The sequence below is a fragment of the Rattus norvegicus genome, chromosome 17, assembly GCF_036323735.1.
Source record: "Rattus norvegicus strain BN/NHsdMcwi chromosome 17, GRCr8, whole genome shotgun sequence".
Classification (NCBI taxonomy): domain Eukaryota; kingdom Metazoa; phylum Chordata; class Mammalia; order Rodentia; family Muridae; genus Rattus; species Rattus norvegicus.
Genome location: NC_086035.1, coordinates 3,527,099 through 3,599,187, shown reverse-complemented (window position 1 = coordinate 3,599,187; position 72,089 = coordinate 3,527,099). Strand labels below are relative to the sequence as shown.

The 72,089-nt window shown below is 38.4% G+C and overlaps 2 protein-coding genes across 2 annotated transcripts; both read right to left on the bottom strand.

The window, feature by feature from the left end:
* Positions 1-26,913: 26,913 nt before the first annotated feature.
* Positions 26,914-32,419, bottom strand: Ctsrl1 (cathepsin R like 1). The gene is made up of 8 exons (NM_001017509.1): positions 32,343-32,419; positions 30,720-30,856; positions 30,314-30,436; positions 30,062-30,211; positions 29,392-29,616; positions 28,775-28,937; positions 28,049-28,166; positions 26,914-27,263 (listed from the first exon to the last, which is right to left on the bottom strand). Exons 2-8 carry the CDS (start codon positions 30,843-30,845, stop codon positions 27,164-27,166), a joined length of 1,005 nt encoding a protein of 334 aa, NP_001017509.1. The 5' UTR covers positions 30,846-30,856; positions 32,343-32,419; the 3' UTR covers positions 26,914-27,163.
* A 30,015-nt stretch (positions 32,420-62,434) lies between these two features.
* On the bottom strand, positions 62,435-71,198 carry Ctsr (cathepsin R). Its single transcript, NM_175581.3, has 8 exons — positions 71,133-71,198; positions 69,907-70,042; positions 69,515-69,637; positions 69,271-69,420; positions 66,118-66,342; positions 64,759-64,921; positions 63,455-63,572; positions 62,435-62,649 (listed from the first exon to the last, which is right to left on the bottom strand). Exons 2-8 carry the CDS (start codon positions 70,030-70,032, stop codon positions 62,550-62,552), a joined length of 1,005 nt encoding a protein of 334 aa, NP_783171.2. The 5' UTR covers positions 70,033-70,042; positions 71,133-71,198; the 3' UTR covers positions 62,435-62,549.
* Positions 71,199-72,089: the final 891 nt, after the last annotated feature.

The following is a 72,089-nucleotide window of genomic DNA, read 5'->3' as shown; positions in this document are numbered from 1 at the left end:
GGTAAAGATCTTTTCCCAATCTGTTGGTTGCCGTTTTGTCCTAACCACAGTGTCCTTTGCCTTACAGAAGCTTTGCAGTTTTATGAGATCCCATTTGTTGATTCTTGATCTTAGAGCATAAGCCATTGGTGTTTTGTTCAGGGAATTTTTTCCAGTGCCCATGTGTTCCAGATGCTTCCCTAGTTTTTCTTCTATAATTTTGAGTGTGTCTGGTTTGATGTGGAGGTCCTTGATCCACTTGGACTTAAGCTTTGTACAGGGTGATAAGCATGGATCGATCTGCATTTTTCTACAATTGACCTCCAGTTGAACCAGCACCATTTGCTGAAAATGCTATCTCTTTTCCATTGGATGGTTTTGGCTCCTTTGTCAAAAATCAAGTGACCATAGGTGTGTGGGTTCATTTCTGGGTCTTCAATTCTGTTCCATTGGTCTATCTGTCTGTCTCTGTACCAATACCATGCAGTTTTTATCACTATTGCTGTGTAATACTGCTTGAGTTCAGGGATAGTGATTCCCCCTGAAGTCCTTTTATTGTTGAGGATACTTTTAGCTATCCTGGGTTTTTTGTTATTCCAGATGAATTTGGAAATTGTTCTGTCTAACTCTTTGAAGAATTGGATTGGTATTTTGATGGGGATTGCATTGAATCTGTAGATCAGTTTTGGTAAAATGGCCATTTTTACTATATTAATCCTGCCAATCCATGAGCATGGGAGATCTTTCCATCTTCTGAGGTCTTCTTCAATTTCTTTCTTCAGTGTCTTGAAGTTCTTATTTTACAGATCTTTTACTTGCTTGGTTAAAGTCACACCGAGGTACTTTATATTATTTGGGTCTATTATGAAGGGTGTCGTTTCCCTAATTTCTTTCTCGGCTTGTTTCTCTTTTGTGTAGAGGAAGGCTACAGATTTATTTGATTTAATTTTATACCCAGCCACTTTGCTGAAGTTGTTTATCAGCTTTAGTAGTTCTCTGGTGGAACTTTTGGGATCACTTAAATAAACTATCATATCATCTGCAAATAGTGAAATTTTGACTTCTTCTTTTCCGATCTGTATCCCCTTGACCTCCTTTTGTAGTCTGATTGCTCTGGCTAGAACTTCAAGAACTATATTGAATAAGTAGGGAGAGAGTGGGCAGCCTTGTCTAGTCCCTGATTTTAGTGGGATTGCTTCAAGTTTCTCTCCATTTAGTTTAATATTAGCAACTGGTTTGCTGTATATGGCTTTTACTATGTTTAGGTATGGGCCTTGAATTCCTATTCTTTCCAGGACTTTTATCATGAAGGGGTGTTGAATTTTGTCAAATGCTTTCTCAGCATCTAATGAAATGGTCATGTGGTTTTGTTCTTTCAGTTTGTTTATAAAATGGATCCCGTTGATGGTTTTCCGTATATTAAACCATCCCTGCATGCCTGGGATGAAGCCTACTTGATCATGGTGGATGATTGTTTTGATGTGCTCTTGGATTCGGTTTGCCAGAATTTTATTGAGTATTTTTGCGTCGATATTCATAAGGGAAATTGGTCTGAAGTTCTCTTTCTTTGTTGGGTCTTTGTGTGTTTTAGGTATAAGAGTAATTGTGGCTTCATAGAAGGAATTCAGGATTGATCCATCTGTTTCAATTTTGTGGAATAGTTTGGATAATATTGGTATGAGGTCTTCTATGAAGATTTGATAGAATTCTGCACGAAACCCGTCTGGTCCTGGGCTCTTTTTGGTTGGGAGACCTTTAATGACTGCTTCTATTTCCTTAGGAGTTATGGGGTTGTTTAACTGGTTTATCTGTTCCTGATTTAACTTCGATACCTGGTATCTGTCTAGGAAATTGTCCATTTCCTGAAGATTTTCAAGTTTTGTTGAATATAGTAAGATCTGATGATTTTTTGAATTTCCTCTGAATCTGTAGTTATGTCTCCCTTTTCATTTCTGATTTTGTTAATTTGGACGCACTCTCTGGGTCCTCTCGTTAGTCTGGCTAAGGGTTTATCCATATTGTTGATTTTCTCAAAGAACCAACTTTTCATTCTGTTGATTTTTTTCTATGGACCTTTTTGTTTCTCCTTGGTTGATTTCAGCTCTGAGTTTGATTATTTTCTGCCTTCTACTCCTCCTGGGTGTATTTGCTTCTTTTTGCTCTAGAGCTTTTAGGTGTGCTGTCAAGCTGCTGACATATGCTCTTTCCTGTTTCTTTCTGCAGGCACTCAGCGCTATGAGTTTTCCTCTTAGCACAGCTTTCATTGTGTCCCGTAAGTTTGGGTATGTTGTACCTTCATTTTCATTAAATTCTAAAAAGTTTTTAATTTCTTTCTTTATTTCTTCCTTGACTAGGTTATCATTGAGTAGAGCATTGTTCAATTTCCACGTATATGTGGGCATTCTTCCCTTATTGTTATTGAAGACCAGTTTTAGGCCGTGGTGGTCTGATATCATGCATGGGATTATTTCTATCTTTCTGTACCTGTTGAGGCCCGTTTTTTGACCAATTATATGGTTAATTTTGGAGAAAGTACCATGAGGAGCTGAGAAGAAGGTATATCCTTTTGCTTTAGGATAGAATGTTCTATAAATATCGGTTAAGTCCATTTGGCTCATGACTTCTCTTAGTCTGTCTACGTCTCTGTTTAATTTCTGTTTCCATGATCTGTCCATTGATGAGAGTGGGGTGTTGAAATCTTCCACTATTATCGTGTGAGGTCCAATGTGTGTTTTGAGCTTTAGTAAGGTCTCTTTTACGTATGTAGGTGCCCTTGTATTTGGGGCATAGATATTTAGGATTGAGAGTTCATCTCGGTGGATTTTTCCTTTGATGAATATGAAGTGTCCTTCCTTATCTTTTTTGATGACTTTTAGTTGAAAATTGATTTTATTTGATATTAGAATGGCTACTCCAGCTTGCTTCTTCTGACCATTTGCTTGGAAAGTTGTTTTCCAGCCTTTCAGTTTGAGGTAGTGTCTGTCTTTGTCTCTGAGGTGTGTTTCCTGTAGGCAGCAGAATGTAGGGTCCTCGTTACGTATCCAGTTTGTTAATCTATGTCTTTTTATTGGGGAGTTGAGGCCATTGATGTTGAGAGATATTAAGGAATAGTGATTATTGCTTCCTGTTATATTCATATTTGGATGTGAGGTTATGTTTGTGTGCTTTTCTTCTCTTTGTTTTGTTGCCAAGACGATTAGTTTCTTGCTTCTTTCTACGGTATAGCTTGCCTCCTTATGTTGGGCTTTACCATTTATTATCCTTTGTAGTGCTGGATTTATAGAAAGATATTGTGTAAATTTGGTTTTGTCATGGAACATCTTGGTTTCTCCATCTATGTTAATTGAGAGTTTTGCAGGATACAGTAACCTGGGCTGGCATTTGTGTTCTCTTAGGGTCTGTATGACATCTGTCCAGGATCTTCTAGCCTTCATAGTTTCTGGCGAAAAGTCTGGTGTGATTCTGATAGGTCTGCCTTTATATGTTACTTGACCTTTTTCCCTTACTGCTTTTAATATTCTTTCTTTATTTTGTGCGTTCGGTGTTTTGACTATTATGTGATGGGAGGTGTTTCTTTTCTGGTCCAATCTATTTGCAGTTCTGTAGGCTTCTTGTATGCCTATGGGTATCTCTTTTTTTAGGTTAGGGAAGTTTTCTTCTATGATTTTGTTGAAGATATTTGCTGGTCCTTTGAGCTGGGAGTCTTCACTCTCTTCTATACCTATTATCCTTAGGTTTGATCTTCTCATTGAGTCCTGGATTTCCTGTATGTTTTGGACCAGTAGCTTTTTCTGCTTTACATTATCTTTGACAGTTGAGTCGATGATTTCTATGGAATCTTCTGCTCCCGAGATTCTCTCTTCCATCTTTGTATTTGGTTGGTGAAGCTTGTATCTACAGCTCCTTGTCTCTTCTTTTGGTTTTCTATATCCAGGGTTGTTTCCATGTGTTCTTTCTTGATTGCTTCTATTTCCATTTTTATTTCCTTCAACTGTTTGATTGTGTTTTCCTGGAATTCTTTCAGGGATTTTTGCGATTCCTCTCTGTAGGCTTCTACTTGTTTATTAATGTTTTCCTGTGTTTCTCTAAGGGAGTTCTTCACGTCTTTCTTGAAGTCCTCCAGCATCATGATCAAATATGATTTTGAAACTAGATCTTGCTTTTCTCGTGTGTTTGGATATTCCATGTTTATTTTGGTGGGAGAATTGGGCTCCGATGATGCCATGTAGTCTTGGTTTCTGTTGCTTGGGTTCCTGCGCTTGCCTCTCGCCATCAGATTATCTCTAGTGTTACTTTGTTCTGCTATTACTGACAGTGGCTAGACTGTCCTTTAAGCCTGTGTGTCAGGAGTGCTGTAGACCTGTTTTCCTGTTTTCTTTCAGCCAGTTATGGGGACAGAGTGTTCTGCTTTCAGGCGTGTAGTTTTTCCTCTCTACAGGTCTTGAGCTGTTCCTGTGGGCCTGTGTCTTGAGTTCACCAGGCAGGTCACCTGCAGCAGAAAAGTTGGTCTTACCTGTGGTCCCGAGGCTCAAGCTTGCTCGCGGGGTGCTGCCCACGAGCTCTCTGTGGCGGCAGCAATCAGGAAGATCTGTGCCGCCCTTTCCGGGAGCTTCCGTGCAACAGGGTTCCAGATGGCATTTGGGGTTTTCCTCTGGCATCTGGATGTGTGGAGAGTGCAGTCTCTTCTGGTTTCCCAGGCGTGTCTGCCTCTCTGAAGGTTTAGCTCTCCCTCCCATGGGATTTGGGTGCAGAGAACTGTTTATCCGGTCTGTTTCCTTCAGGTCACAGCGGTGTCTCAGGTGCAGGGGTCCTGCCGCTCCTGGGCCCTCCCCTACGGGAACCCAGAAGCCTTATACAGTTTCCTCTTGGGCCAGGGATGTGGGTAGGGGTGGGCAGTGTTGGTGGTCTCCTCCTCTCTGCAGCCTCAGGAGTGCCCACCTGACCAGGCGGTGAGGTCTCTCTCCCACGGGGTTTGGGAGCAGAGAGCTGCTGCGGGCCGGGATCCCTATTTGTGAAAATTATATTGCGTATATGTGCATAAAATTCACAAGGGAAATTTGTCTGAAGTTCTCTTTCTTTGTTGGATCTTTGTGTGGTCTACATATAAGAGTAATTGTGGCTTCACAGAAGGAAAATTTGGTAGTGTTCCTTCAGTTTCTATTTTGTGGAATAGTTTGGACAGTATTGGTATTAGGTATTCTATGATGGTCTGCTAGAATTCTCGACTAAACTCATAATGGCCCTGGGCTTTGTTTTTGGTTGGAAGAGTTATAAGAAATGCTTCTATTTCTTTCGGAGTTATGGGACTGTTTAGATGGTTTATCTGATCGTGATTTAACTTTGGTACCTGGTATCTGTCTACAAAATTGTTCATTTCCTCCAGATTTTCCAGTTTCATTGACTACAGACTTTTGTAATACGATCTGATGATATTTTGAATTTGTTCAGATTCTGTTGTTATGTCGCCCATTTCATTTCTGATTTTGTTAATTTGGATACTCTCTCTGTGCCCTCCAGTTAGTCTGGCTAGGGATGTATTTATCATATTGATTTTCCCAACTAACCAACTCCTGGTTTTCTTTATTTTTTTCTTGTTTGTTATTGATATTCTTGTTTGTTTTGAGCCCTGAGTTTAATGCTTTTCTGCCATCTTCTCCTTTTGTGTGTATTTGATTCTTTTTGTTCAAGAGCTTTTAGATATGCTGTCAAGCTACTAGTGTATGCTTTCTCCAGTTTCCTTTTGGAGGAACTCAGAGCTATGAGAGTTCCCCCTTAGCACTGCTTTCATTCTGTCCCAAAAGTTTGGGTATGTTGTACCTTCATTTTCATTAAATTCTAAAAAGTCTTTAATTTATTTCCTTATTTCTCCCTTGACCAAGTTGTCATTGAGTAGAGCATTGGTCAGCTTCCATATGTCTGTGGTGTTTTTGTAGTATTTTTGTTATTGAAGAAGGGGCATTAGTCCGTGGTGATCTGATAAGATGTGTGGGGTTATATCAATCTTCTTGTATCTGTTGATGCCTGGTTTTTACCAGTTACATGGTCGATTTTGGAGAAGCAAACATGAGTTTCTGAGAGGAAGGTATATTCTTTTGTTTCAGGATAAAATGTTCTATAGATATTGGTTAAATCCATTTGGTTCATAACTTCGGTAATATTCTGTGCCTCTGTTTAGTTTCTGTTTCATGATTTGTCCATTGGTGAGAGTGGGGTGTTGAAGTCTCCTATTATTTTTGTATGAGGTGCAATGTGTGCTTTGAGCTTTAATAAGGTTTCTTTTATTAATGTAGGTGCCCTTCCATTTGGAGCATAGATATTCAGGATTAAGAGATCATCTTGATGGATTTTTCCTTTGATAAATATGAAGTGTCCTTTGATAACTTTTAGTTGAAAGTCTATTTTATTGGATATTAGAATGGTTACAGTGGCTTGTTTCTTGGGACGATTTGCTTGGAAATTTGTTTTCCAGCCTTTTACTCTGAGGTGCTGTCAGTATTTGTCACTGAGGTGTGTTTTCTGTATGGTGCAAAATTCTGGGTCCTCCTTACATATCTAGACTGTTAGTTTATGTCTTTTTATTGGGGAATTGAGTCCATTGATTTTAAGAGATATCAAGGGATAGTGATTGTTGTTGCCTGTTATTATCTTCGGAGGTGGAGCTATATTTGCATGGCTTTCTTCTTTTGGGTTTCTTGCAAGAAGATTACATTCTTGCTTTTTCTAGGGTGTAGGTTCCCTCCTTGTATTAAAGTTTTCTATCTATTATCCTTTGTAGTGATGGATTTGTGGAAAGACATTCTGTAAATTTGGTTTTGTCATGAAATATCTTGGTTTTTCCAACTACGTTAATTGAGTTTTGCTGGACATAGCAACCTGGGCTCGTATTTGTGTTCTCTTAGGGTTTGTATTACATCTGCCCATGATATAATGGCTTTCATAGTCTCTGGTGAGAAGTCTGGTGTAATTCTTATAGATCTGCCTTTATATGTTACTTGACCTTTTTCCTGTACTACTTTTAATGTTCTTTCTTTGTTTTGTATATCTGGTGCTTTATCTATTATGTGATGGGAGGAATTTCTTTTCTAGTCCAATCTATTTGGGGTTGTATAGGCTTCTCCTATGTTCGTGGGAATCTCTTTTTTATGTTAGGAAAGTTTTCTTCTATAATTTTGTTCAACATATTTACTGGTTCTTTAGGTTGGGATTCTTCCCTCTCTTCTATACCTATTATCATTAACTTTGATTTTCTTATTGTGTCTTAGATTTCCAGGATGTTTTGAGTTAGGGGCTTTTTGTGTTTTACATTTTCTTTGATGGTTGTGTCAATGTTTTCTATGATATCGTAGCCCTGAGATTCTCTCTTCTATCTCTTGTATTCTGTTGGTGGTGCTTGTGTCTATGACTCCTGATCTTTTTCCTAGGTTTTCTATCTCCAGGGTTGTTTCCCTTTGTGATTTTTTTTATTGTTTCTGTTTCCATTTTTAGAACCTTGATGGTTTTGTTCAATTCCTTCACCTGTTTGGTTGTTCTTTTCTTTAAGTGATTTTTTTGTTTCTTCTTTAAGGGATTCTATTTGTTTAGCTGTGTTGTACTGTATGTCTTTAAGGCAGTTATGCCCTTTTTAATTCATCTCTCATCATCATGAGAAGTGATTTTAAATCTAAATCTTGCTTTTCTGGTGTGTTGGGATATCTAGCATTTGCTTTATTGGGAGAACTGGGCTCTAGTGATGACTATTAGTCTTTGTTTCTGTTGCTGAAGTTCCTGTGCTTGCCTCTTGCCATCTGGGTGTCTCTGGTCTTAACTGGTCTTGCTATCTCTGACAGTGGCTTGACCCTCCTATAAGCTTGTGTGTTAGCACTCTGGAGACCAGCCTTCTTCCAGCGGGATCTGGGTACAGAGAGTGGTGTCATAGAGTCAGTTTGGGGTGTAGGCATAGATGGTAAGGATCCTGTCATTTACTGCTCCTTGGTTCCCATTTCCTGAGGTCTCCTGGCAGGCCCCTTGCAGCAGAAGTGGTGGTTTTACCTCTGCTCTCAGGTGTGTCCGAGCTCAGGACATTTCTTATTTAGTAGTTGATGGGAGTGGATACAGTCCATTGTGAGTGATTCTCTCCTAGAGCCGATGTTCTTGGATTCTATAAGAAAGCAGGCAGAGCAAGCTAAGATGAACTAGTAAGTAACATTCTTCCATTGCATCTGTATCAGCTCCTGCTTTATGGTCCATGATCAGCTTGAGTTCCTATTCTGATATTCTTTAATAATTAACTATGATATGCAAGCAGAAGCTGAATAAGTCCTTTCCTCCTCAAGTTTCCTTGGTCTTGGTCATCACAGCAATAGTATCAGTATCTAATACAGACGAAATATTTAGGAAGTCAGTGGCTGACAAGTAATGACCTAAAATAAAATCTTTCTATATTTCATTTTTATAATTTAAATGTAGTTGGACTCAGCTACACTTGTACTCTCATTCTAGTCTATATCTAGGCCATTATAAAATAGTTGCATCAAGAAAATATGTCGACAGATCTTCCTGGTTGCTGCCGCCGCGGAGAGCTCGTGGGAGCACCCCGCGAGCAAACTTGAGCCTCGGGAGCACATGTAAGACCAACTTTTCTGCTGCAATTGACCTGCCTGGTGATCTCGGGACACACAGAGGCAGAATTCCTCTAGGACCGGGCACCTCCTGTGTTTACCGGGAGTCCTACACCCGCGGATCCCGGCACGCAGCAGCTCTCTGCTCCCAGACACCGTGAGAGAGAGACCCAACCGCCTGGTCAGGTGGGCACTCCTGAGGCTGCAGAGCGGAAGAGACCACCAACAGGTTATATTAAAAGAAAAAGTAAATGAACTTAATTTACGTGAATGCTTCACTCCTTTAAATGAGGAAAAAGAATACCCTTGGCAGGGAAGGGAGAGGCAAAGATTAAAACAGAGACAGAAGGAACACCCATTCAGAGCCTGCCCCACATGTGGCCCATACATATACAGCCACCCAATTAGACAAGATGGATGAAGCAAAGAAGTGCAGACTGACAGGAGCCGGATGTAGATCGCTCCTGAGAGACACAGCCAGAATACAGCAAATACAGAGGCGAATGCCAGCAGCAAACCACTGAACTGAGAATAGGACCCCCGTTGAAGGAATCAGAGAAAGAACTGGAAGAGCTTGAAGGGGCTCGAGACCCCATATGTACAACAATGCCAAGCAACCAGAGCTTCCAGGGACTAAGCCACTACCTAAAGACTATACATGGACTGACCCTGGACTCTGACCTCATAGGTAGCAATGAATATCCTAGTAAGAGCACCAGTGGAAGGGGAAGCCCTGGGTCCTGCTAAGACTGAACCCCCAGTGAACTAGACTGTTGGGGGGAGGGCGGCTATGGGGGGAGGGTTGGGAGGGGAACACCCATAAGGAAGGGGAGGGGGAAGGGGGATGTTTGCCCGAAACCAAAGAATTATTATTAAGTATTAAATAAATTTAAAAAAGAAATAACCAATTTAATAAAGATGGAGAAAAAAGTTTTCACAAATAGAATCCAAGAATCCATCAAAATGATAATCCCTCATGATCAAGTAGGTTTCATCCCAGGGATACAGGGATGGTTCAATGTATGGAAATCCATCAATGTAATCCACTATATAAACAAACTAAAAGAATAAAAAAAATCATGATCATCTCTTTAATGCTAAGAAAGGATTTAATAAATTCAACTCCCCTTCATGTTCAAAATGTTGAAAAAAATCAGAAATTTAAGGACCATACCTAAATATAGCAAAAGCAATATACATCTAACCAGTAGCCAACATGAAAATAAATGGAGAGAAACTTGAAGCAATCCCACTAAAATCAAGGACTAGACAATGCTACCAACTCCCTCACTCTATTTCTTCAATGTAGTATTAGAAACCGTATCTAGAGCAATCAAACAACAAAAGGGGCTCATAGGATTACAAATTGGAAAGGAAGAAGTCATAATATCATTATATCAGATGATATGATAGTATACATACTGACCCCTAATGTACCTCCAGAAAACCACCAAATGTGATAAACAACTTCAGCAAAGTATCTGGATATAAAATTAACTCAAACATGTCAGTAGCCTTCCTCAACTCAGAGGATAAAAAGGCTGAGAAAGAAATTAATGAAATGATATCCATCATAATAGTCACAAATAATATAAAATTTCTTGGTGTGACTCTAACTAAGCAAGTGAAATATCTATATTGTAAGAACTTTCTCGGAAGAAAGAAATTGAAGATTGCAGAAGATGGAAAGACCTCCCACGCTCATGGATTGGCAGGATTAATATAGTAAAAATGACCATTTTTGTCAAAAGCAATCTACAGATTCAATGCAATCCCCATCAAAATTCCATGAGTTGAAATTCTTCATAGAGTTAGAAAGAGCATTTGGAAATTTGTTTAGAATAACAAAAATCCCAGGATAGCAAAAACTATCCTCAACAATAAAAGAACTTCTGGGGATCACCATTCCTGACATCAAGCTATATAGAAATCAATAGTGATAAAAAAATTGTATGGTATTGGTACAGAGACAGGCAGGTAGATCTTTGGAATAGAATTGAAGACCAAGAAATGAACACACCCATGTAGGCTCACTTGATCTTCAACAAAGGAGCTAAAACCTTCCAGCAGAAAAAAAGATAGTACATTCAACAAATGGTTTTGGTTCAACTGGAGTTCAGAATGAGGAAGAATGCAAATTGATCCATATTTATCACCATGTAGAAAGCTGTAGTCCTAGCGAATCAAGAACCACATAAAACCGGGTACATTCAAACTAGTAGAAGAAAAAGTGTGGAAGAGATAAGAACCCATGATCACTGTGGAAATTTTCCTGCCACAGAACACCAATGGCTTATGCTACAAGATCAAGAATTGACAAATGTGATCTCACAAAATTACAACACTTCTGTAATGTAAAGGACGCTGTCATTAGGACAAAGTGGAAACCAACAGATTAGAAAAATATCTACCAATCCCACATCACATAGATAGTTAATATTCAATATATACAAGGATCTCAAGAAGGTAGACTTCAGAGAGTCAAATAACCACATTAAAAATTGAGGTACAGAGCTAAACAAAGAATTCTCTGCTGAGGAATATGGAATGGCTGAGATGTACCTAAAGAAATGTTCAACGTCCTTACTAGGGAAATGCAAATCAAAACAACCCTGAGATTCTACCTCACACCAGTCAGAATGGCTAAGATCAAAAATTCAGGTGACAGCAGATGCTAGTGAGGATATGAAAAAAAGAGGAAACCTCCTCCATTGTTGGTGGGATTGAAAGCTGGTACAACTACTCTGGAAATCAGTCTGGAGTTTCCTTAAAAATTGGACATAGTGCTCTACCTGAGGACCCAGCTATAAACCTCCTGGCATATACCTAAAAATGCTCCAACATATAACATGGACACATGCTCCACTATGTTCATAGCAGCCTTATTTATAATAGCCAGAAGCTGGAAAGAATTCAGATGCCCTTCAACAGAGAAATAGATAAAGAAAATATGGTACATCTACACAATGGAATTCCACTCAGATATTAAAAATAATGACTTCATCAAATTCATAGGTAAATGTTTGGAATTAGAAAATATCGTCCTGAGTGTGGTAATCTAATCACAAACACACACACACACACACACACACACACACACACACACACACACACATGTATGCACTCACTGATAAGTGGATATTAGCCCAAAAGCTTGAATTACCTGACACAACCCACAGACCACATGAAGTTCAAGAAGAAGGACAACGAAAATGTGGATGCTTCAGTCCTTCCTAGAAGGGGGAACAAAAACATTCATGCATGAGATATGGAAACAGAGTTTGGAGCAGAGACTGAAAGAATGGCCTTTCAGAGCCTGCCCCATCTGGGGATCCAGCCCATATACATACAGCCATAAACCAAGACAATATTGCTGATGACAAGATGTGCATGCTGACAGAAGTCTGTTATTATAGCTGTCTCCTAAGAGACTCTGCCAGAGAATGCTAGCAGCAAACCATTGAACTGAGAATGGTGTCCCCATTGGAGACGTTAGAAAAAGAATTGTAGGAGCTGAAGGGGTTTGAAACCCTGTGAGAACAATGCCAACCACCCAGAGCTCCCAGGGACTAAACCATTACTCAAAGACTATACATGGACTGACCCTTTGCTCCAGCTACATATGTAGCAGAGGATGGCCTTATTGGGCACCAAAGGAGGAGAAGCCCTTGGTCCTTCCAAAGTTCAATGCCCCAGTGTAGTGGAATGTTGGGGTGGGGAGGTAGGAAGGGGTGGGTTTTTGGGTTGAGGAACAACCTCATAGAAGAAGGGGGAGGGAGGTTATGGACAGGAAATAAGGAAAGGGGATAACATTTTAAATATAAATTTTAAAAAAACCCAATAAAAAAGAAAGAAACGTCCTACAGCTGGGTCTTTTGGAGGCATTTTCTCAAGTGAGGCCACCTCCTTTCTCATTTTTCCAGGATTTGTCAAATTGACACATAAGTAGCTTTCCGACCCACCCAACCGGCCACTTTCCATCTTGACAAACACATCACTTTTAAACCATATCGTTTTCTTTCTTTTACTTCCCATATCACACATTCATATTGCCATTCTAAAATTAAAATCCCTACATTCTTTTTAAAAATTGAAGTGTTTAAAATCAGCTTCTTAAAAATATTCAAAGTCTCTCAAATATGATCTGCTATAAAAGAAAAAACTAAGTAAATACTTTCTCGTTTTTAGTGGGAAGAACCAGGGTACAGCCAATCTTAAAGGAATTCTAAAATGCTAAATTAAAATTGACGCTACACAATTACCTTCTGGCATCCTCTAAGGGTCTTGGGTGACTTCTCTGACTCTATTCTTTTCAGCACACATAGATTGTCGTCTAGGCCAGAGCCATCCCAATCTTGGTATTGTTCTTGGTTGTCATCTCATAGTACAGGCTTCGGTAAAATTGCTGTGATCCCTTGCTGCAACTGGAATATGCTGTCATCACTAGCTTCTTGTGGGCTCTTTCAAGAACTCCAGCCCTGCTACACAATGCCAGGCCTCAGCTGGTCTCCATGACAGTTTCATGCCTTCAGAAATATTTGCACCTGGGTGATCCTTATGTTAGCAAGTTTAGCTTCCCAAGGAAGTGCAATCTTGGCTACTTATGTAAAATAGCTTCTGTGTGCTGACACAGAAAAACACTTCTCAGAAGACTTCATCTCAATTATCCTGGTGTCTTGTGAATCATGGTGATTCTTTAGCCTCAGCTGATCAGCATCCACTGTTCCAGCTAAGCAAAGGTTTTATTTCAATGGCTTTAGTCTCTTCTTAAACACAGCCTATTCTACAGCTCCAGCTGACCAGATACCACAGAGTCTTCACAAAAAGTGCCAGTAAAGTTTTTGCTTTGCTCTGAATCTTCGGAAGCCATACAAGTATTGTCTGCACCCCTCTCAACATTTTTTTTGATTTTTTTAAATGTACATTTCAAATGTTATTCCTGTTCCCGATTTCACAAACATAAGCCCCCTATCCAATCCCTCTACCTTGTTCCCCTCCCCATCCATCCCCCCTTCCCATCACCCTGACATTCCCCTACACTTGGGGTCCAACCTTGGCAGAACAAAAGGCTTCTCTTTCCATTGGTGCCCAACAAGGCCTTCCTTTCATGCAGTTGCAGTCATGGATCAGTCCATGACTCATGGTTTAGTCCCTAGTAGATCTGGTTGGTTGGCACTGTCGTTCTTATGGGGTTGTAAGACCCTTCATCTCTTTCAGTCCTTTCTCTAATTCCTCCAGCTGGGGTCCCGTTCTCAGTTCAGTGGTTTGCTGCTAGCATTCACCTCTGTATTTGACATGCTCTGGCTATATCTCTCAGGAGACATCTATACTCAGTTCCTATCAGCATGAACTTCTTAATTTCATCTTATCGAGTTCTGGTGACTGTATATACATGGGGCACATGAGGGACAGATTCTGAATGGTCATTCCTTCAGTCGCTGCTCCAAACTCTGCCTCCGTACCCCTCTTATGAATATTTTTGTTCCCCCTTTTAAGAAGAAATGAAATATCCGCACTTTGGTCATCCTTCTTGAGCTTCACGTGGTCTGTGTGTTGTATCTTGATTTGAGATTTTGGGCTAACAATCACTTATCAGTGAGTGCATACCGTGTGTGTTTTTCTGTGATTGTGTTACCTCACTCAGTATAGTTTAATCCATTTGCCTATGAATTTTGAGAAGTCATTATTTTTGATAGTTGAGGAGTACTCCATTGTGTAGATGTACTATATTTCCTGAATTCATTACTCTGTTGAAGAGTATTTGGGTTCTTTCCAGCTTCTGGTTATTATAAATGAGGTTGCTATGGACTTAGTGGAGCACGTGTCTTTGTTGTATGATGGATCATCATTTGGGTATATTCCTAAGAGAGGTATAGCTGGGCCCTCAGGTAGTGGAATGTTCAATTCCTAAGGAACATCAGACTGATTTCCAGAGTGGTCCACCTCCCACCAACAATGGAGGAGTGTTCTTCTTTCTCCACATCCTCTCCAGCATCTGCTGTCATTTGAATTTTTGATCTTAGCCATTCTGACTGGTGTGAGGTGGAATCTCTGGGTTGCTTTGATTTGCATTTCACTGATGACTAAGAATGTTGAACATTTCTCTAGGTACTTCTCAGCCATTTCATATTCCACAGCTGAGAATTCTGTTTAGTCCTAAACCCGAATTTTAGTAGGGTTATTGAGTTCTTTGTATATTTTGGATATTAGCCCTGTATTGGATGTAGGATTGGAAAAGATCTTTTCCCAATCTGTTGGTTGCTGTTTTGCCCTAATGACAGTATCTTTTGCCTTACAGAAGCTTGGCAGTTTTATGAGGTTCCATTTGTCAATTCTTGATCTTAGAGCATAAGCTATTGGTGTTTTGTTCATGAAATTTTCCCCAGTGGCCATGTGATTGTGACTCTTCCCCACTTTTTTTCTATTAGCTTGAGTGTGTCTGGTTTGATGTAGAGATCCTTGATACACTTGGACTTTAGCTTTTTGCAGGATGGTAAAAAATGGATCCATTTGCGTTCTTCTACATGCTGACCTCCAGTTGAACCAGCACCATTTGTTGAAAATGCTTTCTTTTTTTCCATTGGACGGTTTTAGCCCCTTTGTCAAAGATCAAGTGACCATTGTTGTGTGTGTTCTTTTCTAGGTTTTCAATTATATTCCAACGATTTACCTGCCTGTCTCTGTGCTAATACCATACAGTTTTTATCACTATTGTTCTGTAAAACTGTTTGAGGTCAGTGAGGGTGATTCTCCCAGAAGTTCTTTTATTGTTGAATGTAGTTTTTGCTCTCCTGGGTTTTTTGTTATTCCAAATGAATGTGCAAATTTCTCTTTCTAACTCTAAGAAGAATTGAGTTGGAATTTTGATGATGATTGCACTGATTCTGTAGATTGCTTGTGGCAAAATGAAGATTTTTAGTATATTAATTCTGCCAATCCATGAGCATGGGAGGTCTTTCCATCTTCTGAGATCTTCATCAATTTCTTTCTTCAGAGATTTGAAGTTCTTGTCATACAGATCTTTCACTTGCTTGGTTAAAGTCACACCGAGGTATTTTATATTAATTGGGACTATTGTGAAGTGTTTCATTTCCCTAATTTCTTTCTCAATCTGTTTATCCTTTGAGTAGGAAGGCTACTGATTTGTTTGAGCTAATTTTATATCCAGCCACTTTGCTAAAGTTGTGTATCAGGCTTAGTAGTTCTCTGTTGGAACTTTTGGGGACACTTAAGTATATTACAGTATCATTGGTAAATAGTGAAAATTTAACTTCTTCCTTTCCAATTTGTGTCCCTTTGACCTTCTTTTTTTGTCTGATTGCTCTGGCTAGGACTTCGAGTACTATATTAAATAAGTAGGAAGAGAGTGAGCAGCCTTGTCTAGTCACTGATTTTAGTGGGATTACTTCAAGTTTCTCTCCATTTAGTTTAATGTTAGCAACTGGTTTGCTGTATATTGTTTTTACTATATTTAGGTATGGGCCTTAAATTCCAAGACTTTTATTATGAAGGGATGTTGAATTTTGTCAAATGCTTTCTCAGCATCTAATGAAATGATCCTATTGTTTTTATCTTTGAGTTTGTTTATATAGTGTTTATTATGTTGATGGATATCTGTGTATTGAACCATCCCTGCATCCCTGGGTTAAAGCCTACTTGAAAATGGGGGTTGATGCTAAGACTGAACCCCCAGTGAACGTGATTGTTGGGGGGAGGGCGGCAATGGGGGGAGGGTGGGGAGGAGAACACCCATAAAGAAGGGGGAAGTTTGCCCGGAAACCGGGAAAGGGAATAACATTCGAAATGTAAGTAAGAAATACTCAAGTTAATAAAAAAAAAAAAAGAAAAGAAAATGGGGGTTGATCGTTTTGATGTGTTCTTGTATTCGGTTTGTAAGAATTTTATTGAGCAATTTTGCATCGATATTAATAAGGGAACCAAGTCTGAAGTTGTCTTTCTTTGTTGGGTATTTGTGTTGTTTAGGCATAAGAGTAATTGTGGCTTCATAGTCTGTTTCTATTTTGTGGAATCATTTGGAGAGTATTGGTATGACATCTTTGATGAAGTTCTGATAGAATTCTGCACTAAACCCATCTGGTTTTGAACTGTTGGTAGGCAGACTTTTAATAACTGACTCTATTTCTTTAGGAGTTATGGGGTTGTTTAGCTCATGTATCTATTCCTGCTTTAGCTTTGCTACCTGGTATTTGTCTAGAAAATTGTGCATTTCATCCAGATTTTCCAGGTTTTTTTTTTGAACATAGGTTTTTGTATTAGGATCTGATGATTTTTGAATTTTCTCAGATTCGATTGTTATGTCTCCCTTTTCATTTCTGATTTTGTTAATTTGGATACACCCTCTGTGTCTTCTGATTAGTCTTGCTAAGGGCTTATCTATCTTATGATTTTCTCAAAGAACCAGCTCCTGGTTTTGTTGATTCTTTGTATAGTCCTTTTTGTTTCTAATTGTTTGATTTCAGGCTTGAATTTGATTACTTCCTGCCTTCTACTCCTTTTGGGTGTATTTGTTTCTTTTTGTTCCACAGTTTTTAGGTGTGCCGTCAAGCTGCTGGTGTATACTCTCTCCTATTTCTTTTTGCAGGCACTCAGAGCTATGAGTCTTACTCTTAGCACTGCTTTCATTGTGTCCCATAAATTTGGCTATGTTGTGCCTTCGTTTCCATTAAATTCTAAGAAGTCTTTAATTTCTTTCTTTATTTCTTCCTTGACCAAGCTATCATTGAGTGTTGTCAAACTTCCATGTATATATGGGCTTTCTCTAATTTATTTTTGTCTTCTTTTTTTGTTTGTTTGTTTGTTCTTTTTTTATTGAAGACCTGCCTTTGTCTGTGGTGATCTGATAGTATGCATGGGCCTATTTCTATGTCCTTGTTTCTGTTCAGGCCTGTTTTGTGACTGACTATATAGTCAATTTTGGAGAACGTACCATGAGTTGCTGAAAAAAAGGTGTATCCTTTTTTTTTTAGGATGAAATGTCCTATAAATATCTGTTAAGGCCATTTGGTTCATAACTTGTTAGTTTATCCATGTCTCTATTTAATTTCTGTTTCCATGATCTGTCCATTAACGAGAGTGTGGTGTTGATATTTCTCCTATTATTTTCTGAGGTGCAATGTGTGATTTGAGCTTTAGTAAGGTTTCTTTTATGAATGGAGATGCCCTTGCATTTGGAGGATATATATTTAGGATTGAGATTTCATTTAGGTACATTTTTTCCTTTGATGACTCTGAAGTGTCCTTCCTTATCTGTTTTGATGACTTTTGGTTGAAAGTCGATTTTATTTGATATTAGAATGGCTACTCCAGCTCGTTTCTTCGGACCATTGCTTGAAAAGTTGTTTTCCAGATTTTTACTCTGTCTTTTTACAGTGTCTGTCTTTGTCCTGTATGCAGCAAAATGTTGGGTCCTCTTTACATATCCAGTCTCATAGTGTATGTCTTTTTATTGTGGAATTGAGTCTATTGATGTTGAGAGATATTAAGGAATAGTGACTGTTGCTTCCTGTTATTTTCATTGTTAGAGGTGGAACTATGTTTATTGTCTGGTTTCTTTTGGTTTCTTTCTTTTTGTAGGGTGTAGTTTCCCTTCCTGTGTTTGAGTTTTCCATCTTTTATCCTTTGTAGGACTAGATTTGTAGAAACACATTGTGTAAATTTGGTTTTGTCATGAAATATCCAGGTTTCTACATCTATGTTAATTGAGAGTTTTGCTTGATATAGTAGCCCGGACTGACATTTGTGTTCTGTTATGGTCTATATGACATCTTCCCAGGGTCTTCTGGCTTTCATAGTCCCTGGTGAGAATTCTTGTGTACTTCTTGTAGGTCTGCCTTTATATGTTACTTGACATTTTTCCCTTACTGCTTTTAATATTTTTCTTTGCTTTGTGTACTTGGTGTTTTGACTATTATGTGACAGGAGGAATTTCTCTTCTGGTCCAACCTATTTGGAGTTCTGTATGCGTCTTGTATTTTTATGAGCATCTCTTTCTTTAGGTTAGGGAAGTTTTCTTCTATAATTTTGTTGAAGATATTTCCTGGCCCTTTAAGTTGGGAGTCTTCACTCTCTTCTATACCTATTATCATTATGTTTGATCTTCTCATCATGTCCTGGATTTCTTGGATGTTTTGGGCTGGGAGATTTTTGTGTTTTATATTATCTTTAATGGTTGTGTCAATGCTTTCTACATTATTATCTGCCCCTGAGACTCGTTGTTCTATCTCTTGCATTCTGATTGTGATGCTTGCATCTATGACTCCTGATCTCTTCCCTGTTTTCTATCTCCAGAGTTTTCTCACTCTGTGCTTTCTTTATTCTTTCTATTTCCATTTTTAAATCCTTCACCTGTTTAGTTGTGTTTTCCTGTAATTCTTTAAGGGATTTTTGTGTTTCCTCTTTAAGGGCTTCTATTTGCTTACTTGTGTTTTCCTGTATTTCTTTATATCCTTCTTAAAGTCCTCCATCAACATCATAAAATGTGATTTTGTATCTAAATCTTGCTTTTCTGGTGTGTTTGGATATCCAGTATTTGCTTTTGTGGGAGAACTGGGCTCTGATGATGCCAAGTATTCTTGGTTTCTATTGCTTAGCCTACTGAGCTTGCCTCTTGCCATCAGGTTGTCTCTCATGTTAGCTTGTCTTGCTGTCTCTGACAGTGGCTTGCCCCTCCTGTAGGCCTGTGTGTCAACATTCCTGTAGACCTGTTTTCTTTCAGCCAGATATGGGGTCAGAGAGCTCTGCTTTCATGTGTGTAAGCTCTCCTGGCGACTGGCTTTCAGCTCTTGGTGTAGGCAGTAACCCGAACGGTCCTGCCTTGACTGTACCGAGGGGGCGCAGATGTCACTAGGCAATTTCCTCTTGGGTTGGGGATGTTGCAGAAAGATAGTCCCCTCTGAGTTTTCAGGAGTGTCCGCACTTCTGAGGGTCCAGCTCTCTCCCCGACAGGATTTGGTTATAGAGAGCTTTGTGACCTGTTCTGTTCAATTCAGGGTACAGACTAGACCCAGGAGGTTCCTGCCTCTGTCTGCTTCTATATTCCTGTATCCAGAAGCACTATGCAGTTTCCTCTTGTGCCAGAGATATGGAGGGGGTGGGCAGAAGTGATGGTCTGTCCTACAGTCTCAGGATTGTCTGAACTTCTGGGTGTTCATCTCTCAACTCCCACAGTATTTGGGTGCAGGGAGCTGTTGGATCAGTTCAGATCAGTTCCAGTTACAGCTAGAAACCTGAAGTCCCCTGTCTCAGAGGACTTCTTCCTTTATGTATCCTGAGTCCACTAAGCAGGTCACTTGGAGCAGAAAAGTTGGTCTTATCTCTGCTCTGAGGTGTGTAGGCACTCCTGGTGACACTCAGTAATATCTTGATTTCTTCCATTACAATTTGTATCCTTTTGATCTGTTTTTGTTGCCTAATTGAACTAGCTAGAATTTCAAGTACTATAGCAAGCCTTGTCTTTTCCTCAATTTTAGTGGGATCACTTCAAGGTTCTCTCTATTTAATTTTATGTTGGCTATTTGTTTGCTGCATATTGCTTTTATTATGTTTAGTTATGGACCTTAAACTCCTGATCTTTTGAAGACTTTTAACATGAAAGGGCACTGTATTTTGTCGAAGATATTTTCAGCATCTTATGAGATGATAATGTGATTTATTTCATTCAGTTTGTTTATACAGTGGAGTATGTTGAAAGATTCCCTATATCGAACCATTCCTGCATCCACTGGAAAAGGCCAACATGTTCAAGTCGAATGATTGTTTTGATGTGTTTTTGGATTTGGTTGGTGAGAATCTTTTTTTTTTATGTTTTTTTTATTAACTTGAGTATTTCTTATATACATTTCAAGTGTTATTCCCTTTCCCAGTTTCCGGGCAAACATCCCCCTCCCCCCTCCCCTTCCTTATGGGTGTTCCCCTCCCAACCCTCCCCCCATTGCCGCCCTCCCCCCATAGTCTAGCTCACTGGGGGTTCAGTCTTAGCAGGACCCAGGGCTTCCCCTTCCACTGGTGCTCTTACTAGGATATTTATTGCTACCTATGGGGTCAGAGTCCAGGGTCAGTCCATGTATAGTCTTTAGGTAGTGGCTTAGTGGTTGGTGAGAATCTTATTGAGCATTTTTGGACTGATGTTCATAAGGAAAATAGGACTTAAGTTCCACTACACTTTGCATTGAGCTTTGTCAGGACCAAGGGCCTCTCCTCTCATTGATGCCTGGCAAGGTCATCCTCTGCTACATATGCTGCTGGAGCCATAGGTTGCTCCGTGTGTACTGTTTGGTTGGTGGTTTAGACCCTGGAATCCCTGGAGTGTGTGGTTGGTTGATATTGTTTTTCTTCCTAGATCTATTCTTCAAAGTCTAATATATATCACTAAGACCCTCCTCTGGCAGAACATGTGAATTTGAGGGGAAAATATTTGAAATACATGCAGATACTTGAGTATTTTTGCATTAAATATTTATTTTTATTGGATATTTTATTTATTTACATTACAAATGTTACTCCCTTTCCCAGTTTCCCCTCCACAAACCTTCTATCACATCCCCTTGCTTATGAGAGTGCTCCCCCACCCACCCACCCACCCATTCCCACCCTCAACACCCTGGCATTTCCCTACACTGGGGCATCAAGCCTTCACAGGACCAAGGGCCACTCCTCACATTGATGACAGCTAAGGCCTGTCTCTGTTTGCAACCTCAAAGGAAGAACAACAGTATCAACGAACTAGATCCCCCAGAGCTCCCAGGGACTATACCACCAACCAAAGAGTAGACATGGAGGAACCCATGGCTCCAGTGGCACATGTAGTGACAGGCATTTATAATGAACTTTAGCTTGGAAAGATTTGCAGATGAACTTCCACCATTCTGTGTCCCAGTGCCAGATGGTTCTGGAACTTGGGTCAGGCAATCTTTGAGCACTAAGAAACATATACAATCAGCAGGAAAGCACTTGTCAATGGGAATAGAAGCCTTGGGCAAAAACAGTCCACCTTTTCTGTGTCACATCTATCTACCTGCATTGTGAAAGACATGAAGACTATATCCTGTTTTTCCAACATGTCTCTAACTTCATTAGACTGTTATTTCTATATCTTCCTTCTTGAAATGGTGTTTGTTTAAAAATTCAAAGAGAAAAAACTACAAAACCAAAATACACCCTCGATATGGTATTTGTCATGAATAAGATACCATAAATCTCTCCCATATTCTAAAATCATAACCTGGCTTCATAGCCACCTGACAGCCTTGAATGCATCACTGCTACTTTGAATCCCTGGCCATACATACATAGACATTTTTGTATTGAGGGCAAAGAGACTGTACTTTGGCACCAAGGCTTAGGAACTAAACTGACCCCACCCTTATTTTGGAGTGCACAGTGTTAAGCTGTAGTGAGCTAGGCAGTTTGGATATCCACACAGATTTGTCTTTCAAATGCAATCGATTCACTTACATGGACATTCCTTATGGTACCTGGCTAATATAAAGGTCAAACAGACATCTCATCTATTGCCAAAGATCTGTCAAATGTTGAAGGGTTGCACAGGGGAATTTTCTCTGTTATGGCACTTTGGAAGCTTGCAGGCTTGACCTATGTCTGCTATAAAGTAATTCACCTGTGTCAAATTGTGAGATTCTGTGTGACATTAGCCCTTTAGCTTCACTTGACAAGTTGCCCTATCTCAGTTCACTAAAAGTGCTGAAAGTTTGTCACTCCGGCTGGGGCTATGCATAGTCTTAAGTCCTTTTTCAAGTGGCTGTCAACACAGAAGCTAGAGAATTCTATTCTTGGAAACATGGCTGTGGGATCCTCCTGACCCTTCACAGAGATTCAATATTTCTTACCGTTTAGTTAGTTATGACTTCACACTATCAGAACTCACAGCTAGGGACTGTTTCATTAGCATATCAACACAACCATGGATTTAGCTCATTATAATTTCATAAATACATGCTTGGCTAGGTTCATATCTGAGTCACCCAGTAGCCTGCCTACCTGGGGCTGTTTTCTGATTCCCAGTTCTTATTAGGTCTTGCTGGTGGTCAACTTCTATCTCACATGTACTACATTATTTTAATCACGCAAAAACGGTTTCTAAATTAACCAAAATGGCTTTTAACTTATGTTCCTTACAATTATGGAATAAAAATTCCCAGATGTATGTTTGGGAAATTCTTATTTCTTTCTTGGCACAATATTCCATTATTTTTCACCCATTGCTTCACTCCCAGACAAAAGCCAGGAGACTAACTACAGTGGACAAGATCCTCTCTTCCCTCTAGATCTACCTTAATCCATACAATACAATGAACCATTTCTGGCTATCATGAACGGAGGTGCTATCCTCACAGTGGAACATGTCCTTGTGATATGGTGGAACATCTTTTAGGTATATTCCAAGGGGTATTATAACTGTGTCTTCAGGTATTCCCAATCTTCTGAAACCTGCCAACTTGATTTCCACAGTGGTTGTACAAGTTTGCATTCTAACCAGTAATGAAGGAATGTTCTCCTTGTTCCACATCCTTGACAGCATGTGCTGTTGCTTGAGGTTTTGATTCTGAGCCATTCTAATGGAGGCAAGATACAATCTCAGCACAATTTTGATTAGCCTTTTCCTTTAATTGTTTCTCAACCATTAGAGATTCCTCTGTTGAGTATTTTCTGGTTAGCCCTATATCCTATTTTTTTCTTTATCATTCTCTTTTTTCTTCTTCCATTTTTATTAAATTGGGTATTTCTTATTTATGTTTTAAATGTTATTCCCTTTCCCGATTTCCTGTCCATCAGCCCCCTAACCTCTCCCTCTCCCCTTCTTTATGGGTGTTCCCCTCCCCATCCATCCTCATTACCATCCCCCCAACAACTCCCTATATTGGGAGTCCAACCTTGGCAGGACCATGGACTTCCCCTTCCACTGGTGCCCAATGAGGCTGATTGGTCTGTTGATATATAAATTCCTCAATTCTTTGTATATTTTGGATATTAGCCCTCTGTCAGATATAGGTTTGGTGAAGATCTTTTCCCAGTCTGTTAGCTGTTGTTTTGTTCTAATGACAATGTCCTTTGCCTTACAGAAGCTTTTTAGTTTCATGAAGTTCCATTTATTGTTTGTTTTGGTACCTGAGTTAATATTGTTTTGTTCAGGAAGTTGTCTCCTGTACAAATGAGTTCAAGGCTGTCTCTCCATTTAAGTTGATATTGACCAAGGGCTTGCTGAAAACTTAATTTATTAAGTTGTGGCATGTCCTTTGAATCCCTTATCTCTCCAAGGACTTCTATCATGAAGGGGTGTTGGGTTTTGTGAAAGACCTTTTCTTCGTCTACTCAGATATGCTTTTCCTTCAGTTTTTTATGTGGTGGATGACATTTATTAATTTATGTGTCTTGAAGTATCCCTACATTTATAGGAAGAAGTCTATTTGAGTATTGTGAGTGGTGATTTTGATGTGTTCTTGCATTCAGTTTGCAAGTATTTTATTGAAAAATTTTCTATTTAAGTTCATAAAGAAAATTATTATTATTATTTATTATTATTTTATCTCTGTAATTCTTTCTTTTTGTTGAGTGTTTCAATCATTTAGGTGTCAGGGCAACTGTGACCTCATAAAAGAAATTGAACAAGGATGCTTTTATTTTGTAGAATAATTTGAGGAGTATTAACATCAACTTCACTTTGAAAGTCTGATATAATTCTGTGCTCCAGACGTCTATTAGTTGCTGTAGACTGATAATTATTGAGTTTTTATCATTACATGTCTGTTTAAATTGTTCATCTAATCTTGATTTAATTTGATAAGGCTATATATTAAGAAAATTATTAATTTATTTTAGAATTTCAATTTTTAAGAGTACACAATCTTAAAATCCTTATGGTTTTCTTTATTTTCTTGTCTTGTTATTATGCACCCATATTCATCTCTAATTTTATTAATCTGGATATTTTCTCTCTGCCTTCTAATTATTTTTGGCTAATGGTTTGTCAATCTTATTAATTTTCTCAAAGTAAAAAGTTTTTGTTTCACTGATTTTTGGATTAATGCTGAGTTTGAATATTTCTTGCCATCTACCCTTTTCGGGTTTGATATCTTATTGGTATCATTGTTGTTGTAAAGCTTTTAGGTGTGCTGCTAACATGCAATCTCTACTTTTTGAAAATAATTCTATGAACTTGCTGCTTAAAAACACCCTGACATGCAGGTACTGTGGTACAGTGGCTAACGGTTTATACATCTTGTTGATTTTTCTCAGAGAACCAGCTTTTGGTATGTTGATTCTTTGTCGTCGTTGTTGTTGTTGTCATTGTCCTCTTTGTTTCTAATTGGTTGACTCTGTCCAAAATTTGAATATTCACTACCTTCTACTCCTCTTGGATATGTTTAGCTCATTTGATACTAGAACTTTCAGGTATGCTGTTAAGTTGCTAGTGTAGGATCTCTCCAATTTCTTTGTGAAGGTACTCAGTGCTAGAAATTTTCCTCTTGAGTTCTGAAGCTTTTTGTTGTTTCTGCTGTGCTTTTTTATTGGATCTTTTATTTATTTACATTTCAAATAGTATCACCTTTCCTGGTTTCCCTTCTGGAAATCCCCTATACCATCCCCCTCCCCTACTTCTATGAGGGTGCTCCCACATCAACCCACCCACTCCTGCCTCCCTGCCCTGGTATTCCCTTATATCCTCCTTTTATCCACTGTGGTCAGTAGTCAGACAGGACGCATTGTGTTATTTCAATTCCCTTTTTGTTTAAAATCTTTTGAGACTTCCTTTGTGTTTGAGAATGTATTCAGTTTTGGAAAGGGTTCCATAATGTGCATAGAAGAAGGTGTATTTTTGTGTTCAGAAAAAAATGTTCTATGAATGTCTGTTAGGTCCATTTGGCTTACATCATCACTTATTTTCCACCTTTGTCTGTTTCATTTTATCTGGATAGCTGCTTATAATTAAGAGTGGGACATTGAAGCATCCCACCAGTGTATTGTGATCAATATGTGATGTAAGCTATAATAGTCTTTTTTATTAACTTTATTAACTTCCTGTCATTGCATTTGATGAATAAATATTAACAATTTAAATGGTCACTTTGGTTGTCTTTGGCCTTTTCAGGTTGAAGTTTTTCTTTCACAGTCCTCTGTAGGACAAGATTTTTGATTAATATTGCTTAAATGTGGAATGATCATAAAATGTCTTTTTTCTCTGCCTATTATGATTGGAAGTTTCCCAGGTAAGGTAGTCTGGGTTGGCATCTGTGGTCTCCTAGAGTTGGTAGAATATCTTCCCACGCCATTTTGTCTTTTATAGTATCACTTGAGAAATAGGGTCCTATTCTAATAGACCTGTTTGTATATGTTATTTGGTCTTTTTTCCTGGCAGGTTTTCATATTCTTCTTTTGTTCTGTATTCTTATTGTTTTGATTATTATTTATTAAGTAGAATTTTTCTTTGTGTTGGTCTATACTGTTCTTTAAACTTGTACCATGTACCTTAATAGGCAATGTTTTTCTTTATGTTAGAATTTTTTCCCTGACTGTTTCTGCACCTTTCATCTGGCTTTTTTCTCCTATGTTTATTTCTATTTTTCTAAGATTTCGTCTTTGCACAGTGTCCCATATTCCACAGAATGCTTGTGTCTGGAATGTTTTAATGTTACATTTTTTATTGATGTATTCATTTCTTCTGTTTTGTTTACAATTATGTAAGAGTCTTTTTTGGTTGCTTATATTCTGTTGTATTTGAATACCTACAGTTTTTATTTTCCAATTTCCCTAGTTTGTTTTTTTATTCTATTTCTACTCTTCAACATTGAACTATTTTATTCATTTCCATTCACTGTTTCTGTCTTCATTGATTTCTTCCCTTCTTTAAGGAAAGTACAATACTTAAAAAGTCTTATTTAAGTATTTTATAATCTAATCTATCTGGTGTCTCAGCTATATTACAATTATCAGGGCACTAATGAAAGCTCATACATGGTCAAAGTGATATAAAATGGAGGGTCATAGCCCAGCATTATGCACTGGACGAGTACATGGTGCCAAGGCACTGTACAAATGAGCTAAGAATTGAAACAGGATGGATTTGTGTCAGCTAAACCTATTAGATTCAGAAATTATCATATAGTCTTTCAGAGCTGGGCTTCTGAAGGATAAATAGAACACTATAAGCAAACTAAAATCAATAATGGAATATAACCCATCATAGTGGATCACCTACAACCTTATGAACACTAGGATAACATTCACTTTTGAGGTCATGAGGAATTGCAAGTATGGCAACAAAATATCATTTTTTAAAAAGAGAAAGGACCTAGAAATTATATTTTATTTTTAAAGGATTTTATTTGTGCAGTAAGTAAAATTGAAATTTTCTTCAGAAATAATAAACATATATTAGTTAGTGGAATAGCTGTCATAATGCCAAAATAGTTGAAGGGTCCCAGAATTCACATTACAATGTACTTTTTCAGGAACACAAATATACCAAGCAAAGGCTATTCACTGACAAGCAAATAGCACTCCACTAAAAGGGCTGTCTTCTGCCAAATGTTTTCTTGTGGCTATCAGGTTGCTCAAATAGTAGGATAGTGAGCATATGAAGCAATTGCACAGTGGTTGTTCTTGTCTTTGGTGATCTTCATGTAGCCTCTAATGCCCCATTGTTTACCCCAGCTGAAAAAAAGTTATGTTTTCCATTTAGTAAGAAGATGACTGCATGTTGGGTTTGTATTAATAATTGACAAGTGATCAACTTAACAGATATATCAGAAAAGGCAAAGGGTCTACTGATGGGTTCCAAGAGGCACCACACATAGGAATGCAACACAAAAGCAGAGAATGGGCAGACTGGCTATCTACAAATATATGTTTCAGAATTAACAAATGTGTCATATTTTAGAAAAACAATGGCACAGCCATCATATTGACACCCAAGACACAGATGACAGAATCTGAATAGTGTGATTGCACATTGTGAGTAGGTTTTGAAAGCTATTGGAAGTTTCATAAGGCTAAGGACTGGAGATAAATTCATGAGCCACATTAAAGTGAAACAGACATTTTGTTGTGCATATAATTTGAGGTTTCAGGACATTGTGATAAGGCATACACGGACCACGCTGGTTAGCCACATTAGACATTGAACTCCTAGATCAGTGGGAAACACTGCAACAATTTTGATGTGGATAGTGATTAAGAAAATAACTGATGTTAACATCAGGCCTCTACACATATGTACTTGCATACACATGTGTCCACAGACATGCAAACATGCATACATATACACATACTTCCCACAATTACTTTTCAACTTAAGTGAAACAGTTTTTAAGGTGGTGTATCCAATTACTGACTTGCAACAGGCAAATTCCACCTGAAATGTTAGCTAGTAATTTTAACCACTGAACCATATCTCCATGTCTTGAAACTTCCAATATACACTTTTTGGCAATTTATACCTGTTTTTGATCAGCCAGTAGTGATCACCACCGGTATCATTTCCTTTAAACCCATAACCAACCACAAGAACTCCATGAGTCACAGAATTACTGCTACAATTTGGCTCATGATAAATACCTGAGAAATAAAATGAAAGGTGATTGATGTGAGATATACAGGTCACCTAACAGTGAACAGTGCCACCAAGAGTTTTCAACAGAGGAATTTTCAAAAGTTATGAAATGACACAAAGTACAATCAGAATAAAAAACTGGATGAATTGTTACCAATGTCATAGACATAAAGTGTTTCACAGAACACTGAAGAAATTATAATTAGTGTATATTTGTTGATAAACACTTGTCTCTGTGCTTATGATATAAATTCTTGGAATTTTGTGGAGTTTTTTTTAGTTGTTCTTAACAGAATCTCATGCCATGTTTAACTTGAAGAACATAAATTATTTACTTCACGAGGCTCTATTATACTTTGCTTTCAGATATTCAGTTTCTATAGATATCTAAAACATCTACCAAAAGAAGGAAAAATATAAATTTAGCTAAGCAATAGGTTTTATAAATTTTAACATGTTAAATTGCATCTGGTGTCACATCAGGTGAATTATAAAGAATAAAATCCAGAAGCCCAAATGTTTACATTACATTCCATACCAATACTAATCCATAAATATATTATACCATAGGGATGCCACTAGTCTTTTCTTATATAGAAGTAAACACGTGTACCTTTCTTATAGAACTTGAAAGATTCATGTGAAGCATCAATTCCAGCAGAGATGGGCCCAATAGTTGCTACAGCAACCATTAGGATATCCTCACTTTCGGGTAGGGACACAAATCCTGTGATTTCAGCAGATGAATTCTTTGGATTATACCGGCATGGTCCATCCTTTAAAGGACAAGGAAGAGACCCAGTTACTTTCACTCACCTTCTAGGTGAAACATAGCATTGTTTTCTTTGAAGCTGAGCACACTTAACATCTGGGTGGCAATAAATAATCCTAGGAAGTGAAATGCTACTGAGAGATTTAGAATTGAAATTTCATTTGCATATCTTCAATGACAATGAATTGGTCTTCCTATCTATAAGAAATTTTAACAGTTGAGAAATCTATATTATATGTATAGTAGTTGGCATATTCTTTATGTTTGTAGAAGCAAATAGAACTACACCAAAATAATTTCATCTGAAAGCTATATAAATATTCAAAAACTAATGACAGATTTAATGATATACAGAGTAATTCTACCAAATAATTTGTACTCTGAAGATGGTGGATTATCACTACAATTTTTCCACACTCCAAGCTGAGTTGAAATGACAGCATAGGATGTCCACTTACTTTCCCTTCATATGGATATGTTGCCTCGGACTGAAGACCGCCATTGTGCAAAACATACTGGAATGCATTATATGTATCACCACCAAGACAACCATTGTTGCCTTGAGGTTTAGAACAATCTACCAGGTTCTGCACACTCAGAGGGATGAGTTTGCCACTTTGCCAGATTGTTTGTGCTTCTATGGCACCAGTCACAGAAAATGCCCAACAAGCATTGCAGTTGCCCTGAATAGGGAAGAAAGAATTGTCATAGATAGATAGCAACCTGACAACAAGTTAGAAAATGTGCTACTGTATGAAAATTATTTAATGAAAACTGATAGATCCCTAGGAGATCATGTGTCTCCAAAAGGACATCACTACTAGCAGTTTGCTCATGCTCTCATCATGGCCACAATGAACATTTAAAACGGCCTATTTGTTTTGTGAGTTATTAAGGACAATAAGAGGGGGCATGAGTTTCACAGAAAGATGGGTGGACACTACTAGAGAGTATATGGGGTATATGTCTAGGATTAATATATACTTAAAATATATGAAGGATTCAAAGAAGAAAAACTTATTTAAAAAATAAACTGCATATCACTCCACATTTAATGTGCACACAAAATACCTACTCTTTTACCTTTACAACATGGTTTAAGAAGATGCGAATGTGACACTGCCATACCTGTCTCCGCACAGGAGTCACATAGCCTTTCTTTCGCCAATCAACAAATTTGGGGAAAATGCTACCAGCTGCACGTTTCATGATACTTTTCCCCTCCCTGTGAGTCTGAACTGGAAATTCAACCATCATTTTCCTGAATTCTTCACCAGTCTTCAAGGAAAAGTGTATAAATGGTTATAAAAGAAAAGTACAGAAATGGCTATATAAAGTACTAAGGAGAGCACAGTGTGAAGCAATCCACATCACACTCACCGTGTCACCAAATTCATTTATTTCCATGGTGAAGCCATTCTTACCCAGTCCATTCTCCCCATTGTGCAGTTTGATCATTTTCAGGTTTTCTTCCCATACTGCTCTCCTCAGTTCTTCTTCCTCCTAGAAATGAATATAATGAATATTATTTTTTTCTGATTAAACTTCTTCACAATCTGATGTCGACTTGCTGGTGCAGGTGAATAGAGGCCATGAGAAGGGACTCAGAACACTATATACAGACATTTACCAAAGGGAATCTGGCCACCCTGTCCTCACAGTGATTGTGAGTTAGATAGGCTTATAATGGTGGTAGTGTATGTGTGTGTGGCAGATCTGTGACCTCTAATTTGCTTTGTCATTTGCAACAGCAATGACAGTTCAGTCTTGGGCCCAGGTTACGAACCAGGCTATATGATTTGTCATATTTTTTCTTCCACTCTTGCCATTCAGCATCCAAACTGGGGTCAAGTATTGGAGCACCTGAGGCCACTCCCAAACAAAGGATGGCTATGAAGACAGCAGGAGTCATGTCCCAAGGTCCTAGAGAAGGGATAAAAATTACAATATGGCTACACAAACATTTTAAAATGTCCTTTTACTCCCTTTTCTGCAAAATGAAGCCATTCATAGTTGATAAAATTCTTTGAACTCTACCTCCAAATACATTTCCAAAATTATGGAAAAGGCTAAGGATATGTTTGAACTAAATCATGCACTGGTTGTTATGAGATTCAATAAAAACTGCAAAGCCCATGGCCAGAAATCTAGCAATGGAAATTTAAGGTACACTGTATCTCATCATTTCAGAAAGATCTACCTAAACAGTGAGATTCAGAAGCTAAAATAAAGTAAAAGAAAGAAAACAATAACAACCACCACAACAAACCATGAACTTAGGATAGCACTGACTTATGATCTCTACCCAGCAAAACTTCTATCATATGGTATTGGGTCCTAATTTTATGGTGATGCCAAATTTCAGAGAACACATCATATCTCTTCGTCATCTACAGCAGGTGTTGAGCTTGTCTTGAACTCTTGTTACTTAAATGAAAATTTGTACAATGTCTTCTGTAAGGATATGGGAAGAATCACAGGAACTATTCCTTCGATACTATACTGAGGATTATGCAACCAAGCTCTCCACTCACTACCTCAAGGAGAATGGTGTCATGTGGAAAATCATAGAAGACAGACAGTGGTGTAAAACACCTCTAATCTCAGCACACCAGGCAGCCTGATCTACAGAGTTAATTCCAGCAGAGACAGGGCTAAAGCAAGAAACCTTATCACAGGGAAAAGGACAAAAACAGACAAAGAAAGAAAGAAAGAAAGAAAGAAAGAAAGAAAGAAAGACAAAGAAAGAAAGAAAGAAAGAAAGAAAGAAAGACAAAGAATGAAAGAGAGGGGAGAGGGAGGGAGGGAGAAAGGAAGGAAGGAAGGATAAAAGAAAGGAAGGAAGGAAGGAAGGAAGGAAGGAAAGAAGGTAGGAAGGATGGAAAGAAGGAAGGAAGGAAGGGGAAAAGAAAAGTCACTGAAAGCCAGATCCAAGAGTAAAACTTGAGTACAATAGAAAAACTCTCATGGCAAGTCATACTCAGAACTTTCTGGGTCACTAAAGCAACACTCCCTATACAACCCAAATAGGGACATGCCAATTGCTACTACTCTACTACTATGTCTGCATATGTCAACTCAAAACAGAAGTACCTAGGTGTTATGTACAAGAAAAAAATTTTTTTCAGGGGATGACAATGACGCTGGTGTACATTACACCTGTTGTCACTCCCTGTAGGCACACCCAATCTATCAATTAATGGGATCATACATCAACCTAGAGTCAGGGGGTAAAAAGATTGGTTTCTCCATCACCTTCCCTACTCCTTCCCCTCCACCCACAGTTAGCACGGCTGCTGAGCTTTAGAATATTTTCTTTCTTAGGAATCTGCCTGATTCCCAGTGTGGTCTTTCAAGTCTCCCCTCCATGGCCACTTCAGATTCTGCCTTGGCAAGGACATGGTCTAACCTGTAGTGACTGTAGCTGACTCAATCCACTCCACAGACTCAACTCTCCAAAAGTTGCTGAAGTCTCTGGTACTGTCCCAGCAACACTTCTCTCGGGCTTTAAATCCCAAACATCTAAACAGTTGTCCCAACCCCTCAACTCTGGCCTCTTTTTGCTTGGCTGTGTTGGTGACTGGATTAAGCCTCCAGGCACTCCTCTTTCAGGCTTTTCCTAAGATATAATCTAAGACTGTATCTCTGAAGTGGGTGAGAGCTTCCTCTGTGGACTTTGAAACATTATTTTGTTAACCTTGTTAGAGAAAATTAGATGATCTATTCTATAGATTGCAACATGTAATACATGTTATTTTGCTTGCTGATTGTGTTTCCTATCAAAGCTGAAACTATATTTTATCCTACACTTCAGAATGTGGGGAAGGTTACCATACCTGGTTTGGGCTTAGCCAGTGCATCCTATTTTTTTGTTTAGTCCAGTACTGTGGTTGGTTCCTGTGAGAGCACAGGATAGTCTTTTTATCTGTTTCAGGGTGGAACACAGCTGGATCTCATTAGAATCTTTAGTAGACAGTGACCCAAAGAGGAAAGTGATGTTTAAGACTGAACCCTAAAACAAAGTGGGAATGGTCTATTCTTAGGAATCTCTTGAAATTCCTTGCTTTTCTCTTAGAAATTAAATTGAGCTGCCATCTAGAGGCAGCAATTACTTAGCACTCTTCATTGTGGAAACAGAGGCATCAACTTGAAGTTCCTATATTTACAGTTTTCAGGACACATCCTAGGAATCTTAGAGATACAACAGTGTTCTGCAACCAGCACCAGGACATATTTAAAAGGATTTACACTTTCAGGTAGCTCTGAGCACTGAATATTAATCATGTATATTCTTTCCTCTTACCTTGGCATGCAATCCCCTCCTTTTTTCTTTGTGGAAATATTTGGTTGTACTTTTGGTTGAATCTTTTTCCTAATACAAATGCTGACATAAGATAGTGCATTTTCACCAATTGAGAGGTAAATTATCTAAAATAACAGCTATCATGTTTTTCTAATTTTCTCTGATTGTATCATACCATATGGCACAAAGATACAATAACAGATGTGTTAATTTATTTTTGCATTTTCTGACTTCTTCAGCTCACGGAAGAAAGATATGATACATATGGACTCCTTACCCTACTTTTCCCAATACACATAAAAGCCAAGACAAATGGAGAAGTTACTAAATGTAGTAGAAATAGAAAATAATATTTTACGATGGTCATTAAAGATTATTGACTTTATAATAATTTTAATATTTAATAATATTATTTTAATTAATAATTTTAACTAATAATATTAGATTAATTAATAATATTTAGTGATACTTTATTCCTATTTGTTTTTAATTCATTCTGTTTCCTTAACTCACTCACTCACTCACCCCCTGTATATTTCTGTCCCTCTGTCTCTGTCTCTGTCTCTTTCTTTTCTCTTTCCTTATTCTTTTCTGTTTCCCTTCCCTCTACCACTCCTAGTTCCTTCCCCTACCTCTCTTTCCTCCCAAATCCACTCCTCTTCAGTTTCCCTTCAGAAAAAAGCAGGCCATTCAGGAATATCAAAAGAACCTGGCATAACACACAGTAAGAACAGACACACACCCTCATATCCAGGCTGGAAAAGGCAAATCAGTGGGAGGAAAAAGGATCCCAAGAGAAGGGTAAAGAGTCAAAGACACTCCCACTCCCACTGGTTCCACAACAACACCAAGCTACACAACAATAACATATTCAGAAGACCTAGGTCAGACACATACAGGCTCCCTGTTTATTGTTCCAGTTTCTATGAGCCCCAATAAGCCCTACTTACTTCTGTGGGCTTCCTTTTGTTGCCGTTGATCCTCTGGTTCCCACAAGTTCCACAAAAAGAACTTCTGCAGGATTCCCTGAGATCCCCTTAACTTTTGGCTGAGAGTTTATGTATCTGTTCCTATCAATTCCTGGATGAAACCTCTCTGGTGATGATTGCATTAATCTATTGTATATTAGTATAAGAGAACATCATTAGGAATCATTCCATTAATTGTTTTTTGCAGGTTGTATTTTGGTCTATATTTTAAATTATTTTTTCCAGCTTTAATGTCTCCCAGATGCCCTTAACTGTACCCACCTCATGTGACTTTTATCTCTGAAAAGAGAAAATAGCCACTACAACATATAATGTTGCATTGGTGTTCACAGTTACAAAAATGAGACCTGCCTTGGAATGTATATGAAATTCCCAGTGTCACATCTTTAGAGAAATCTGTTTTGTTTGTGCTTCTGTTGGTTTGAACATTCGATCACAGTCTCAGAGCTTATATGTGTACCAACCCAGTTGTGGCTGAAAAACTTTCATTCCTCAAAATCATTTATCATCTCCAGTTTTGATAATATTCCTATACCATCTTCCACACAAATTCCTGAGTATAGAAAGAAATCAGGTTTGAAAAGAATCCCATTCAAGACCAAGCATTCCAAAATATCCTAGTCTCTTTATGTTGTCCAGTTGTAGGTAGCTGTGTTAATTGCCAGCAGTTAGTTTCTCCACAGCAAGAAGCTTCTACAGCAAGGATTTAGCAACAAACTAGTCTATGAGTATAACAATATGCCCTCAGAAGACTTTTATTGTTATGCTCTGTTAGCAGAAAAATAGCAGTAAGTTTTCTCCTGTGCTTGTGACCTATCTTGCCTAAAGCTTTCTTATTAACAATATTATGTATAGGATCCGTCTCACAGAATAATCCTTTCCTACAATAAAATGTAGTTGGTTATTGCCCTAACAACTGTTACACTATTCCTCCAGTAGGTGTCTCGTATAGGAAAGCTATCTCTCAGATTTTGTATTAGAATGATGTTAATAACAACTTTCTCCTCAGTCCGCACACACAGCACCTTCTATCATTATAAGCACTGTTGCTGTAGAAAAGACATTTCCAGTGGAAAACCAAATATCCCTATATTTATGGTATAGACATACGATGTTCAGCATTTATGAACTAAGATATGCTGATAAATACTCAAAGATATGTGAACCACTGTTAGCACTAGGGCTTTACTTGAGTATCTATGATATATATCTGCAGTAATATATCTCTAATTGCATGTTTACTCCACTTAAACTTTTTATGAATTTATTTTTAGACACTTCTACAGTAATTGGTATTTATATGACTTTTCAAAAGTTTTTTTAAGTGTAAGATGTCCCTTCACATATTCCATTCTCTGCCCGCAGTGAAGGATGTTTAAACAAAAGAAAACAATTTGTCATTATGTCCATGTGATTGAAATGCATAATTTTTCAAAATAAATAATATCTGCACAGTAATACTTGGCCATATTCAATTCAGAGTTCCAAGTGTCTGTTAATCCTGTCCACATCCTTGTATCATCTCTTTTTGAACAGCAATTCTGACAAATCAGCAGAACACAAACTATAATTATTTTTATCTGAACACCATTCATATCTAAGTAGGATTCTTCCAAACCATGCCCCAGGTGAAATCTGCTCAACTTTCATTGTCTGAAGAAAGGTACTGTACATCTGATTAGTCCAGTTCCCTTCACCCCAGATGCTACTGTTGATCCGTAATACTATGAATCTGTGGAACATCAATATTCTTCTTACATGGGTTTATGCAGCAGTAAGAACTCAGCTTCAGTTTAAGTCATTCTTGTGTGTATTTTCATGCTTGTTAATAAAGTCTTCCTGGTTATGATGCAGGGGAGTTCTCAGAATAATTTTCTCTTATAGAGCAGCTTATTTTGATATCCTTCTAATGTTCCACTAGGAAAACAGAAACCTTTATGAAATGAACATCACACTGTTTCAGAGACTGAGATTTTCATCCAAGATGGCATGGGGAATCAGTCTTCTCTCTTGTAGATGTGAGCTCCTAGAGTTTGTCAAGCAAATCATGATGATCAGGGAGAAGGATGATAGATCTATGACTCAGTTTCCATTTTTAATGGTTGCAGATATAATACACATTCAAACAATTGTTTCATATAAGAAAGTTAGCTAGCATCCCCTCCATAAACAACCTCTATTAATGTGGACACTTTTATGTATAAAAAATAATCATATCATTCACTAAATGATTCTTTCCTATAAGATCATGGTCAGGAAGCTACACCATTATTCCGAATGCTGTGAAAACACATTTCTTAAGAGTACCCTACATCTATTAAATCATACCATCAGGGAATTATATGCAGACATTGCAGTTTGATTGAGACCTGTGATAGATCTGTCTCCACTGGGTTTGGGAACTATTGTTATCGAGTTGTAAAATGACAAGAGGGACATGTGTAGAGAACTCATAGCAAGACAGGGTAGTTCAGTGTCTTTTTAATTTATAAATCCCTTGTGGAAAACGTAATACATTAGGAAAAAATTCTATCAGTGATTTGATTTCTATGAATTGTTTGGTTATCACAAGTGAGGATTATGTCCTTGTGGTTCAACCTCATGAGAATGCATATGTATCTACCTCTCTCATTAAAATGTAGCCATCTTAATTTCCACTAATAAAAATAAGATTCCAGAACAAATTTTCTCTAAGCATATTTTGAACATAGAAGTTCATAAGGCAAAATACAAATTATGGGAACAAAGAATTACTCACAATAAACATAGGTTATCTTTAGAATTAATGGGCTTTCTGTGCAAAAATATAACAGAAATGGAGGAATAATTCTGAAAATATGACAAAATAGAATATTTGCCTTTGAAATGAAAACTATTATATCTCCTGAATAGCTAAGTAAAATATAATGCTACACACATAAAATAATCAAGTATTTCATTCTATATATTGATTCTTCACATGACTTAATAATGTAAAAGCATCCACACTGTGGCATTTATCAACACAATTTTATAAACAAATTATTTCACTGTGTGAATATATTTCATGTATTTATTATTGAATTGATGGTAATATATCACATTTATTGGCTGGTTTGAGAGATGATTCTATAATGTCTGTGTGCTTAAATTTTCCATGATAAACATCTTCATTTCTTCTTGGTGTCTACACAGAATGGGAAGGCATAGGAACAATTACTTAAGGAGAGACCACAAACGTTTTCTATATGTCTGCTGTAGTCTAAATTTCCACAAAAATGAATGAAACTTTATAGAGAATAGGTGTGGCAAAACCAATCAACCAATCAATCAACAGTCACATTTTAAACTTTTTCATCTGACTGTATACTTCCACATATTCTTTTTTTTTTTATTAACTTGAGTATTTCTTATATACATTTCAAGTGTTATTCCCTTTCCCGGTTTCCGGGCAAACATCCCCCTCCCCCCTCCCCTTCCTTATGGGTGTCCCCCTCCCAACCCTCCCCCCATTGCCGCCCTCCCCCCCAACAGTCTAGTTCACTGGGGGTTCAGTCTTAGCAGGACCCAGGGCTTCCCCTTCCACTGGTGCTCTTACTAGGATATTTATTGCTACCTATGGGGTCAGAGTCCAGGGTCAGCCCATGTATAGTATTTAGGTAGTGGCTTAGTCCCTGGAAGCTCTGGTTGCTTGACATTGTTGTACTTTTGGGGTCTCGAGCCCCTTCAAGCTCTTCCAGTTCTTTCTCTGATTCCTTCAACGGGGGACCTATTCTCAATTCAGTGGTTTGCTGCTGGCAATCGCCTCTGTATTTGCTGTACTCTGGCTGTGTCTCTCAGGAGCAATCTACATCCGGCTCCTGTCGGTCTGCACTTCTTTGCTTCATCCATCTTGTCCAATTGGGTGGCTGTATATGTATGGGCCACCTGTGGGGCAGGCTCTGAATGGGTGTTCCTTCAGTCTCTGTTTTAATCTTTGCCTCTCCCTTCCCTGCCAAGGGTATTCTTTTTCCTCATTTAAAGAAGGAGTGAAGCATTTACATTTTGATCATCCGTCTTGAGTTTCGTTTGTTCTAGGGATCTAGGGTAATTCAAGCATTTGGGCTAATAGCCACTTATCAATGAGTGCATACCATGTATGTCTTTCTGTGATTGGGTTAGCTCACTCAGGATGATATTTTCCAGTTCCAACCATTTGCCTACGAATTTCATAAACTCGTTGTTTTTGATAGCTGAGTAATATTCCATTGTGTAGATGTACCACATTTTCTGTATCCATTCCTCTGTTGAAGGGCATCTGGGTTCTTTCCATTTTCTGGCTATTATAAATAAGGCTGCGATGAACATAGTGGAGCACGTGTCTCTTTTATATGTTGAGGCATCTTTTGGGTATATGCCCAAGAGAGGTATAGCTGGATCCTCAGGCAGTTCAATGTCCAATTTTCTGAGGAACCTCCAGACTGATTTCCAGAATGGTTTTACCAGTCTGCAATCCCACCAACAATGGAGGAGTGTTCCTCTTTCTCCACATCCTCGCCAGCATCTGCTGTCACCTGAGTTTTTGATCTTAGCCATTCTCACTGGTGTGAGGTGAAATCTCAGGGTTGTTTTGATTTGCATTTCCCTTATGACTAAAGATGTTGAACATTTCTTTAGGTGTTTCTCAGCCATTCGGCATTCCTCAGCTGTGAATTCTTTGTTTAGCTCTGAACCCCATTTTTTAATAGGGTTATTTGTTTCCCTGCGGTCTAACTTCTTGAGTTCTTTGTATATTTTGGATATAAGGCCTCTATCTGTTGTAGGATTGGTAAAGATCTTTTCCCAATCTGTTGGTTGCCGTTTTGTCCTAACCACAGTGTCCTTTGCCTTACAGAAGCTTTGCAGTTTTATGAGATCCCATTTGTCGATTCTTGATCTTAGAGCATAAGCCATTGGTGTTTTGTTCAGGAAATTTTTTCCAGTGCCCATGTGTTCCAGATGCTTCCCTAGTTTTTCTTCTATTAGTTTGAGTGTGTCTGGTTTGATGTGGAGGTCCTTGATCCACTTGGACTTAAGCTTTGTACAGGGTGATAAACATGGATCGATCTGCATTCTTCTACATGTTGCCCTCCAGTTGAACCAGCACCATTTGCTGAAAATGCTATCTTTTTTCCATTGGATGGTTTTGGCTCCGTTGTCAAAAATCAAGTGACCATAGGTGTGTGGGTTCATTTCTGGGTCTTCAATTCTATTCCATTTTTCTATCTGTCTGTCTCTGTACCAATACCATGCAGTTTTTATCACTATTGCTCTGTAATACTGCTTGAGTTCAGGGATAGTGATTCCCCCTGAAGTCCTTTTATTGTTGAGGATAGCTTTAGCTATCCTGGGTTTTTTGTTATTCCAGATGAATTTGCAAATTGTTCTGTCTAACTCTTTGAAGAATTGGATTGGTATTTTGATGGGGATTGCATTGAATCTGTAGATTGCTTTTGGTAAAATGGCCATTTTTACTAAATTAATCCTGCCAATCCATGAGCATGGGAGATCTTTCCATCTTCTGAGGTCTTCTTCCATTTCTTTCCTCAGTGTCTTGAAGTTCTTATTGTACAGATCTTTTACTTGCTTGGTTAAAGTCACACCGAGGTACTTTATATTATTTGGCTCTATTATGAAGGGTGTCGTTTCCCTAATTTCTTTCTTGGCTTGTTTCTCTTTTGTATAGAGGAAGGCAACTGATTTATTTGAGTTAATTTTATACCCAGCCACTTTGCTGAAGTTGTTTATCAGCTTTAGTAGTTCTCTGGTGGAACTTTTGGGATCACTTAAATAAACTATCGTGTCATCTGCAGATAGTGATATTTTGACCTCTTCTTTTCCGATCTGTATCCCCTTGATCTCCTTTTGTTGTCTGATTGCTCTGGCTAGAACTTCAAGAACTATATTGAATAAGTAGGGAGAGAGTGAGCAGCCTTGTCTAGTCCCTGATTTTAGTGGGATTGCTTCAAGTTTCTCTCCATTTAGTTTAATGTTAGCAACTGGTTTGCTGTATATGGCTTTTACTATGTTTAGGTATGGGCCTTGAATTCCTATTCTTTCCAGGACTTTTATCATGAAGGGGTGTTGAATTTTGTCAAATGCTTTCTCAGCATCTAATGAAATGATCATGTGGTTCTGTTCTTTCAGTTTGTTTATATAATGGATCACGTTGATGGTTTTCCGTATATTAAACCATCCCTGCATGCCTGGGATGAAGCCTACTTGATCATGGTGGATGATTGTTTTGATGTGCTCTTGAATTCGGTTTGCCAGAATTTTATTGAGTATTTTTGCATCGATATTCATAAGGGAAATTGGTCTGAAGTTCTCTTTCTTTGTTGTGTCTTTGTGTGGTTTAGGTATAAGAGTAATTGTGGCTTCGTAGAAGGAATTCGGTAGTGCTCCATCTGTTTCAATTTTGTGGAATAGTTTGGATAATATTGGTATGAGGTCTTCTATGAAGGTTTGATAGAATTCTGCACTAAACCCGTCAGGACCTGGGCTCTTTTTGGTTGGGAGACCTTTAATGACTGCTTCTATTTCCTTAGGAGTTATGGGGTTGTTTAACTGGTTTATCTGTTCCTGATTTAACTTCGATACCTGGTATCTGTCTAGGAAATTGTCCATTTCCTGAAGATTTTCAAGTTTTGTTGAATATAGGTTTTTATAGTAAGATCTGATGATTTTTTGAATTTCCTCTGAATCTGTAGTTATGTCTCCCTTTTCATTTCTGATTTTGTTAATTTGGATGCACTCTCTGTGTCCTCTCGTTAGTCTGGCTAAGGGTTTATCTATCTTGTTGATTTTCTCAAAGAACCAACTTTTGGTTCTGTTGATTCTTTCTATGGTCCTTTTTGTTTCTACTTGGTTGATTTCAGCTCTGAGTTTGATTATTTCCTGCCTTCTACTCCTCCTGGGTGTATTTGCTTCTTTTTGTTCTAGAGCTTTTAGGTGTGCTGTCAAGCTGCTGACATATGCTCTTTCCTGTTTCTTTCTGCAGGCACTCAGCGCTATGAGTTTTCCTCTTAGCATAGCTTTCATTGTGTCCCATAAGTTTGGGTATGTTGTATCTTCATTTTCATTAAATTCTAAAAAGTTTTTAATTTCTTTCTTTATTTCTTCCTTGACCAGGTTATCATTGAGTAGAGCATTGTTCAATTTCCACGTATATGTGGGCATTCTTCCCTTATTGTTATTGAAGACCAGTTTTAGGCCGTGGTGGTCCGATAGCACGCAACTTCCACATATTCTTAAGTCCTTGCTGTTTTTCTTCTCCCCATACTTCTTCATTTTCCAAATATGGAGTTAAAGTATTCTGTACACAAAGTTCATGAATGGAACTTACTATTTGGGTTAAAGTACAGGCTGCAATAATACTCAATAAATTCCCCTCAAGCTTGAAATTTCATTTCTATCGGTCATGGTTTCCTTCTGTTTGACAGACATAAAAATGTTATGTTTGTTTCCTCATATTTTTATTATAACTGAGGAGTTAAGCAGTGCTTATAAATAGGGATTTTTTTTCTAGAACTCTGTGAGATGACCCTAAAATTAGAAATATTCTTGAAGTTTCATTTACTACTCTTTCTACATTAAACATATTTGCATTTTTAAATTTGTGCAATGCAATGAAGAGAATTCAGTTTTTCAACACTTTTAAAATATTTTATTAGTCTATTTTTGAAGTATATATAAAGCCAACAAAATTTCTTCTAAGACTATAGTGATCTCAGGTAAAAGTGGAGTCTAATTAGAGACAATTGGAGATGCTGAGATTTTGAAGCTGATGGAACTCTGTAGCTCCCAGTTCAAACTAGACACCATCAGACTGTAAGGCTTAATAACTAAAGAGCATGTTTAATAACACACTATCTACAACACTATCTTCTATCCAAAACTGATGAAAAAATCTAAAGTCTATATGACACAAAATAGATAATTGTCCCTGAAAGTGCATAGCTATAATGTGTAAGATATCTGGAGGCTTTAACTTATGAAAATTCTCCTATTCCAATTTCAGTACTGTTTGGTTGATGCTTTACTTTCAATGCCTGAGTGTCATCCTAACATTAAACAAATCTAAACACACTTAGCAGTTCTCTTGCCCATAGGGATGCACATATTAAGATATGCTTCCCACTACAATGGGAACTTCTGATTCATCACTGCTAATCACCATTTCCAATTAGATCCCTAATTGCTTCTCAGAACACAAACAGAGAAAGCTTTGATTCTCAAGGATGATTCTTCTTATGATGGACATGGGCTCTTTCTTTGTTAAAGTTCCCTATAAATGTGACCCAAATTCAAAAGAATCTGGCAATCAAATCAAAATGAGAAATAAAGTGGAAACTTCAACACAATGATATAAACAGGTAATTATTTGATAGAATTGTTTATATCACATTGATATGGTTTTATAATAAATTATAACATAGAAACAAGAGTAAATCAATGGAAAGAAGACAAAATACCAAAGAAAAATGAAGAGGAATTCAAGCTTTGCTGCTAAAACCTCATGTGCTCTCTAGAACTGACATCCACAGTCTTCCCATTGAAATTAAATGGCTTCTTAATTTCCAGTCTTCTTTTGATACATAAGTAAAAATAATATCCATTGTCAACAAACCCTAATCAAAATATAGTCTGTATTCTCACTGACTGTTTTCTGAAATTTGGCTTAAAGTCCACCAAGTAATCCCAGTACTGTTATCTGTCTCTGAAGAATTCTTCACTCATACATCTATTGGATACTTGGTTCTGCATTCATCCTCATGGAAATTTTTTAATAATTGGTTTTTAATTCATCATCTTTAATTTTCTCATATATCATAAAGAAACTGAAAATGCCTTATAGAACTATGGCTTACTTTGGTCTCTATGTCTCTGAGACACCACTACTCTTTACCACCTTCAGTAGCATAAACATGTCAGAGCATGCAGATCATATGAAATGTGTGAGACTCACATATATCTGCTTTGCTTTTCTGACACTAGAAACAGATTGGCAGAATTCTAATATCATGTAGACCAGTTAAATTCTGTTAATACATACCTTTGGAAGATAATCATAAATGAAGAACTAACTACTCTAAGTATAAAGGAAAGACAGAGAATCCTTGATATTTTCAATTAGAAATTTTTAACAGAAAATCATACACTCCATTTATAAAATATTGAGTTCACAGGATAGTCATAATTGACCTGCTGTTTTCTAAGAGTATCTGTGGCTTATTTTGCTCCCTTCTAAACATATAGGCTCACTCTCCACGTTCTAATATATGTAAATAAGTCCCTCCTTTGGAAGAAAATGCTATCTGTGGGGACAAAATGATCAAGATATATGAAGACATCCAGAAGCCTTCAAGGAAAAACTAAAAACTAGTAGGTGATCTTCCTGAAATGGTTCTGCCATTCATGAATATGTTTCCTTAGGCAAGATTACATCCTAGGATACATTCCTGGTATTAATATGATTTTCCTGTTATTATTAAATATAAAAAGCAATCAGTATGTATTAGCCCACCCTTTTGAGCAGATCTAAGTAGAACAACAATCATGTACTTTCTTATAGTGATGCTATACAGATTTCTTAATTCTGAGTGATGATTCTATAACAATTCCTAAAGTTATATTAGTAATTACTAAGCTATTTTATAATTGGATTGCTATGAAGTCCATTCTGCTGACAAAACTGCAATGAGAACCCTGCCAGTCTTCATGTGTCACAACATTTACAACTTAGAGAACCTTCCAAGAGGTTGTAAAACAATTATCCAAAGGTCATGAGAAGGAAATTGATGATTTACTACAGTTACAAGGACAGAAGATAAAATTTTGACTGGGTTTATTTATACCAAGCTTCACTAATACTTTAGTCATTAAAGTTATGGTTTTTAACTTTCAATAAAACTAATGAACTGGAAACAGATAATGAATGTTTAGCCTGATAATTACTTTTAATGGATTCATGTAAACATCTTGTGTTGTAAACATTTTATTCAATTTATGATTTGAATTTATGTGGAAACTTGTGGTGAACTTTTTACCATGTGATCATATATTCTGAGAGATGTATAAGTTCTGAGGATGAAGAGAGAGGGTGAGAGGAGGAAGAGAGAGAACTTTTTAAACAGAACTAAAGAACTTTTTAGAGAAAGAACTTTCTTAGAGAACTTTCATAGAAAATCTTTTTAGGAGAACTTTTTAGAGAGAACTTAGAAACAAATATTAAATCACCTTTTAGAGTCCCACTTTTCTTCCTGCAACTTTAACTAGCAATCTGGAAGTTAGAGTTGTTCAGTTCCTGCAAGATCAAACAAAGGCTACTTTACTTAATCATCTGTCGTTAGGCTACAGGTGCTAATCAACTAAACCAGCAGCTTTTAATTCTCAGGATGAATAAGAAAGTTTTTAGGACTTTAAAGAAGTTATTGATAGGCATTCAGTATAGCTAGAGAGCTTGAATGTGTGGAGACCATCAGTCTCTAAAGCTACAGCTGCATCCTACCCTGTGTCTCACTTCAACCCATTTGTGACTGGGAGGCCTCCCAGCAAAAGACACCTTAGTGATCTTGCATGAGGCAATTACAGTGAATCCTAGCTTATAAAGACCTGTGTTCATCACTTTGTATCCCAGTAACCGATGATTCTGGACTTTGTGTCAGTTACTCTATGGGTGCGATAAAGTAGATATGATCAGAAGGAAAGAGCTAGTCAACAGCAAAAGAAGCTTTGTGCCCAAACCATCTACCCATCCTGAGTTATATCTACCCAACTTCCCTCTGATGACACGATATGGACTTAACATCCTCTTTCTCTGTCACGTATCTGCCTTCCCTACGTATTTTCCTATCTATATCATTGAAATGTCCTCTGCTTGTTAAAAGTCAAACAAAGAGAAATTACTTTGCATAGTTATGTCCTAGATATAATATTTGTTTATGAAGAAGCTACAAAGAATATGCTCCACATTCTAAACCACTGACCAGATTTCAGAGGCATGTTCCTGCCTTGGGTGAACCACTACTACATAGAAACCCTAGCCACAAGGAGGCATTTCACCTGTAAGGGCAAACAAGCTGTTCCTTAGCACCAAGGTTAAAGATTAGGCAACAAAATGGCATGACATTCAATGTTAAGTTCTGAGGCTTGGGGGCTGACACTCAGGATGTCCACATAATATTTCTCCCATGAATATACCTGGGTTGTCATAAAACATTTTTTATATCATGTTAATATAAACAGAAACCTCGCCTTGATAAAAAGTACTGTGCAGAAATGGTACAAGTTCCACTGGGGAGTCTTTTCCAGCCAAGACACTTTGGAAGCTTGCATGCCTGACCCACATCTGCTATGAAACTGCTTACCTGTGGCAGGCTGTCTGATAACACTGAGAAAGGTCCAAAAGATCCTTGTTAGGTTTGACTATATGCAGGAATCTGTGGGTCCAGCTACAGTGCTGAAAGTTCAGTGCTCACAGGGCTCATGTGTCCCATGCCCTCCTATTGCATGTAATGAGATCACAGAAATAAGCTACTACAGACCATCACCAAGATAAAATTATTTTTATCATTTAATTAAACAGTAACTTTTGAAGAATTCTTGACTTGTGGCTTTTTTACCAGCTCATCAAAAACAACTTGGGTTTAGCTTATTAGCATTTAATAGATATGTTCTGGACTAAGTTCATATTTAAGCTACCTGGTGGCCTGATTGGAGCTGGCTTCTGAGGCCTAGATTTTATATTTTTGGTTGTGAGCCTAGCCTTTAACAGCTGAGCCATCTCTCCAGCCCAAGGCCTAGATTTTAACCAAAGTTTCTGGTGGCAAAAATCTACCTTTTGCACATTACATTATTCCTAGTCAGACTAAATGCGTCATATGTTTAAAATAATGAGTTTTAGGTTATGATATTTACACTTTTGTAAAATCTATTTTTGTCAACGTGTGCTTATTCCTAGATGCAATTGTCATACTCCTCTATCATTTCTCCTCTTGTAACTTCACACACAGACAAAAGCTAAGTAACTTGAAATAATGGACAACATCCATTCTTGGACCAGGAGAGGAATAAAATCTGGAGTGTAAAAAAAGGAAAAATAATAATTAAAAAATTGCATCATTTATAGAATACACTGGATGATAACACTTTACAGTCTGAAGAATAAATAGCTTTTATAGCCTATTCTTCTAAATACTACCAGCATCCTAATCCAAAAATGACATAGTTCAGTCGATCATAGCAACACACTTTCCTACTACCAATGTCTGTTCCACTTTGGCTCATATCATGACCAAAAAAAAGTGTGTGTGTGTGTGTGTGTGTGTGTGTGTGTGTTGTGTGTGGTGTGTGTGTGTGTGTGTGTGGTGTGGTGTGTGTGTGTGTGTGTGTGTCTGTGTGTGTGTGGTGTGATGTGTGTGTGTGTGTAGGTCAGAGCAACTTGTAGGAATACGTTCCTTCTATCATTTGTGTCCTAGGAATAAAACTCATGACTTCAATTTTCCCAGAAAATGCCCTTATCCTCTTCGGCATCTTCTTGGTCTCCAGACATCCATGTTGCTTTATAAAAATAGTATTTAAGATGACATTGTTTACTCATTAGCATGGTATTTACTGCTTACAAATTGTCTATTTCTCAACTGTTTTTAGGCAGTTGTGAAAAGCAAAACAAATTTTGGTTTCAGCAATTTAATAAATATTATTTTAAAAGCCATTTTCATTTGTTTCTCAGTTAAGATGTCTTGCAAAGAAAAAAATTAATATTGGTCACATATGTTTCTAAAAAAATAAAAGAGAATGTATTCAAGATTGAAAGCTGCAGGAACTTATACCTAGATAGAAGCAAGTCTTGGGTTAACAAAGTATACCCCCAGCACCATTTAAAACATAAGCTAGAAGCAAAAGTACTGTAAAAACATATCAAAATTGTCATATTGGTGTTAGCTCTGAATTCTTGCTGATGAAAAGTATGAGAATTTGAGGCTACTAATACTCTTATAGTACAAAATGCAATATTTAAGCATGGAATGGGAAGGATAAAGAGATTGCTTAGAGGTAAAGAGTACTAACTGCTCTTCCAGAGGACAAGAATTCAATTTTCAGCACCCATCTGGTGGCTCACAATCACATGTAATTCAATTTCCAGGGGATTTGGCATCTTCTAGCCTCTATTAGTAGGTATTGAGTGCTTACAGTACACAGAGACACAGGCAAATCATCTTTTACAAATTAATTGATATTTAAGAATAGAATCCTCAGAAAATTGGACATAGTACTACCTAAGGACCCAGCTACACCACTCTTGGCACACACCCATAAGATGCTGCAGCATATAAGAAGGACACATGCTCCACTATGTTCATAGTAACCTTATTTATAATAGCCAGAAGCTGAAAAGAATTCAGATGTCTTTCAGTAAATGAATGGATACAGAAAATGTGATATGCTTAACCAATGGAGTTACAACTCGGCTATTAAAACAAGGACTTCATAAAATTCTTAGGCAAATGAATGGAACTAGAAAATATCATCTTGAGGAGGTAACTGAATCACAAAATAACACACATGATATAAACTCACTGATAAGTGGTTATTAGCCCAATCACTCAGAATACCCAAGATACAATTTACAGACTACATGAAGCTTAAGCAGAAGGAAGACAGAATTGTGAATGCTTCAGTCCTTCTTAGAAGGGGGAACAAAATACTCAAGGGAGATAGAGGATGGGAGGCCTTGGAAGGAAGAAAGAATGGGGTAGGGAAAGGTGCACAGGATCAGGTATGGGAGGAAACAGGAATGATATACAGTGAATCAGGAATTTGAATAGAGGGGTGTAGAAATGGGGGATTGGAAGCTGGGAGTAGCCACCAGCAAGTCCCAGATGCCAGGAAAGCAAGAGGCTCCCATGACCCAGAGGTGATGAGATTAGTTGAAATGCCTAAAAGGGGGAGGGAGAACCTGTAGAGATCATATAAAGATGTTAGGCAAATCTCCTGTTTGGCAGATAGGGTCACCCACTCATATCCAAATTTTTAACCCAGAATTTCTCCTGTCTAAATGAAATTTGGAGACAAAGTGTGGATCACACACCCAAGCAAAGGCCAGAGACTGCCACAGATGGGGATCCATACCATACACAGACACCAAATCCAGACACTATTGTGGACACAAAGAAGTGCTTGCTGACAGTAGCCTAATATAGCTGTCTCCAAAGAGGCTCTGCCAGAGCTTGACAGATACAGATGTGGATGCTTGAAGCCAACCACTGAACTGAGCACCACGGAAACCCCAATGGAGGGGTTAGAGAAAAGACTAAAAGAGCTGAAGGGGTTTACAACTCCATAGGAAGAACAACAATATCAACCAACTAGACATCCAGAGCTCACAGATATTAAACCACCAACCAAACAGTACACATGGAGAATCTATGGCTTCAGTCGCATATGTTGCTGAGGATGGCCTTGTTGAGCATCAGTGGGAAAAGAGGACTTTGTCCTGTGCAGGCTTCCTGCCCAGTGTAGGAGAATGCCAGGGTAGGGAAGTGGGAGGTGGTGGGTGGGTGGGGGAGCACACTCATAGAAGCAAGGGGAGGAGCAATGAAAAAAGGTATTTTTGGAGGGGAAACTGGAAAAGGGGATGACACTCAAAATGTAAATAAATAAAAAGGTCATTTGCTTTTTATATTTTAGCTTGTTTATATGGTAGATTATATTTATTGACAAACCATCCTGGAATCTCTGGGATCAAGCCTACGCGATCATGCATAAGATATTTATGTGTTATTGAATTTGATTTGCAGTAGTTTTATTATTTTTGCATCCATATTTTAAGAGAAATTGGTGTGCAAATCCATTTCTTTATTGGCCTTTTATTTGGTTTACAATCAGAGTAAGTTTGACCTCATAAACAAATGGGCCAATGTTTCTTCTATTTCTGTTTTGTAGGATAGATTGAGGAGCGTTGACATTAGTTACCCATTGAATACCTGGTTTAATTCTCTCCTGCAACCATCTGCCCCTATGCTTTTAGTTTGTTTGCTTGCATGCTTGTTATTTTAAGATGAATAATTTCCTCTATTTCGCTATGAGTTATAGGTCTACTTACATTGTTTATATATCTTAATTTAAGCTTGGTCAGTGATATGTATCAAAGAAATATTTCACTTTTTTCAATTTGGCAGAGTCATGTATTATCTGTTATTAAGTTCTTTTTTGTCATCTTTAATTTTGCTAATTTTGATCCCCATCCCTACCTTTTAATTAATATGGCTAAGGGTTTGTGATTCTTACTGATATTCTCATAGAACCAACTCTTTGTTTCATTTATGGTTTTGTATTGTTTTATTGTTGTTACTATATTATTGATTTCAGCCTTAAGTTTGATTATTTATTGATATATTACACTTTTTCTCTGTGATTTACTCCTTTTGTTGTAGAGCTTACAGGGTTTTGTTTGTTACTCATAGAGCATATTTCAAGTTTCTTTCTGTAGTCAGTTAGTGCGGTGAACTTTCTCCTCTTAGAACTTTCTATATTTATCCCATATAGCTGGCTATGTTGTGAATTAATTTTCAATTCTTGAAAATATTTACTTTTTTCTTAATTTATGTCTTGACAAATGTTTCTTCACTAGTGAGATATTCAGGTTCCATGAGTTTGTAATCATTGAGGTGTTCCTGTTGTAATTGATATCCTGCTTTTTTGAAAGTTCTGATTACTTTATCTTTTTTGAAATTTTATTTTTATTAGATATATTTCTTTATTTACACTTCAAATGTTATTCCCTTTCCCAGTTTCCTGTCCATAAGCCCCCATCTTCTTCCCCTCCCCCATATGGGTGTTCACCCCATCCACTCCCTTACCACCACCACCCAGACATTCCCCTGCACTGGAGGTCCAACTTTGGCAGGACCAAGGGCTTCCCTTTCCACTGGTGCCCCAACAAGGCTATTCTCTGCTACATATGCAGTTGGAATCCTGGGTCAGTCCATTTATAGTAGTGGTTTAGTCCCTGGAAGCTCTGGTTGGTTGGCACTGTTGTTCTTATGAGGTTGCAAGCCCCTTCAGCTCTTTCAATCCTTTCTCTAATTTCCCCACAGTGGGTCGTGTTCTCAGTTCAGTGGTTTGCTGCTAGCATTCACCTCTGTTCAGATAAGATAGAGGGTATTATTTCAATTTTCTTCTATATCTTGAGAATTAATTTATATTCTAGCATGTGGAGAAGTTTCCATGAGCTGGTGAGGGAAAATACAAGGTGTTTCGTTTTTTGTGTGTGGTAGAGTAAAACTTTCTGTAAATGCCTGTTTGAAATAATTGGTTTATAATATCACAATGTTTCAGTATCTCTCTTATCATTTTTGGATAACTTGTTTATTGTCAAGAGTGGAACATTGAAGACACTCAATATAAAGTATATAAAGGTCAGAATATGATTTAACCTGTATGTGTGTTTCTTCATAAACTTGACTGTCCTTGTATTTGATATATACATTTTAAAAAGTATAAAGTCTTCAGTTGAATTTTTCCTTTGTTAAGTATGTAATGTCTTTTTATCACTGCTATTAGTTTTAGTTTGAAGTCGTTTTTGTCAGGTATATACCAGCTTGCTTCTTAGGTACATATTTTGGGATATAGTTTCCTATCTTTTTTATTATTTTTTTAAATTTACTTACATTCCAGGTGTTTCCCATATTCTTCTTTCTCACATACACAATTCCTCGACCTTGCCTCTGAGAGTATGCTCACAGTCTTCTGGGTATTCCCCTTCACTGTGGCCTCAAGACTCTTACCCTAAGGTCATAACTTTCCTTGATATTCAGTTGTGTTTCTTGGATGCAGCAGAAGGATGGATCTTGTTTTTGCATCCATTCTGCCTGTGAGTTTTATTTTTGTTGTTGTTGGTTTTGCTTTTGGTGTGTGTGTCTGTGTGTGTGTGTGTGTGTGTGTGTGTGTGTGTGTGTGTGTGTGACTGAGACCATTGATGTTGTGTTATCAAATAACAGTGTTTATTGTCTATTAGCAGCATTTATCCTGCTATTCTCAATGTAGTAGTGCAGAATTGGAAATTTCTGATTTCTTTGGAAACTCTGTTGTGTCATATGATGTTCCAGAAACTCTCTTATGTGAGATTGTTTTTGCAAAAACAGACATTTGCTGAGAACAGACGCATGACATTTTTCTGGAAGCTGCCCGGGAAAGGGGAATATGATAATTTGCTAGAATGGATGCTTGAGAGAACACATGATGTTTAGTAAAAGTATAAATATAACCCAACAGACGCTGTGTAATGTTGTGTGGTATTGGTACACCTTGCTACTTTGATGGTGTTCATTGGGCTTTGCTGATGCTAGTCTTTGCTGACAAGGTGGTTTTGCCTTACCACTCTTTGCTGACCATGATTTGTCATGGCTTTATATAAAGAAATACACCTAAAACTTCTGGTCATGTTCCAGAAGCTTTTTTCACTGCCCTGCATCTGTGAGAATTGGCAGAGCTGCATTGTTTCTTCTGGATTGAATTGCTCTTGCTAATTAAAGAATGATGTTTGCAAGTGGACTTAGCTACCACTGGTGATTCATGTGAACTGAACTTCTGATGTCCTGACAACACAGATTGGAATTTCCCAAAAGAACTACTTCTAAATATGGCCACATCCTCCTTTGGCCTACTAACTTTTCCTTTCCACTAGCTGTGCTGGGTGGTGGGGCAGATGGGAAGTTAAAGCATTTAGAGTAGGTTTTGAAAAGTACAAGCACAATATGGTATTAGAACAGAGACAGGCAGGTAGATCAGTGGAACAGAATTGAAGACCCAGAAATGAACCCACACACCTATGGTCACTTGATCTTTGACATTTGAGCTAATCCATCCAGTGGAAAAGATAGCATTTTCAACAAATGGTGCTCATTCAACTGGAGATCAGCATGTAGAAGAATGCAAATTGATCCATACATATTGCTCCATACAAAGCTCAAATCCAAGTTGATTGAAAACCTCCACCTAAAACCAAATATACTTAGACTAATAGAAGAAAAGTGGGAAAGAGCTTCAAACAAGTGGGCACTGGGGGAAATTTCCTGAACAGAACACCAATGGCTTATGCTCTAAGATCAAGAATTGACAAATGGGACCTCATAAAATTGCAACGCTTCTGTAGGGCAAAGAGCACTGTAATGGGACAGAATGGCAACCAACAGATTGGAAAAAGATCTTTACCAATCCTACATCCTATATAGAGCTAATATTCAATATATTCTAAAGAAAGTAGACTCCAGAAAATCAAATAACACTATTAAAAATGAAGTACAGAGCTAAACAAAGAATTCTCAGCTGAGGAATATCGAATGACTGAGAAGTACCTAAAGAAATGTTCAACATCCTTAGTCATCAGGAAAATGCAAATCAAAACAACCCTGAGATCCCATATCACTCCAGTCAGAAGGATTATGATAAAAACTCAGGTGACAGTAGATACTGGTGAGGATGTGGAGAAAAAGGAAGACCCCTCAATTGTTGGTGGGATTGTAAGTTGGTACAACCACACTGCAAATCAGTCTGGAGATTTCTCAGATATTGGATCTAGTACTACCGGAAGACACAGTATACCACTCCTGGGTATATACCCAAATGATGCTCTAACATATAACAAGGACACATGCTCCTATATATTCAGCCTTATTTATAATATTCAGAATCTGGAAAGAACCTAGATGCCCTTCAATAGAGGGATGGATACAGAAAATGTGGTATATCTACACAATGAAGTACTATTCAGCTATCAAAAACAATGATTTTATGAAATTCGTAGACAAATGGATGGAACTACAAAATATCATGCTGAATGAGGTAACCCAATCACCAAAAAGCACACATTGTATGCACTCACTGATGAGTGGATATTAGCCTTAAATCTTGAATTATCCAAGATACAATTCACAGACCACATGAAGCTTAAGAATAAGGACGACCCAAATGCAGATGCTTCATTCCTTCTTAAAAGGGGGAACAAAAATATTAATAGAAGGAGATATGAAGACAAAATTTGGAGCAGAGCCTGAAGCAATGGCCTATCAAAGCATGGCCAACCTTGGGATCCAGCCCATAGATATACAGCCACCAAACCCAGATAATATGGCTGATGCCAAGAAATGCATGCTGACAGGGGCCTGATATAGCAGTCTCCTGAGAGATTCTGCCAGAGCATGACAAATACAGAGGCAAATGCTTGCAGCAAACCCATGAACTGAGAATGGGGTCCTCACTGGAGGAGTTGGAGAAAGGATTGAAATAGTTGAAGGGGCTTGCAACCCTATTAGAGCAACAATGCCAATCAACCAGAGTTCCCAGGGACTAAACCACTACCAAAGAGTACACATGGACCGACCCATGGCTCTAGCTGCATCCGTAGCCGAGGATGGCCTTGTTGGGCACCAATGGGAGGAGAAGCCCTTGGTCCTGCCAAGACTGGAGTCCCTAGTGTAGGGAAATGTTATTGCAGGGAGGCAGGAAAGAGTGGGTGGTTGGGGAGAGAGAACCCCCTATAGAAGGGGGAGGAGGACAGGACAGGGGGTTATGGGTGGGAAACCAGGGAAGGGAATAACATTTGAAATGAACATAAAAATTATCCAGTAAAAAATAATAAAATTTCAACAACTATAAAAAAGGAAAAATATAATCCTACACAGTGCCTCACTCATTTGATTTCCTGGCTCAGGCTTATTTATTATTTGTGCTTTCTTGAGTTTTGCTAACCTCTTCAGGTTGAAGTTGTTCTTCTACCACCTGATATAAGTCTAGACTTTTAAATATACACTGATTAAATTTTGAGTTATAATAAAATGTCTTTTTCCATCTACTGTGATTGAAGTTTTGCTAAATATAGCAATCTGGGGAGGCAACTGTTCTCTCATAGATTTTATAGAATATCTTACTTTTGGTTTTAGAAGTTCTGTTGAGGTATCAGATGTTATTCTAAATGTCTACCCTTATATATTACTTTGCCTTTTCCCCTTGCAACCTTTAGTATTCTTTCTTTGTTCCCTATGCTAAATAGTTTAATTATTAGGCATTGAGAGAAATACCTTTTTATGGTTTAGTTTTCTTGGTTTTCTGATGCTTCTTTGATAGACTCTTTTTTATAAGTTATGGAAATATTCTTCTTTGAACTTTTGAGGGTTTGGCTTGAGTTTCTTCCCTTTCAATATTCCTAATATTTATAGATCTAGTCTTTTTGTAGTATCTCAGCTTTCCTCTGTTTGTTTGAATGAGGTTGTTTGTTTTTTTGATTCAACATTTTATTTGAGCTATGTGTCCATTGTTTCTACATTGTCTTCTATTCCTTAAGATTCATTCTTCTATGTCTTATATTTAGTCATTGAGTTTTACCTCTGAGTTTTATGTTTGAAATCCTATTTTTCACTTCCAGATTTCCCTTGGTTTGTGTTCTCCTTACTGATTCTATTTCTATTCTAAATATTGGATCAATTCCTTTTATTGCTTCTGTCTTCATTGATTCTTTTTTTTCTGTAAGGATGGTGTCAAACTTATAAAGGCTATTTTAAGATTTTTTTTTTTTGGTTCTTTTTTTTCGGAGCTGGGGATCGAACCCAGGGCCTTGCGCTTCCTAGGCAAGCGCTCTACCACTGAGCTAAATCCCCAACCCAAGATTTTTATCTTATGGTTTCAGCCACATTGAATTTATCAAGGCCTCCTGTAGGAAGGTTGATAGGCTTACTGTCAGCTAGGAGATGCTTGTTATCATGGAGAAGGAAAAGTCACAGCCATTCCCTATGCAATGGAGGAATACAGGATGCCATCTCACTGCACAGTATGGCCAAGAATTGAAACTGCGTGAATTTGTGTCAGTTAAAAATAGCAAATCCGGTTCTGTGTTTACCGGAAGTCCCACACCCGCGGATCCCGGCCCGCAGCAGCTCTCTGCTCCCAGACCCGGTGAGAGAGAGACCCAACCGCCTGGTCAGGTGGGCACTCCTGAGGCTGCAGAGCGGAAGAGACCACCAACACTGCTCACCCCTGCCCACATCCCTGGCCCAAGAGGAAACTGTATAAGGCCTCTGGGCTCCCGTGGGGGAGGACCCAGGAGCGGCAGGACCCCTGTGCCTGAGACACCGCCGGAACCTGAAAGAAACAGACCGGATAAACAGTTCTCTGCACCCAAATCCCGTGGGAGGGAGAGCTAAACCTTCAGAGAGGCAGACAAGCCTGGGAAACCAGAAGAGACTGCTCCCTGCACACACATCTCGGACGCCAGAGGAAAAAGCCAAAGACCATCTGGAACCCTGGTGCACTGAAGCTCCCAGAAGGGGCGGCACAGGTCTTCCTGGTTGCTGCCGCTGCAGAGAGCCCGAGGGCAGCACCCCACGAGCGAACTTGAGCCTCAGGACCACAGGTAAGACCAACTTTTCTGCTGCAAGAAAGCTGCCTGGTGAACTCAAGACACAGGCCCACAGGAACAGCTCAAGACCTGTAGAGAGGAAAAACTACACGCCCGAAAGCAGAACACTCTGTCCCCTTAACTGACTGAAAGAGAGGAAAACAGGTCTACAGCACTCCTGACACACAGGCTTATAGGACAGTCTAGCCACTGTCAGAAATAGCAGAACAAAGTAACACTAGAGATAATCTGATGGCGAGAGGCAAGCGCAGGAACACAAGCAACAGAAACCAAGACTACATGGCATCATCGGAGCCCAATTCTCCCACCAAAGCAAACACGGAATATCCAAACACACCAGAAAAGCAAGATCTAGTTTCAAAATCATATTTGATCATGATGCTGGAGGACTTCAAGAAAGACATGAAGAACTCCCTTAGAGAACAAGTAGAAGCCTACAGAGAGGAATCGCAAAAATGCCTGAAAGAATCGCAAAAATCCCTGAAAGAATTCCAGGAAAACATAAATAAACAAGTAGAAGCCCATAGAGAGGAGACACAAAAATCCCTGAAAGAATTCCAGGAAAACACAATAAAACAGTTGAAGGAATTAAAAATGGAAATAGAAGCAATCAAGAAAGAACACATGGAAACAACCCTGGATATAGAAAACCAAAAGAAGAGGAAAGGAGCTGTAGATACAAGCTTCACCAACAGAATACAAGAGATGGAAGAGAGAATCTCAGGAGCAGAAGATTCCATAGAAATCATTGACTCAACTGTCAAAGATAATGTAAAGCGGAAAAAGCTACTGGTCCAAAAAATACAGGAAATCCAGGACTCAATGAGAAGATCAAACCTAAGGATAATAGGTATAGAAGAGAGTGAAGACTCCCAGCTCAAAGGACCAGTAAATATCTTCAACAAAATCATAGAAGAAAACTTCCCTAACCTAAAAAAAGAGATACCCATAGACATACAAGAAGCCTACAGAACTCCAAATAGATTGGACCAGAAAAGAAACACCTCCCGTCACATAATTGTCAAATCACCAAACGCACAAAATAAAGAAAGAATATTAAAAGCAGTAAGGGAAAAAGGTCAAGTAACATATAAAGGGAGACCTATCAGAATCACACCAGACTTCTCGCCAGAAATTATGAAGGCCAGAAGATCCTGGACTGATGTCATACAGACCCTAAGAGAACACAAATGCCAGCCCAGGTTACTGTATCCAGCAAAACTCTCAATTAACATTGATGGAGAAACCAAGATATTCCATGACAAAACCAAATTTACACAATATCTTTCTACAAATCCAGCACTACAAAGGATAATAAATGGTAAAGCCCAACATAAGGAGGCAAGCTATACCCTAGAAGAAGCAAGAAACTAATCATCTTGGCAACAAAACAAAGAGAATGAAACCACACAAACATAACCTCACATCCAAATATGAATATAAAGGGAAACAATAATCACTATTCCTTAATATCTCTCAATATCAATGGCCTCAACTCCCCAATAAAAAGACATAGATTAACAAACTGGATACGCAACGAGGACCCTGCATTCTGCTGCCTACAGGAAACACACCTCAGAGACAAAGACAGACACTACCTCAGAGTGAAAGGCTGGAAAACAACTTTCCAAGCAAATGGTCAGCAGAAGCAAGCTGGAGTAGCCATTCTAATATCAAATAAAATCAATTTCCAACTAAAAGTCATCAAAAAAGATAAGGAAGGACACTTCATATTCATCAAAGGAAAAATCCACCAAGATGAACTCTCAATCCTAAATATCTATGCCCCAAATACAAGGGCACCTACATACGTAAAAGAAACCGTACTAAAGCTCAAAACACACATTGCACCTCACACAATAATAGTGGGAGATTTCAACACCCCACTCTCGTCAATGGACAGATCATGGAAACAGAAATTAAACAGAGATGTAGACAGACTAAGAGAAGTCATGAGCCAAATGGACTTAACGGATATTTATAGAACATTCTATCCTAAAGCAAAAGGATATACCTTCTTCTCAGCTCCTCATGGTACTTTCTCCAAAATTGACCATATAATTGGTCAAAAAACGGGCCTCAACAGGTACAGAAAGATAGAAATAATCCCATGCGTGCTATCAGACCACCACGGCCAAAAACTGGTCTTCAATAACAATAAGGGAAGAATGCCCACATATACGTGGAAATTGAACAATGCTCTACTCAATGATAACCTGGTCAAGGAAGAAATAAAGAAAGACATTAAAAACTTTTTAGAATTTAATGAAAATGAAGATACAACATACTCAAACTTATGGGACACAATGAAAGCTATGCTAAGAGGAAAACTCATAGCGCTGAGTGCCTGCAGAAAGAAACAGGAAAGAGCATATGTCAGCAGCTTGACAGCACACCTAAAAGCTCTAGAACAAAAAGAAGCAAATACACCCAGGAGGAGTAGAAGGCAGGAAATAATCAAACTCAGAGCTGAAATCAACCAAGTAGAAACAAAAAGGACCATAGAAAGAATCAACAGAACCAAAAGTTGGTTCTTTGAGAAAATCAACAAGATAGATAAACCCTTAGCCAGACTAATGAGAGGACACAGAGAGTGCGTCCAAATTAACAAAATCAGAAATGAAAAGGGAGACATAACTACAGATTCAGAGGAAATTCAAAAAATCATCAGATCTTACTATAAAAACCAATATTCAACAAAATTTGAAAATCTTCAGGAAATGGACAATTTCCTAGACAGATACCAGGTATCGAAGTTAAATCAGGAACAGATAAACCAGTTAAACAACCCCATAACTCCTAAGGAAATAGAAGCAGTCATTAAAGTTCTCCCAACCAAAAAGAGCCCAGGTCCAGACGGGTTTAGTGCAGAATTCTATCAAACCTTCATAGAAGACCTCATACCAATATTATCCAAACTATTCCACAAAATTGAAACAGATGGAGCCCTACCGAATTCCTTCTACGAAGCCACAATTACTCTTATACCTAAACCACACAAAGACACAACAAAGAAAGAGAACTTCAGACCAATTTCCCTTATGAATATCGACGCAAAAATACTCAATAAAATTCTGGCAAACCGAATTCAAGAGCACATCAAAACAATCATCCACCATGATCAAGTAGGCTTCATCCCAGGCATGCAGGGATGGTTTAATATACGGAAAACCATCAACGTGATCCATTATATAAACAAACTGAAAGAACAGAACCACATGATCATTTCATTAGATGCTGAGAAAGCATTTGACAAAATTCAACACCCCTTCATGATAAAAGTCCTGGAAAGAATAGGAATTCAAGGCCCATACCTAAACATAGTAAAAGCCATATACAGCAAACCAGTTGCTAACATTAAACTAAATGGAGAGAAACTTGAAGCAATCCCACTAAAATCAGGGACTAGACAAGGCTGCCCACTCTCTCCCTACTTATTCAATATAGTTCTTGAAGTTCTAGCCAGAGCAATCAGACAACAAAAGGAGATCAAGGGGATACAGATCGGAAAAGAAGAGGTCAAAATATCACTATTTGCAGATGACATGATAGTATATTTAAGTGATCCCAAAAGTTCCACCAGAGAACTACTAAAGCTGATAAACAACTTCAGCAAAGTGGCTGGGTATAAAATTAACTCAAAGAAATCAGTTGCCTTCCTCTATACAAAAGAGAAACAAGCCGAGAAAGAAATTAGGGAAACGACACCCTTCATAATAGACCCAAATAATATAAAGTACCTCGGTGTGACTTTAACCAAGCAAGTAAAAGATCTGTACAATAAGAACTTCAAGACATTGAGGAAAGAAATTGAAGAAGACCTCAGAAGATGGAAAGATCTCCCATGCTCATGGATTGGCAGGATTAATATAGTAAAAATGGCCATTTTACCAAAAGCGATCTACAGATTCAATGCAATCCCCATCAAAATACCAATCCAATTCTTCAAAGAGTTAGACAGAACAATTTGCAAATTCATCTGGAATAACAAAAAACCCAGGATAGCTAAAGCTATCCTCAACAATAAAAGGACTTCAGGGGGAATCACTATCCCTGAACTCAAGCAGTATTACAGAGCAATAGTGATAAAAACTGCATGGTATTGGTACAGAGACAGACAGATAGAAAAATGGAATAGAATTGAAGACCCAGAAATGAACCCACACACCTATGGTCACTTGATTTTTGACAACGGAGCCAAAACCATCCAATGGAAAAAAGATAGCATTTTCAGCAAATGGTGCTGGTTCAACTGGAGGGCAACATGTAGAAGAATGCAGATCGATCCATGCTTATCACCCTGTACAAAGCTTAAGTCCAAGTGGATCAAGGACCTCCACATCAAACCAGACACACTCAAACTAATAGAAGAAAAACTAGGGAAGCATCTGGAACACATGGGCACTGGAAAAAATTTCCTGAACAAAACACCAATGGCTTATGCTCTAAGATCAAGAATCGACAAATGGGATCTCATAAAACTGCAAAGCTTCTGTAAGGCAAAGGACACTGTGGTTAGGACAAAACGGCAACCAACAGATTGGGAAAAGATCTTTACCAATCCTACAACAGATAGAGGCCTTATATCCAAAATATACAAAGAACTCAAGAAGTTAGACCGCAGGGAAACAAATAACCCTATTAAAAAATGGGGTTCAGAGCTAAACAAAGAATTCACAGCTGAGGAATGCCGAATGGCTGAGAAACACCTAAAGAAATGTTCAACATCTTTAGTCATAAGGGAAATGCAAATCAAAACAACCCTGAGATTTCACCTCACAGCAGTGAGAATGGCTAAGATCAAAAACTCAGGTGACAGCAGATGCTGGCGAGGATGTGGAGAAAGAGGAACACTCCTCCATTGTTGGTGGGATTGCAGACTGGTAAAACCATTCTGGAAATCAGTCTGGAGGTTCCTCAGAAAATTGGACATTGAACTGCCTGAGGATCCAGCTATACCTCTCTTGGGCATATACCCAAAAGATGCCTCAACATATAAAAGAGACACGTGCTCCACTATGTTCATCGCAGCCTTATTTATAATAGCCAGAAAATGGAAAGAACCCAGATGCCCTTCAACAGAGGAATGGATATAGAAAATGTGGTACATCTACACAATGAAATATTACTCAGCTATCAAAAACGAGTTTATGAAATTTGTAGGCAAATGGTTGGAACTGGAAAATATCATCCTGAGTGAGCTAACCCAATCACAGAAAGACATACATGGTATGCACTCATTGATAAGTGGCTATTAGCTCAAATGCTTGAATTACCCTAGATCCCTAGAACAAACGAAACTCAAGACGGATGATCAAAATGTGAATGCTTCACTCCTTCTTTAAATGAGGAAAAAGAATACCCTTGGCAGGGAAGGGAGAGGCAAAGATTAAAACAGAGACTGAAGGAACACCCATTCAGAGCCTGCCCCACATGTGGCCCATACATATACAGCCACCCAATTAGACAAGATGGATGAAGCAAAGAAGTGCAGACCGACAGGAGCCGGATGTAGATCTCTCCTGAGAGACACAGCCAGAATACAGCAAATACAGAGGCGAATGCCAGCAGCAAACCACTGAACTGAGAATAGGTCTCCTATTGAAGGAATCAGAGAAAGAACTGGAAGAGCTTGAAGGGGCTCGAGACCCCAAAAGTACAACAATGCCAAGCAACCAGAGCTTCCAGGGACTAAGCCACTACCTAAAGACTATACATGGACTGACCCTGGACTCTGACCCCATAGGTAGCAATGAATATCCTAGTAAGAGCACCAGTGGAAGGGGAAGCCCTGGGTCCTGCTAAGACTGAACCCCCAGTGAACTAGTCTCTGGGGGGAGGGCGGCAATGGGGGGAGGGTCGGGAGGGGAACACCCATAAGGAAGGGGCGGTGGGAGGGGGATGTTTGCCCAGAAACCGGGAAAGGGAATAACACTCGAAATGTATATAAGAAATACTCAAGTTAATAAAAAAAATAGCAAATCCATGTCCAATACAGAGGTCAATGCTAGCAGCAAACCACCAAACTGAGAATAGTACCCCCTTGGGGGGAATTAGAGGAAGTATTGAAAGAGTTGAAGGAACTTGCAACCCCATAAAAACAACAATGCCAATCAACCAGAGCTTCCAGGGACTAAACTACTACTGAAAGACTATACATGGACTGACCTAGGGCTCCAACTGCATATGTAACAGAGAATAGCCTTGTTGGGGCACCAGTGGAAGGGAAAGCCCTTGATCTTGCCAAGGTTGGACCCTCCAGTGCAAAGGAATACGGGGGAGGACAATAAGGGGGATTTATAAGGGGAATACCTGTATGGGGGAGGGGGAGGGGAGGGTGTGGGGGCTTATGGACAGGAAACTGGGAAGAGGAATAACCTTTGAAATGTAAATAAAGAAATATATACTAAATTTTTTTTTAAATAGCAAATCCAAAAATTCTCATATAGTCTTTCAGAACAGGGTTGCTGGTGGATAAATGGAATCCTGAAAAAATGACAACCAATAGTGGAATGCCATGCATTATTAAGGAGTAACCTGCACTTTCTCCTGAACACCAGCAACGTATTCACTCCTGAATTTAAGATAAATTTTATGTTTGACCACAAAAGGTCACTACAGAAAAAGAAACTACAAATTATACTAGAATTTTACTTTTAAAGTCTTTTGTTTGCACAAAAATTAATGGTGAAAATAGTACTATCATAGAAATCATGAATATTCAATAGTGAGTGCAACATTTGTGATTCATAATGTCTTAAATTGAAAGCTCCAAGAATTCAAATGACAACAGAGGGTTCTTCTAGGATTCAACTCTTTAATACAGCAAGAGAAGGCTGGACATTGAAGTGAATAACATTACTGTGAAAATGCTGTCTTCTGCCAAATTCTTCCCCGTGCACATCAGACTCCTCATACGGTGGGATAATGGGCATATGAAGCAATTGCACAAAAGTTGTTCTGGTCTTTGGGAATCTTCATGTAGCCTCGAAGGCCCCATTTTCTACCCCAGCTGTAAGGAATTATGATTTCAATTTAATAGAAGTATAGCAGCATGAAGAGTTTATAACAAGACTTGACAAAATGACAACTTCACAGAAGTATCAGAAAAGGAAGAGGGTACTAAAGGGGCTATTATAGAAGGTTCTGGATGCTACAGCATTAAAAAAGGATTATTTTTTACCCAGAGGTGATTCTGAACTAACACATGACTAAGATTTTAGAAAAGCAACAGCACAAACATGATACTTACATGGGTGAATGAGAATGCAATGATAATATATTTTAAGAAAGTTGTTTAAGAAAGGTCAGTGGGTAAGGAATTGAGATCAAATTCACAAGCCATTTAAAAGCAAGAGTGACATTATAGTGCCCCTATAAAACAATTCATTGGGACATGGGCACAGAGCATACTTGGCATAACCAGGCTCGACAAATTAGACTGTGGTCTTCTACATAAGGAGGAGACACTGCTTCAATATAGAAGTTGGATAATGTTTGAGAAAACAATATCAGACATCTATACACTTACACATGTTCACACACACACACACACACACACACACACACGTTCACAGACATGAAGATATGTAAGTATTCATATATATATACATACCACTCCACATGTACATAGAAAAACAAGAGCACATTTTTTCAACTTAAGTGGGAAAAAAGTATTTCTAGTCTATGTATCCAATTACTGATTGGAACAGGCAATTCTGTCATGAGTCCCCTGGAAAGGCAGTCAATAGTATCAACCACTGATCCACCTCTCTGGCCCCTGAAATTTTAAATACAGAATTTCTGTCAGTTTATACCTGTTCTTGATCAGCCAGTAGCTATTGCCATCTGTTTCATTTCCCTCAAATCCATAGCCAACCACCAGGACTGAATGATTCACAGTATTGTTGCTGCAATTCGGCTCATCATAAAGACCTGAGAGATAAAATGGAAGCTTGTGTGAGGCACCCATGACACATGAGAGTGACCACTGCCAGAAACGATAGGTAAGCATTTTCAAAAGTTCCTGAAATAATGTAAGTATCACTAGAGTTAATATTTGGATAAATTGTTACCTGGATTACTAACATGTATAGAGTCTCACAGAAAACTGAAGATCAGATTTGTTAATAAACACTTGTCTATGTGGACATGAGATGAGTCCTTGGAACCTTTTGTTTTTGCTATTATATTTTTATAACATCTTAAACTCACAGGACATAAGTTACTTAATTCATAATGCTATGTTAAAATTCGATTTATTTTGGATAATCATTTCATGTGGCAAGTACCTTCCCCTAATGATCGAAGATTTCAGGGGACTAATCACTTGGCAAGTAGTAGGCAGAACTTCCAGGTCAGAGTGGGGGAAGAGAGGAGAAGAAAAGAGAGTACAGGAAAAAAAGGGAGGAGGAAGATAGAGGAAGAGAAGGATGACCCAGATCAATGTGGCTTTAAATAGTCTCATGTAGCCATAAATGTCTTATAACTGATGGATAATTACAGGACATTTTGTCTTATCTAGGTAGGCAGTTTATTTCAATATCAATTGTCTATGAATTCATTGTATGGACATTTGTGGGGTGGAAATTTACTGATATAAATATGATTGATAAATTACAAGTTTCTAGAGTTTTGATTTTGCTGGGTTACTGGGAATTGTGACTATAACCACAAGGGGCAGATGGCTGCATGGGGTTGGCATGACAGAGACCTGCCAAGGGAGCTTAGCAAGTTAGGTAGAGACATTTTGAGAGATCTGGGCCAGACAGTCTGCCAAGATGAGAATACTCCACTGATGCCATGTGGCCCAATGGTGTCAGTGCTAGCATGAGATGGTGTTCCTTTTTTAATATTTCCTGTTACAATTCCCTATAATTACTTAAAGCAGCCAGCAAATGGAGGAGAGTTGAGAACTTAGCTAGCCAATAACCTTTATGAATTATGACACATTAACTTGCATTTGAGGGATCAGATGAAAAATAGCCCTCAGGATAATTGAATGGGCAGGAGGATAATCTAGAAATTCACGTCAAATTTACAGAGAGAAGTGAACCCAAGACTCTATAGTGGTATAGGGATTATATGAGAATTTTTCTTTTATTTCTTCACATATGCTAACCTTTTTTGTAGAAACCGAAGCTGTTAAATGAAGCATCAACTGCAACAGAGATGGGCCCAATGGTTGCTACAGCTTCCATTAGAATATCCTCACTTTCTGGGAGAGATACAAATCCTGTGATTTCCGCCTTAGAATGCTTTGGATTGTACCTGCACACTCCTTCCTTTAAAAGACAAAAGGGGTAAGAGAGTCAATTACTTCCACCAACCAGAGCAAAGCAAAAGTCACAAGCAGAGCACTCTGCAATTACTTGCAATGTAGCAGAGCATTCTCCATTCTCAGCTGTTATTAGTCATTCCAGAAAGTGAAAGTACTCTAGCAGATCTGGAAGAGAAAGTTAATTCTCATGCCTTCAATGATAACAAATTCATCTTGCTATCCACAGGGATTTCTATTTTAGGATTTTTTAAAAAATAATTTACTTATTTTTATTTTATGAGCACTGGTTTGTGTGTTGGCTGCAGTATATCTATGCTCATGTATTGGATGCCCTGGAAATGGAATTATAGACGTCTGTGAGATGCCATGTGGGTGCTGAGAGTTAAACCTGGGTCCTCTGGAAGAGAAACCAATGTTCAGTAATTTCTGAGCCATCTCTCCAGGCTCCATAAATTTTTTTCGTTTACTGAATATTTTTTAAATTTACATTTCAAATATTATCCCCTTTCCTGGTTTCACCTCTGGAAAATCCCTATCCTATTCCCCTTCCCTCTGCTTTTATGAGTGTGCTCCTCCACCTACCCACCTACTCCATCCTGCTCCTGCCTTGAGCATTCCCCTACACTGGGGCATCACGCCTTCACAGGACTAAGGGCCTCTCCTTCCACTGGTGACTGACAAGGCCATCTTTTTCTATATATGTAGCTGGAGACATGGGTCCCTCCATGTGTACTCTTTGGTTGATAGTTTAGTCCCTGGGAACTCTGAAGGGTCTGGTTGATATTGTTGTTCTGCTTTTGGGATTGAAAACTCCTTCAGCTCCTTCAGTCCTTTCTCTAACTCCTCCATTGGAGACCCTATTTTTAGTCCAGTGGTTGGCTGCAAACATCTGCCTCTGTATTTGTCAGGCTCTGGCAGAACCTCTCAAGAGACAGCTATATGTTGACAAGAGCACATAAGAAATGCTAATGATGGAGAAATTTGTATTATATGTACAAAAATTTGTAAATTCTTCCTATTCACAGAACCAAAGACAACTACATGAAAATCATCACACCTGAAAGCTGTGCAAAAGATGATACGTTAATGACAGCATTGATGGTGTACAGAGATATTCTACTACATAATCTGAACTCTGAAGGTAAATAAATATCCCTACAGCTGCCCAACACTCCAAGATGAGTTGCAATGACAACTTACTTTTCCTTTATATGGATAGGTTGCCTCAGCCTCCAGACCGCCATTGTTCAAAACATACTCATAGGCAATGTGTGGATCACCCCATTGACAGCCTTCATTTCCTTGAGATTTAGTACAGTCCACGAGGTTCTGCACACTCAGAGGGGTGAGTTGGCCAGTTTTGTTGAACATCTGTCCTTCTATGGCACCAGTCACAGCAAAAGCCCAACAAGAATTACAGAATTTCTAAGTAGAAAACAAAATATGGTCATCCACAAAGAAATACTAACTACACCGACAACAAAGGCAATAAAACAATGTATGAACATTATATATTACCAGTTGATGGATGCCTAGGAAGTGATGATAACTCTCCTAAGAACATACCTTCTGGCCCCTATTTGTTTTCTGTGGACCTATTGGTTTTATGTATTATTAATGACAAAAAAAATGGAACATCAATTCTACAGAGAAAGGGACAGAAGTTGTTTATTAGAAAGTATGTGTGATGATTACTAAGATGAATATACATTGTAAAATTATAGAAATCATACAAAGAAGAAAAGTATTATTTAAAAGATGAAGATATCAGTAGATCTCCCATGCTCTTGGATGAGCAAGTAGAATTTACATGGTGAAAATGGCCATCTTACCAAAAGCAATGTAGAGATTCAATGCAATTTGCATCAAAATTCCAACACAATGCTTTGTGGACCCTCAGAGAGCAATTCTCAACTTCATATGTAAAAAAAAAAAAACCCAAACCCAGGATATTCAAAACAATCTTGAACAATAAAAAGAATTTCAGGAGGAAACACCATCTCAAGCTGTACTGCACAGCAATAGTGATGAAAAACTGCATAGTATTGATACAGAAACAGGCAGATTAAGTAATAAAATAAGAATCAAAGAGGCAGAAATAAACCCATATACTTTTGGACACTGGATTTTGTCAAAGAAACCAGAACTATACAATGGAAGAGGGAGAGCATCTTCAACAAATAGTGCTGGTTTAACTGGAAGAATGAAAATTGATGCCTATTTATCATACTGCACAAAATTCAAGTCCAAGTGGATCAAGGACCTCAACATAAAATGCACTATATCTAATAGAAGAGAAAGTGGGAAATAGCCATCAATGCATTGGTACAGGAGACAACTTCATGAATAGAAAACCAATGGCCCTGGCTTTAAAATCAACATTTGATAAATGGGACCTCATTAAACTGAAAAGCTTTCATAAGACAAAGAACATTTTCAATAGGACAAAAGAGATGCCAACAGATTGCAAAGAGCTCTTCACTAACACTACATGTGATAGAGGGCTAATATCTAAAATATATAAAGAACTCAAGAATGTAGGCTCCACCAAACCAAAAAAAAAAAAAAAGAATTAAAAATGGGGTACAGAGCTAAACAGAGAATTCTCAACAGAGTCATCTCAAATAGCCAAGAAGCACTTACAGAAATGTTTAGCATCCTTACTCATTATGGAAATGTAAATGAAAACAATCTTGAGATTACACCTTATACTACTCAGAATGGCTAAAGTAAAAAACTCAAGTAACAGCCCATGATGGTAATGATGTGGAGCAAGGAGAACACTATTACATTGCTGGTGGGATTGCAAACTTGTACAACCACTCTCAAAATCAATTTGGTAGTTACTCAGAAAGTTGGAAGTAGTTCTACCTGAAAGCCCAGCTATACTGTTCCTGGGCATATACACAAAAGATGCTCCACCGTATCACAAGGACATGTGCTTCACTATATTCATAGCAGCCTTATTTGTAGTAACCAGAAAGTGGAAACAACACAGATGCCCCTCATCCAAAGAATGTATAGAGAAAATGGGGTTCATTTACACAAAGAATTCAGCTATTAAAAACAAGGACATCATGAGTTTTGTAGGGCAATGGATTAAACTAGAAAATATCATCCTTAATGGAATAACTCATGTCATGGGAATACCCAAATGACATGTATTATATGTACTCACTGATCAGTGTATATTAGCCACAGTGTACAGAATACCCATGATAACACCCGCAGACCCTAAGAAGTTAAACAAGAAGGAAGACCCAAGTGATGATGCTTGAATCTCATTTATAAGAGGAAACCAAATAGTCCTGGGAGACAAAGAGATGGAGGGAGCTGTGTAGGTAGGGGAGGGGGAGGGGTATAGGGAGTAGGATCAGGTATGGGGAGAGACAAGAGAGAGGCACAAAGGGCCAGGAGAATGCATGGAAATCTGCAGCTTCTGGGGGATGGGGGATAGAGTTATGTCTAGGAAATCCCAGAGACTGGGGATGATAGGAGGCTCCCAGGAGTCACTGTGGGTGTCCTTAGCTGAAATGCCTAATAGTGGGGAAGTAGAACCTGAAAGCCATCTCCTGTAGTTAGGCAGGACCAAAAGTGGAGGAATAAAGACACCAACTGACCCACAAAACTTTTGACTCAATATTTTTTCTATCAAAAAAAAAATACACAGACAAAGATGGAAAAGAGTCTGAAGGAACAGTCAATCAATAACCTGCCAACTTGAGACCCATCCCATGGGCAAGCACCAATTCCTCCTGATCCTATTAATTATACTCTGCTATGCTTACAGATTGAAATCTAACATAACTGTCCTCCAAGAGGCTCTGCCCAACAGCTAACTGAAAGAGATGAAGATACCCACACCCAAACACTGAAAAGAGGGTGGGGACACTTACGGAAGAGTCAGGAGAAGGTTTGAAGGCCCTGAAGGGGATAGGAACCACACATTAAGACCAACTGTGCCCACTAACATGGACCCCTTGGAGCCCTCAGAGAATGAGCCACAAACCAAAGAGCATACAGACACTGTCCTGAAGCCACCCGCACATATGTAGCAGAGGATTGTCTTGTGCAGCCTTAGTGGGAGAAGATGGACCTAATCCTGCAGAGACTTCATGTGCAGGGCTAGAGGAACACTCAGAGGGCCCCACTCTCTCAGAAGTTAAAGGAGTGGGAATAGGGAAAGGTTTTCTCTGAAGGAGAACTGGGATAGGGGCAGCATTTGAGATGTAAATTAATTAATTAAAAAACAAACAAACTGCATACTCTCCACATTCATTGTTCACACAGAATGCCCAAGTCTTTTTCTACTTCATCATGACTCAAGAACATGGACCTCTGACACTGTCATACCTGATTCTGTACTCGAGTCACGTAGCCTTTCTTTCTCCAGTCCACAAATTTCGGTAGAACATTACCAACATCACGCTTCCTGATGATTTTTCCCTTCCTGTGACTCCGGATTGGAATATTGACCATCATTTTTCGGAATTCTTCAGCAGTCTTTAAGGAAAGTCCACAAAGAATTATAAAACAAGAGATTCCATGTAAACCACTCAAGAAGAACACAGCATGAAGAAGTCCATGCTACACTCACCAGGTCACCAAATTCATTCATTTCCATGATGAAGCCATTCTTCCCCAGGCTATTCTCCCTGTTGTGCAGTTTGATCATTTTCATGTTTTCTTCCCATACTGCTCTCCTATGTCCTTCTTCCTCCTAGAAATGAAGATAAAGTTTAATGTTTATTTCTTATTAATTCCTGCAGGTAGACTTGCAGTTGCAGTTGAATAGAGAATAAGGGGAGGGATTTTGGCAAACTGTAACCATTCTCTGCATACTGAGGAAAGGGGAATCTGGACACCATTTGCTCCCAATTACTGCAATTAGATAATATATGAGTGAGGGGTGTTGTAATTCACCTTGACAATTCAAGACCAATGCTAATTTATTCATGGGTTTTACTGGACAGTTTTTGCTTTACTAACCATAGTGTATGATTTTTCATATTCTGTCTTCCAATCATGCCATTCAGCATCCAAACTGGGATCAAATGCTAGGGCACCTGAGCCTACTCCTAAACACAGGATGGCCAAAAAGAAAGTAGAACTCATTCTTCAAGACCTGGAGAGGAAAAATAAATTAAGACATGAGTATATAAACATTTGCAGTGTCTTCTTATTGCTTCTTCAGAAATTAAATTATCTATGATCAGTAAAATTCTTTGAATAATTCTTTCAAACACCTTTCCACGGATTGTAGAAAAGGGCTGAAGATACATTTGAAATCTATCAGCCATTGAGTTTTATTAGATTTAATGCAAATAAATGAAGCATACATGTGTAGAATTCTAGCAATGGAGACATAATGTGTAGTGGATAATATTATTTTAGAAAGATCTCCATACACAGAGAGGACAGGAATTAAAAGCAACCATGAATTTAGGGTATTACAAACTCACTATTTTTGCCATTTACAACATCTGTTATGTGGTATCAGCTCCTAAATTCAAGATGAGCTCAAGGTTCAGGCAATTTGCCATCACATTCCTTTCTAATATACAGCAGATGGTTGGCTTGTCTCTAACCCTCCCTTCTTGAACAGAAACATTGTGAATTATCTTATATAAAGAGTGTGGAGAGAACCAGGTGCTCTTCTGCCTCACTGTTGAGATCATGAGGCAAACTCCGCAGTCGTTACATTAATTAGAAAAGCATTCATGGGAAAACCATACAAAGCCAGATAGGAGTCAAGCTGGAGTACAATACAAAGCATTTAATGGGATTTCATATTCATGATGCTCTGATTGCTTCAGCAAAGTCTTCATAGCACCTGGACGGGACGTGCCACCTTTTACTACATGTGCCCATGTCAGTTTAAACCCATGCACACAGGGATTATGAGCAAAAGAAAAATATCTATTGCCCAGGTGATGACAATGAAGGTTACTGGTGTTCAAGAAACCAGATGTAACATTTTGTGGACAGACCCACACTTGCACTTAATGGGAACTTACACAAACCTGGACACAGGTAGAGCCTAGTTTCCTCTTTGCCTTCTTAGCCCCCGACCTCGTCCCACCCACACACAACAGTATGAATGAGCCTTAGAATATATTCTCCTTCTTGGGTATCTATGTGATCCTCCATGAAGTCTCTCAAGGTTCCCTTCAAAGGTCATATCCCATTCTGACTCTGTATTGGCAGGGCCTTACCTTTGGTGATGGCTGTTGCCTCAGTGTGTTGCAAAGAGTCAACTCTTCAGAAATTGCTGAGGTTCCAGGATCTGTCTTGGTAACCCCTCACTCAGGCTTTAAATCCCAAGTTGGTCCCATATCTCAATCCTCATCTTCTTCTGATTGGCTCTGTTGGTGACTGGATTAGGCCTCCAGGCTATGGGAATTAAGGCTTTTTAAAAGATATAATCTTAGCCTATCCTTCTGCGGTGGGAGTGTGCAACCTCTGTGTACAGTAGGGAGCTAAATTTGTGAACCTTGCCAGAGGAAGTTAGATCGCAATCTTGTAGCCCTTAGATCACATTATAGCTGACATTTTGCTGGTTGTGGTGTTCCTCATAAAAGCTGTGCTGCATTGTACTCTAATACTTTAGAATGGGAGGTTTTGATTACTGACCCTTGCATGGGCTTAGTACATTCTATTTTGTGTTTAACTCATAGCTATGATATGATCCTGTGAGAACACAAACCTTGAGATGTTTTGATCTGTGTCTGGGTGCAACACACCTGGATTTTGTTGAAATCTCTAGGAGACGATGATGCCCAAATTTGAAAATAGTATTCAAATTTTAAGACTAAGAGGGGAAATAAATGGTTTTCTAAGAGAGGGATGTCTCTTGAAACTCTCTGACTTTTCTCTTTTGAAGGTTATACTGAACAGCCATCTAGAAAATCCATCTTATGTATCATTCTTCTTTATAGTACACACAACTGGAAGTTCTTATATTTAATATTTTCATAACATACCCTAGTGTACTTGGGGGCATCCACATAGTTTTGCAACCAGCGCAAGAGACATGCAGATGAGTTTTCTCTTCAAGGCAGTTCTAAATAAAAATCCTCTAGCCTATCCTTCTTCCTTAGGACCCACCCTTTCTTTTTTCTCTTTATAAATATTTGGATACTGCTTTGCACTGTGTGATTTTTGTTACTTAC

What these genes read in the sequence shown, in the direction of transcription:
- Ctsrl1 (NM_001017509.1), bottom strand. Translation starts at nt 30,845, where the DNA reads ATGACTCCTGCTGTCTTCATAGCCATCCTTTGTTTGGGAGTGGCCTCA. An exon ending in CATATCCATATGAAGGGAAA is followed by an intron (nt 28,938 to 29,391) that starts GTAAGTGGACAT and finishes TGTCCTTTAAAG; the next exon opens with GATGGACCATGCCGGTATAA. An exon ending in TTTCAAGTTCTATAAGAAAG is followed by an intron (nt 28,167 to 28,774) that starts GTACACGTGTTT and finishes TTTATTTCTCAG; the next exon opens with GTATTTATCATGAGCCAAAT.
- Ctsr (NM_175581.3), bottom strand. Translation starts at nt 70,032, where the DNA reads ATGAGTTCTACTTTCTTTTTGGCCATCCTGTGTTTAGGAGTAGGCTCA. An exon ending in TGACTCGAGTACAGAATCAG is followed by an intron (nt 66,343 to 69,270) that starts GTATGACAGTGT and finishes TTTTCTACTTAG; the next exon opens with AAATTCTGTAATTCTTGTTG. An exon ending in TACTGGCTGATCAAGAACAG is followed by an intron (nt 62,650 to 63,454) that starts GTATAAACTGAC and finishes AATTCCTTACAG; the next exon opens with CTGGGGTAGAAAATGGGGCC.